The sequence below is a fragment of the Oryctolagus cuniculus genome, chromosome 15 (assembly GCF_964237555.1).
Source record: "Oryctolagus cuniculus chromosome 15, mOryCun1.1, whole genome shotgun sequence".
Lineage (NCBI taxonomy): Eukaryota > Metazoa > Chordata > Mammalia > Lagomorpha > Leporidae > Oryctolagus > Oryctolagus cuniculus.
The window spans coordinates 87,491,240-87,563,328 of record NC_091446.1 but is presented as its reverse complement, the minus strand read 5'-3'; the positions used below and the strand labels follow the sequence as shown (position 1 = coordinate 87,563,328).

Here is a 72,089-nt window from a genome sequence, read left to right as displayed (position 1 = left end):
GTTTTCAAAATTAATTTGATGAATAAGGTTTTTTTTTAAGATTTTTATTTATTTGAGAGATAGAGTTACAGACAGTGAGAGAGAGAAACAAAGGGAAGGGTCTTCCTTCTATTGGTTCACTCCCCAAATGGCCACAACAGCTGGAGCTAAACTGCTCCAAAGCCAGGAGCCAAGAGCTTCTTCTGGGCTTACCACACAATGTGGTTATGTGATGGTTATTTAAATCTCATAATCCAGAAATCACAGACTCACTGCAAGCTATGTGGTGAAAGAGTTTAAAAATGAAGGCCTTAATGTGGGTGTTATTTTTTTTTTCAGATTTATTTATTTATTTGAAAGTCAGAGTTACACAGAGAGAGGCAGAGAGAGAGAGAGGTCTTCTGTCTGATGGTTTACTCCCCAAATGGCCACAGCAGCCAGAGCTATACCGATCCAAAGCCAGGAGCCAGGAGCTTCTTCCTGGTCTCCCATGTGGGTGCAGGGGCCCAAGCATTTGGGCCATCTTCTACTGCTTATCCAGGCCAGAGTAGAGAGCTGGATTAGAAGTGGAGCAGCTGGGACTAGAACTGGCACCCCTATGGGATGCCAGCACCACAGGCAGCAGATTAACCTATTGCAGCACGGTGCCAGCCCCGATGAATAAGTTACTTGTAAAATTAAGTGATGGTTATTTAAATCTTATAATCCAGAAATCACAGACTCATTGCAAGCCACATGGTGAAAAGAATATAAAAATGGAAGCCTTAGGGTGGGTGTTATGTTGTAGTGAGTTAAGCTTCCACTTGGGATGTCTTCATCCTATGATGGAGTACATGGAATCTTGTCACCACTCCAGTCTAGCTTCTTGTTAATGCTGAAGAATGAGAAGCAACATATGATGGTTGAAGTCCTGAGATTCTGTTCTGTCCAGCAATATGAGAGAACCTGGTTCCTGAGTCAGCATGGCCCAGTTTCATTTGGGAAGAAAACCAACAGATGGAAGATTGTCTTTCTCTTTGTGCATTTCCCCTCTTTTGTTCACTTTTTCAAGTAAATGAATCAGAGAAAAATATTTTTTTGAATGAAGAGACTTAAAAGTGATCAAATGCTTGTTTTCTTTAAGTGAACAAAATGGAGTGGACAGAAAGCAGATGTGATTTGTTAATGTAAATCCATTTAGCCAGTTCTGTGAGTGGTGATTTCTATGAGGACTTTTTTCTTCAAGATGGCATGATAGGAGCCAGGTCATGACATCTCATTCCTAGTCATCTTACAAATTAGATCCCTCTGCTCCTCACGCAACATCAGAGGTGATTGCAGCCATTGGCTGAGTTCTTTGCAGGATTAGGATTGAGGAACAGAGCCTTACCCTTGACTCAATATGATATGTGCTCATCTCTCTTCTTGCCTTTGGTTGAGACCAAATGTAAGAATTTCCCCCTTTGAATCAATTTGTATTCTCACCAGAGGAAGGCACCTTGGCATTACCTTTCTATGTACTAGAGGAAGAATCTCTGGACCCTATTACCAGTTGTGCACCCAGTTTAAGAATTGGTATCCTTGGTAGTATAGGGTACAGCCACTCTGGTATATTTTAATGCCATTTTCTAGTTCTTCAGGATTCAAACACAGGTACTACTACACATGATGAGTAGCTTGTTACCCACTCTTCCAAATATACATATCTCATTTTGATAGGATTTCATTTTGTCTATTAAGATCTATCAAGGATCAGTTTTTCTGATAAGAGTCGGAGAACTCAAAAGGCTTCCATAGCCTTGGAAACTCATGACTGGAGCATAGGGAGATTACTGATGCCATAAACAGGAGTGTCAATTTGTAAAGTCAACAACAGGAGTCACTGTGCACTTACTCCTCATGTAGGATCTCTGTCCTTAATGTGCTGTACATTGAGATTTAATGCTATAACGAGTACTCAAACAGTATATTTCACTTTGTGTTTCTATGGGGGTGCAAACTGTTGAAATCTTTACTTAATGTATGCTAAACTGATCTTCTGTAAAAAAAAAAAAAAAAGAAAGAAATTATCAATTCCCAACTTGACTCTTACTGGGATTAAACATGACAATAGGTCTGATCTGATTTCATCATCATTTAAAAAATCGTCTATTATTTTTCACTTTGTTTCTGTGTGGGAGCAAACTGTTGAAATCTTTACTTAATGTATGCTAAACTGATCTTCTGTATATTAAGAGAATCAAAAATGAATCTTGATGTGAATGGAAGGGGAGAGGGAGTGGGAAAGGGGAGGGTTGCGGGTGGGAGGGACGGTATGGGGGGGAAGCCATTGTAATCCATAAGCCTTACTTTGGAAATTTATATTCATTAAATAAAAGAAAAAATAAAAAAGGATCAGTTTTTCCTAAAATTTTCTTTAGATAATTTTCCTAGAATTATAATACACATTTATAAATGAAACTCACTTTCAACTAACAGTTCACTATTTATTGGGCACTCACATCATATTTCTATAATTTTCTAAAAGATATGTTTATTTTACTTGAAAGAGTTACACAGAGAGAGAAGAGGGAGAAAGAAAGAGAGAAAGATCTTCCATCCACTGATTCAATCCTCAGATGGTTGCAATGGCTGGAGCTGTGATGATTAGAAACCTGGAACCATGAGCTTCTGGGTCTCACACGTGGGTACAGGAGCCTAAGGGCTTGGGCCATCTTCCACTGCTTTCCCAGGCTACAGCAGAGAGCTGGATAGGAAATGGAGCTGCCAGGACATGAACTGGCATCCTTATGGGATGCCATTGCTGCAGATGGTGGCTTTACCCACTACACCATGGCTCCTCCCCCTTCTGTAATTTTTTTTTTTAAATTTCTATTTGAAAGAGTTACAGAGAGGTGAGAGATAGAGAGAGATATCTTCTATCTGCTGGTTCACTCCCCACATGGCTACCAAAGTTGAGAATGGGATGGGCTGAAGTCAAGAGATTCATCTGGGTCTTCCATGGGAGCGACAGGGGCCCAATCAGGCCACTTTTGTTGCTTTTTTCAGGCTGCTATCAGGGACCTGGATTGGAAGTGGAGCAGTTGGGGCACAAATCACCATCTGCATGGGATACTGCCATTGCGTATGGTGACACCATGATGCCCACTCTTCTATAATTTCTTTTATCTATGAGAAGCTATAATTAGCTAGTTCATTTTCAATATTATCATTTTGAATAAACATTTATCTATTAGATCATATCGAAAGAAAGTAAATATTTCATTATACTTTCATTTAACACTTACCACACTCCTTTTTGTGACCTGGCATCTAAATCTATATCTCTTTTTCTCTGATGAATTCCTTTCTTATTTAATTTAAGAGACTTTGAGACAGAGGATTCCTGTTTGCTAATTTATTAAACAAATGCCTACAAATGCCATGGTAAGGGTCATGGCAAAAGCTGGTTGCTGAGAACTCAATACCGGTTTCCATGTGAGTTTCATGAACCCAATCATTTGAGCCATCAGCACTGCTTCTCAGTCTGCACTAACAAGATGTTAGAGTCAGGAGCTATATCCATATCTAGGAATTGAACTCAGGTACTCCATAAAGGACAAAAGCTATTTAACTATTGGGGTAAATACCCACCCTCAGTCTATATTTTAAATGTGAGACACAGATAAAAGTTTAATGACCCTCTGTGTATTTTGATAGCAATATTTGAATAGACCAGGATAAGTATCCTCCCATTTGAGTTCAAGTTTAGCTTCCCAACACTGACATTTTCAGAATACCAATTTATCTGGTTGCAAATCATGTAAAGGCTGATCAGAAAGTTATAGTGAAAAGGCCATCTTGAGCTGCTGATTTGGGGGCATATATTTCAATAATCAGTGACAGGGATGGAAGGTATTGTCTTCTAACTCTATTTTATGGAAAATGTTTTCTTAATTTCATTTTTAAATAGTTCATTGGTAGTATATGCACATGCCTCTGATTTTTAAAATTTTATTGAAACAGTTATTAATGTGTACTACTCATTCATTATTATGGGGGATAGTTAATATTTGAACACATATATATCATAGAAAAGCTAGACAACTAATGTTTCCATTTCCTACCAGCTCCTGTCCTTCAGTTCTTTATACAGTACTTAATTTGTACTCAGTTGTCATCTAACTATACTATGGAACAGCAGAAGTTACTCCTGCCTCACTGTATTTTGCTACCTGTTATCCATTCCCCCTCTCTCCCTAGCCTCCACACTTCTCAGACTTTAATAATCATAATTCTATGTTCACATCAACTTTTTTCACTTCTATATATGACAAGGAAAGTGGGACATTTGTCTTTCTGTGTCTGGCTTATTTATATTAATTTAATGATCTCTTTTTATACATTTTGCAGGATGTAACAATGTTGTATTTTTTTGTGTCTAAATGATGTTCCCTTGTCCACTTTTTCATTGATAGACAGCTAGATTGGTTATAGTTCATGGCTGCTGTGAACTGTGTTATAGTGACTATAGGAGAATTGCTGTCTCTTTGATATGAAAGTTTCATTTTCTTCTGATATATAGCCAGGAGTAAGATAACTATGTCATATAATAGATCAATTTTTATCTTTTTTGAAGAATGACCATACTGTTCTCCATAACACCTGAACTAAGTTGCATTTTCACCCACAGTGTCTGAGAGTTATCTTTTTCCACATTGTCACAAGTACTTGTTCTTTTTTATCTTTTTGGTATAAGATGACATAATATTGTGAGTTTTTTTCTTCTTATCAGTTTATTAACTTGTTTATTAAAATTTATTTGCTTATTTGAATGGCAGAGTTACAGAGAGAGAAGAAAATACAGAGTTCTTTCATCTACTGGCTCACTCCCTGAAGATTCACAGCTTGGGCATGACCAGACTGAAGTCAGGGGCTTTAGCTAAGTCTTTCACATGAGAGGCAGGGGTCCAAGACCTTGGACCATCTTCTGCTACTTTCCCAAATGCATTAGCAAGGAGCTCAATTGGAATTGGAGTAGCCTGGACACAAACTAGCACTCACATGTGGTGCTGCCATCACAGGTGGCAGCTTAACCCACTGTACCACAATTCCAGCCCTTCTCTTTATCAATTTAAATTCCTAAAAGTCACTAATATTGGCATCCATGTCATTTTCTATTTATTATTATCATTCAATTTAATGAAATCTTATTTTTATTTCAACTATTCCTTTCAAATTGCTCTTCCCAAGATCATTAGTGATTACCATATTGGTTAAATGGAGTTTATGCTTTAAATTTCTCATTTACTGAGTGTGTGGACCAGTTTTGGGGACACCACTTCCAAACCAGTTTCATGCTAACATCCCTGGGAAATAGCGGATGATGTCTCAAATTCCTTAGTTCCTGTCACCTAATTGTTCTGTCACCTAAGTGGAGGACTTAAGAACCTGGTCCAGTCACAACTGTTGCAGACATTTAGAGAGTGAACAAGCAGTTGGAGATCTCTCTACCTCTCTCTCCCTCTCTCTCTTTCTGTGTGTGTATCTCCCTATCTTTTTTAAAATCAATTTAAAAATATTTACTTATTTATTTGAAAGTCAAGAGTTACAGAGAAAAGGAGAGACCAAGATCTTCATTAACTGATTCTCTCCTGAGATGGCTTCAGTGGACAATGTGTGGCCAGGTTTAAGCAGGAGATTGTTCTGGGTCTCCCATGTGGGTGAGAGTAACCCTAGTACTTAGGCCAGCTTCCTTCTCTCAGCCCATTGGCAAGGAGCTGGTTCAAAAGTGGAATAGCTGGGACTTGAACTGGCACCTATACAGGATGCCAACTTAACGAGTGACAGCTTTGCCCATTGAGCCACCACACCAGCTCCCCTCTGCCTTTCAAATAAATAATTCTTTAAAAAAGAAAAAAAAAAGACCTAAAGTAGTAAAAGTCATCATGATTGAGCATTGAGGAATCTAAAGATTTATTTATGTATTTGCAAGTGTCATAGAGTGAGAGAGGGAGAGAGTGATCTTTCTTCTGATTTGTTCACTCCCCAAATGGCTGCAATGATTGTGGCTAGACTAGACTGCTATCAAAAGCCTGGAGCTTCTTCCAGGTCTCTCACATGAGTGAAACATCCTGTGTTGCTTTCCTAGACACATTAGCAGGGAGCTGGATCGGTTTGGAGCATTAATCTCTATGATATTCTCCTTGCAGTTCAAGGATACAAAACAAAACCCACCTGGCACAATGTCCCATTTATGGGTGGGCCGAGTATAACAGCTTTCAACTCTCTAAGGTTTGGGCTAGATTGGTTCTGAGTAATAGTGTTAAAATAGACATTAAGCCACAACACTTGGTTTATGCCTTTTTTTTTTTTCTTTTTTTTTTTTGGACAGGCAGAATTAGACAGTAAGAGAGAGACAGAGAGAAAAGTCTTCCTTCCATTGGTTCACCCCCCAAATGGCCACCATGGCTGGTGTGCTGTGCCAATCCAAACCAGGAGCCAGGTGCTTCCTCCTGGTCTCCCATGTTGGTGCATGGCCCAAGCACTTGGGCCATCCTCCACTGGCTTCCCAGGCCACAGCAGAGAGCTGGACTGGAAGAGGAGCGACCAAGACAGAACCAGCGCCCTGACTGGGACTAGAACCCGGAGTTCTGGTGCCACAGGTGGAGGATTAGCCTGGTGAGCTGCAGCACTGGCTATGCTTTGGCAACTGATAATGTCTCTGACAACTTTAGGTCTCTGTATTGCAACCAATGAAAGCATCCAGAATAGCCGTAGTGATATCAACAGGCAGAAGAAGAATGGTGTCCAGCTGAACTTAAGTGGCTTTTCTTGTTTGCTAGAGAGGTGGTTTTCTGCAGTAACCTGACATCTGGACACAGACAGTAGACATTGGAGGCCATCCTCTCTGCCAAGTGGGGTATGCCAAGTTTGGATCCATTCTATGGTAAAGAGGCCTCAGTAGACATGCTCAGGTTTTATTGTTCTATATCTATGGCCAGAGTCCTAGTAGACAACATGCCTTACACAAAAACCCAAGGAATATAAGATATTAGCCCTGTTTGTTCTTCACAATGTGTCAAATAGTGTCATTCAAGGAGGATGTCAATCAATGTGATGTATGCTTGTATTCCCATTGGAAAAATTGTGTTTGCTGGCAAAATCAATGAGGTGCCCATGTATATCCCAAAAGTGTCCCTTCAAAGTGAAGGCAGAGACTGAGGGACTTTTGGAAAAGCTTTGAAGAAAATGCAATCTCCACACTTGTAATAGTGGAGACACATCATTTATCTATTGAAGCATCAGATACATTGATATTGATATATGGTACAGTGGACATAATGGGTGACACATAGGATTAAGATTTAGTCGTCTAACTTGAGATGATATTTATTTTTTCCAGATTTAATAGATAAAATTGGGCTGCCAATAGGGGCAGTGTGGTGGCGCAGTGGGTTAATGCCCTGGCCTAAAGCGCCAGCATCCCATATGGGCTCTGGTTCAAGACCTGGTGCTCTGCTTCCTGTCCAGCTCTCTGCTATGGCCTGGGAAAGCAGTAGAAGATGGCCCAAGTCCTTGGGCCTCTGTCCCCATGCAGGAGACCTGGAAGAAAGAAGCTCCTGGCTTCTGGCCTTGGATTGGTGCAACTCCAGCCATTGTGGCCATCTGAGGAGTGAGCCATCAGATGGAACACCTCTCTCTCTCTGTGCCTCTCCTCCCTCTGTGTAACTTTGACTTTCAAATAAATAAGTAAATCTTTAAAAAAACAAACAAACAAAAAAATTGGGCTGCCAAATAGAGAATAGTTGAAATAATCACCTTTTTGATAATTAAGTCTAAGGTAAAAAATTTTAATGCATGAAGACCTTGAGTTGTTTTTTTGTGTGTGCGTTTAGAGCCATCTTAATAATTTTAGTTTGTGATCTATGAATTTTTATTTTCTGTAGCCAAGTAACTTACAAACTTTATTACTCACAATGTTAGACCATCTCTGCCACCTGTGGGATTTTTTGAGTACATCTGACTATTGAAAATTTAGGCAGTACTATAGTAAAGTGAGATGTACCAAGTAAATTATTTATTTTTCTTCTGATACATGTTTTGAAAATTTTTTAAAATTTCTGTTGAATACCCTGCTTAAATTTAGTGGGATCCCTGGATAAGACAGTTATTTGAGCCTCACTACTGATTGCACCTATGAAACTTGATGAATAAGTGCATAATAAAACCTGTGAAAGTTGATGTATATCTTATGGTGTAGGACGCAAGAATCAATATCTTTTAAAAACAAATTTAAAATTTTTATTTGTATCAAGTTATGTACTTTTCAGAAATGCATTCATATAAACAACCACAATTTATTCATCTCATATTCTTTCTCTAAATTTTAGGAAATATTTATTGAGGCTTGTGCTGTGGTCTAGCAAGTAAAGACTCCACCTGCAGTGCCAGCATCCCATATGGGCACTGGTTCATATCCCAGTTGCTCCACTCACTTCTCATCCAGCTCTCGGATAATGTGCCTGGGGAAACACCAGGAGATGCCACAAGTCTTTGGGCTCTTGCATCCATGTGGGAGACCCAGAAGAATCTCCTGGATCCTGGCTTCTTATTGACCTCTGCCATTGCTACCATCTGGGGAGTGGAGTAGTAGATGGATGATCTCTATATGTCCTTCTCTGAAACTCTGCCTTTCAAATAAATAAATAAATCTTTAAAAATATTTATTAATTTGACAGGCATAGTTACACAGAGGTCTTCCATTCATTGATTCATTGATCAAAATGACTGCTATGGCTAGGAGTGGGCCAGGCTGAAGCCAGGATGTTCATCTTGGTCTCCCATGTGGGTGGCAGAGGCCCACACACGTGGGCCGTCTTTTGCTGCTTTCCCAGGTCCAATATCAGGTAGCTGGGTCACAAGTAGAGTGACTAGAACAAAAACTGGCACATGTATGATATGCCAGAATTGTAAATAGCAGCTTAATTCACTGTGCTACAGTGCTTGCCTCATCTACATTTTTGTTATATATCTTTCTTTTAATCTTTTGCTTTTTTTCCTCTTTCTCTGGTTTAGGTCTTTAGATTCTAAAGCCATAGTTTACTTATTTTTTTTTAAAGATTTATTTTTTGAAAGGCAGAGTTACACAGAGAAGGGGGGAGACAGAGAAAGATAAAAATGTCTTCCATCTGCTGATTCACCTCCCAGAGGGCTACAAATGCCAGGGCTGGGCCAGTGTGAAGTCAGGAATCAGGATCTTCATTTGGATTTCCCTGATAGATTCAGAGCCTCAAGTACTTGGGCTATCCTCCATCATTTCCCCAGGTGTACTAGCAGGGACCTGGATAAGAAATGGAGCAGTCAGAACTCAAACTGGTACCCACATGGATGCCAGCCCCATGGGGAGTGGCTTAACTGACTGCACCACAGTGCTAGCCCCATCAATTTGTAATTTTTATATTTCTCTGAAAACTTGTGTGGATCATGTAGGTGGCAGCAGATAATGCAGGCAGAGGTGGACATTGTTTAGTTTGCCAAATTCACCATAACAAATTACTGAACGTTGGATTGTTTAAATAAAGACGTTTATTTTCACATAGTTCTGTAAGTTGGAAGTCCAAGATCAAAGTGTCAGTAGGTTTGCTTTCACCTGACAACTCCCTGGCTTCCAGTCAGATATCATCTTGCTGTGTCATCTCATATTTCCTTTTTTCATGTCCATTTCTTGTTTCTCTTATAAGGTCATCAGTCTGGGTTAAAGTCTCACACATTTGATTTTTTTACTTTAATTGTGCCATTAAAGGCACCATCTCCAGATAGAGTCACACTGCAGGTTAAAGCTTGAAGATAGAAACTTTGGAGAGACACAGTTCAGTGCATCATGACGGAAAGCACCCAGATGTCTGCCTAATGGGCAGCCAACTCTAAGTAGGACTTCCTGTGTAGAGTGAGTCTTAGGATTCCTTTTGTTATTATTTTAATACTTTCTTACCAACCTGGGTGCATGCATGTACCCAACAAATTATCTGTCTACACCTACACAAACTAGAATATAGATTACTAATAGTAGTGTACATGTAAAATCAATATGGTAGTCCATTAGATAGAATATTTTGAAACTAAAACTGATGAGTAGAAAAATAACAAAGTCTGGCCAGTACCATGGCTCACTAGGCTAATCCTCCACCTATTAGCACCAGCACACCAGGTTCTAGTCCTGGTCAGGGCACCAGATTCTGTCCCGGTTGCCCCTCTTCCAGGCCAGCTCTCTGCTGTGGCCAGGGAGTGCAGTGGAAGATGGCCCAAGTGCTTGGGCCCTGCACCTGCATGGGAGACCAGGATAAGTACCTGGCTCCTGGCTTTGGATCAGCACGATGCACCAGCCACAGCGTGCCGGCTGCAGCGGCCGTTGGAGGGTGAACCAACGGCAAAAGGAGGACCTTTCTCTCTCTCTCTCACTATCCACTCTGCCTGTAAAAAAAAAAAAAAGAAAGAAAAAAAGAAAAATAACAAAGTCTGAGCTCCATTATGGTATATATGATATCTACTATTCATATTTTAAATAAATCACTATGAGAAATATAACAAAAATATTCACACCTTACAGATCCATTTACATGCAGGTTAATCAGGTAGTATTGAAATTATAACAAAAGGAATTTTTTTTTTTGACAGAATCCTGCACCCCAACCAGGACTAGAACCTGGTGTGCCGGCGCCGCTAGGTGGAGGATTAGCCTATTGAGCCTCAGCAGCAGCCAACAAAAGGAATCTTAAGACTCTATACAGTAAGTGTAATATTCCATATTAATTTCCTCATACAATGTGACTTCTTTTCTGCACGATACATTCTATACTTGTTTGTGAATATGGCTATTAATTCATAAGGAAATGTGTGAGTGTGTCTACTGACCTAATATGCTTAATTCAGGAAACAGACCTTTTGTGCATGTGGGAAAGGTGCCATTCAATGTTATCCTCTGTTTTACAAAATATGTTAATGAATCAAATAATTAGAAAATAAAACATGATGAGACAATGCTGGTTGGTACATTACGACCTCAACTTTTAGTCCTTAAGGGATCCTGAATTAGTTTCTCTGTGGTCATCACTCTCTTTATATCACAGGGGCTATATATTTCATTCTTCAATACCTACTAATAAGGTATTAGAGCTCTTCTCTCTGACTCAGTGCTTGAAATTATAAATGCCAGCCATTACTCAGAAGGTATAACTAAGATGACCCAGGGAGAGAAAGTGAGTTGTAAAAGGGCAATCAACAACAACTTAGAGTAGCCTTCTGTCGCTCCCCCTCTTCGTGGAGGAACGACACAGGACCCTGCGCTGTTCTTTTCATCTGCTCGGCCCTCCCCGGGTTTGCTGCTGGTTCTTCCCGGGTTGGCTACTATCCCTTCCACCTCCGTGGAAGGGCAGTTCCCCCTGGCCACATTCCCCACTTCCGCAGGGGAGCGGCACACCGCCGGCCGGCTCTTCTCGGGGGCTGCACAGGTGTTCCTTCAGCTAGATGTTCCCCTTAGATGTTCCCCATAGATGTTCCTGGTGCATGCCGTCTCTCTCCTCCTTTATAGTCCTCCTCCGCCAATCCTAACTCGGCTGCCCACACGCCGAGTACGCTGCTCTCCTCCAATCAGTAGCAAGTCCTACAGTTTATTGGTTGAACTGGAGGCAGCTGTGCGGAAGCTGTTTACTTCTCTCCCAGCGCCATATTGTGGGAGAGCAGATGCATAGAATAAGTCTTAATTCCAGTAACTCAGTCCAGTCCGGGCTGCTCCCCACAGCCTTCCTACTTTCTTCTCAGGAATCCCCACAGAATCTTCATCTCCAATTCCAAAATGAGCAATTTTTGCTGGTAGAGGTATGTGGCTACCCCTATAGAGAGCAATAACTCCTGGAAAGGACATGGGAATCCATTATACCACTGTAGTTCTTTTATGCCTGCAACTTGATTTTCTGTTTAAATTGTATGATGCTGGGAACTAAGAAATAATTTACTTCTATGTCTGAGGTGAAATTACTTAAGATTGAAGCTCAAGACTGAGGTCCTGGCATTGCCACTGTGACATAATAGATTAAGCATCTGCCTGCAGTGCCATATGGACATCCCATATGGACACCAGTTCATAGCCCAGCTGCTCCTCTTCTGATCCAGCTCTCTAGTATGACCTGGGAAAACAGTAGAAGATGTGCCCATTCACCAGTGTGGGAGACCCAGAGGAAACTCCTGGTTCCTGGCTTCAGATCAGCCCAGCTCTGGCCATTGTGGCTATTTGGAGAGTGAAGCAGTAGTTGGAAGACCTCTCTGTCTCTGCCTCTCTCTTTCTATAACTCTGCCTCTTAAGTAAATAAATCTTTTAAAAAAAATTCTGTAAATATAGAAAAAGAGACTGACCTCCCTCAATTTGCATAATCAAGTCACTGAAAGGCAATTACCAGATTAGAGATGATACAAGAATTTGAACAGCACAATTAATACATTATACATAGAAAACTGACCAATAGCTGTGAACCAAGAGTCAATGGTCTATGCTACTACCATTCAAATCCCCAAGAAGTTGATCATAATTTCATGCCCATTCTCATTTAGACAGGAAAATGAGTAAAAGCAGGAACTCCATGACATCCTGTCTTTGCCTAGTTTGTGGGAGAAAGTACAATTCTTAAAAAAATAAGGTTTTGTTAAATATATACAGATGACTTGGCTGAAAAGCCCATGAGAGTATTTCAGGCATGGAAAGCCAAGACACTCTGGCAAAAAAAAAAAAAAAAAAAAAAAAAACCTGAATGAAAGATCTCTGTGAGTAAGATCCCAGTGGAAAGAACAGGTCTTCAAAGAAGGAGGTACCTTTCTCTGAAGGGAGGAGAGAACCTCCACTTTGACTATGACCTTGTCTAAACAAGATAGGAGTCGGAGAACTCAGAGGGCTTCCATAACCTTGGAAACTCATGACTGGAGCATAGGGAGATTACTGATGCCATAGACAGGAGTGTCAATTTGTAAAGTCAACAACAGGAGTCACTGTGCACTTACTCCTCATGTAGGATCTCTGTCCTTAATGTGCCGTACATTGAGATTTAATGCTATAACGAGTACTCAAACAGTATATTTCACTTTGTGTTTCTATGGGGGTGCAAACTGTTGAAATCTTTACTTAATGTATACTAAACTGATCTTCTGTAAAAAAAAAAAAAAAAAAAAAGAAAGAAATTATCAATTCCCAACTTCACTCTCACTGGGATTAAACATGACAATAGGTCTGATCTGATTTCATCATCATTTAAAAAATCGTCTATTATTTTTCACTTTATGTTTGTGTGGGAGTAAACTGTTGAAATCTTTACTTAATGTATGCTAAACTGATCTGTATATAAAGAGAATGGAAAATGAATCCTCATGTGAATGGAAGGGGAGAGGGAGTGGGAAAGGGGAGGGTTGTGGGTGGGAGGGACAGTATGGGGGGGAAGCCATTGTAATCCATAAGTCGTACTTTGGAAATTTATATTCATTAAATAAAAGTTAAAAAAAATATATACAGATGACTGGATGAAGTGATGAATAGATCCATTTCAGTAACTTTTGGGTATAGAATTGCCAGGTACTACAATTTTAAATATTCACAAATCTTTCAGAAGACACTCACTTTGTTTTCTAACCATATTAATCCATTTAAAGTATTAGAATAGTTTTCCTCACTGTGAAAAACAATCTGTTGATGGCCAACATTTATTTTAGTAGGTAAGATCAAGCACCATTTTAAAGGATTAAAAGTTAGTTTTTCAGGAATAGGTTTTATAATACCTGAAGAAGGAAGCTCCAGGAATAAGAAACATTTCTGACAGAATGCCACTTGATGCCTTCTGAGACAATACCTTACTACTTCAGAGCAGAGAAAAAAGGCACTGAAATTCAAAGATCCTAGATTTGCACTGTCCAAGCAGTTATTGATCATACTGACCAGAATGAACAAAATTTAGTTGATATTACCTTACCTCATCCATAAGTTATGAAAGCCCAGGTGGCCGGCGCCATGGCTCACTTGGTTAATCCTCCACCTGCAGTGCTGGCATCTCATATGGGTGTCAGGTTCTAGTCCTGGTTGCTCCTCTTCCAGTCCAGCTCTCTGCTGTCACCCAGGAGGGCAGTGGAGAATGGTCCAAGTGGTTGGGCACCTACACCTGCATGGGAGACCAGGACGAAACACCTGGCTTCTGGCTTCAGATCAGCACAGTGCTGGCTGTGATGGCCATTTGAGGAGTGAACCAAAGGAGGGGAGACCTTTCTGTCTTTCTCTCTTTCACTAACTCTGTCAAATAAAAAAAGAAAAAAAAAAAAAAAGAAAGCCCAGGTGATATTGGAAGCTCTGGACCAGCCTTTAAAAAAAAAAGTTGTGATTGGAATGGATTAGAAATAAAGGCAAGGGCCTAGTGAGTGTTACTTATTTAAGTGGTCTTGAGGGTGTGGCCTGGGGTGGAGGGATAAACTCTCATGTCTGAGAGTGACTGTCTACATTGCTTCCTACCACATGCCCATTACTTCATTCCACACTCATGATTTCCAGAAATGGAGGTCTGTGAAACCTAGTCTGCCATACACTTGGTATCTTGAATTATGCTGCTGCCCCCTGTACCTCAGTAATTCTTCCTGGTAGCTCAAGGAACATCTGTGAGGGTCCCTGCATGTAAAATGATGAAATTACATTTCAGGAGATAAGTGGTTTGAGTCACATGATTTGTAGATACCTGGCATCCTAACTTTTGGATGGTGATTTCTATTTTGCCACACTTCATTAAAAAACACATTTATTTTTCAGATTAATTTCAGAAACTGTCACCAGTATTGCTTTAGAAGATTGCCCTGAGCATGACTTTCCCTTTGATCCTGATGTTATGTATGTATTGTGTGACTTCAAAAAGCATATCAAAATTTCCCACTCAGTGTCAATAATTTCTTCTTGAAAGTTTTATCCAATATTTAGTATACATGCAGCTTCAGAAAATTACTGTGAGCTTTTTTCTATTTTCTGAATAGTAAAATTATACTAAATCAGATTTCATGTGCTAATAAGTTTCTTAAAATATAAACAAAAAGAATATGACCACATATAAGCAGAAATGCGAAGCATTATCTTTTGATCTCCAATGAATTTGTGATTTCCCAGGACTAGATTTTTTAGTATCAGCAGCTTTGCTAAGATACAATTGACAGGCACAGATCATGTAAGATTTTTAAAAATTATTTAAAAGTATATGAGAGAGGGAGACACACTAATCTTCCATCTGCTGAGTCACTCCCTGAGATTGCTGCAATGGGCAGGGCTGGGACAGGCTGAGGCCAAGAGCTTCATCTGGGTCTCCTATATTAGCAGCATTTACCCAAGTACTTGGGCCTTCTTCTAGTGCTTTTCTCAGGCCACTAGAAGGGAGTTGGATCAAACGCAGAACAGCCAGAATACAAACAATGGGGTTGCTTGCATTCCAGGTGGCAGCTTTACTTGCCATGTGGCAGTGCAGGTCTCATGTTTATGGAAACTTCTACATGAGATTGTGAAGGTCTATTAATTTTATTTTGCATGTAATGCAACTTTCTTCCCTGCTCACCAGGGTGTATCAGCATTTGATGTAGGACAAATCAGAAAATACAATGGTTTAACAAATAGCCATTTGATTTATAATTCTAATTCAATATTTTGGGATGGGCTCATCTGGGCAGTTCCTATCATCAGCTTGGGGTCAAAAATGATGAACTAATCTGAGGTACTGATTAATACTCATGCCTTAGAGATGGTTTCATTTAAAGGTCTGGTAGTTTGTGATAAATCTTGGTAACACCCTATCTCTTCAATGGGTAGGACCCATGGCTTTCCAGAAGATAAGGAAAATCTGAGAAGGCAAATACTTTACAAACTATATGTTTGTATCAGATTTACTGATATCCTGGGGGGTTAAACAAATGAAAAATGAAATCCAGAGTCTTGTAAAGGGATGGATACCAGGAATGGTTTCATTTGGAATCATTACTGGTAAAGTAAGTTAAATTAAATATATATATTAAATATACATTATGTAAATTTGTTCCAATGCAATTTTGCCCAAAAAAATCTGAATCTGTAAATTGCATGCTTTCTATAGAATTTCAGGTCTAAAAAATAAAAAGTGTTCTAAAGTACACACAGAGGGAGCAAACTGTTGAAATACTTACTTAAGGTATACTAAGCTGATCTTCTGTATATTAAGATAATCGAAAATGAATCTTGATGTGAATGGAAGGGGAGAGGGAGTGGGAAAGGGGAGGGTTGTGGGTGGGAGGGACGGTATGGGGGGGAAGCCATTGTAACACATGAGTCGTACTTTGGAAATTTATATTCATTAAATAAAAGATAAAAAAAAATAAAGTACACACAGATATGGAGTCCTGTGTGATACTTTTGCATTAATAGAAAAATGGTAATTCAAAAATAAGTTTCTTGGCCGGCGCCACAGCTCACTAGGCTAATCCTCTGCCATGCGGCACTGGCACACTGGGTTCTAGTCCTGGTTGGGGTGCCAGATTCTGTCCCAGTTGCCCCTCTTCCAGGCCAGCTCTCTGCTGTGGCCAGGGACAAGTGGAGGATGGCCCAAGTCCTTGGGCCCTGGACCCCATGGGAGACCAGGATAAGTACCTGGCTCCTGCCATTGGATCAGTGCAGTGTGCCAGCTGCAGCACACCAGCTGCAGCGGCCATTGGAGGGTGAACCAATGGGAGAGGAAGATCTTTCTCTCTGTCTCTCTCTCTCTCACTGTCCACTCTGCCTGTCAAAAAATAAAATAAAAAAAAATATAAAAAAATAAGTTTCTTCAGTGTAAAATTTAGTGAAGTATAATGTTTATCTCTTTAATAAGCTCATTTATTTGAACAATCACCCTTAAATTTTACTATCTCAATATTACATTATTATTTTATAAATTTGTAGACAATGCTTTCATTAAGCCAATGATAATTGTTCAATCTCTACTACTTAATAGAAGTGAATGTGCTTTTTTATATATTTTCTTGTTTAAATATTTCTCCACAGGGAAACTGATGTTTCCTAGGTTAATATATTCATTATTCTTTGTTCATTGTATTACATTCTTTTTTTTTTCCCCAGTGCAATGTAGAAGGAAACCTGATAAGTTTTCTTTTAACTCCTTCCATTTGTCTTCTCTTCCAGATATGATTCTTGGCACCTTCACATATTTCTAAAACTAAATAAAATTATTACATCCCTTGTAAGTGGTTTTCTTAATTATTGCTCAGCTTGTTGTCAGTTTTCATTTTAGGAGGATTATTATTATTATTATAGTTTATTAATTAAAATGGAAAAATAAGCATAAAATTTATTCTCAGAGAATGTACACAATCATGATGAATGATGAATTTGGTATGATTCTGAAATATTACAATCATCTAAGATATGGCTATTTGGCCTCTGGTCTTTCTGTTGCCTTAGCAAAATATACATTTGTTACATGTTTTGAGTTGAAACTTTGAGTACAATATGCTAAATTTTTTGGTCATGATGTCTGAAACAACAATGATGTAGTGAGCAGTGTTTTCATGTGTCCCTGGAAATAAACACTTAGCATTCTGCAAGGTTAAGAGTTACCTATTACTAAAAAACACAAATCAGTTTTCAGTCCTTAATAGTTTTGAGAAGCTGAATTTGATTCAGGGATAGGATCAGGAATGTGTGGGGAAAAGAATCTCCTACAGGTTCTTCTATTTTTTAGGATTTATTTATTTATTCAAAAGACAGAGCTACAGAGATTGGGAGAGATGGGCAGAGAGAAAGAGACCCTCCATCTACTGGTTCATTCCCCAAATGACCACAATGGCTGGGACTGGGTCAGACCAAAGCCAGGTGCCTGGAGTGCAATCTTAGTCTCCATATTCATTGAAGGGGTCCAAATACTTAAGCAATCTTTCACTGCTCTTTCAGGAACTTTAGCAGAGATCTGGATTAGAGTGGAGTACTCTGGATTCAAATAGTCTTCACGTGAGATGCCGCCATTGCAGTTGGAAGCTTAACTGGCTGCACCATAATACTGGTGCCTATTGCAAGTTCTTAAACAAATCTCTATGTATTTCTATTGGTCACAAATGCAGATTATACTACACACTTTCCCAGGTTCTGTTTTTGGGCAATTAATTCCATTGTTTTCACTTTAATTTGGTATAATGTTATCTCAGTTCTTCAAATGTATGTTAGTAGAATAAGCATAGTCAAAGTCTAAAACTATTTTCTATTCTTTGTCTTACTTGAATCTTCTCTTATTTAGAAATATTTATGAGCTTGATTGAGAAAGAAGTTGATGGACAGAGAGAGAAAAAAAGAGATTACTCCCGTGTACTTATTCACTATAAAAATAACCATACCGAGCAAAGGTTGGGCAGGACTTAAGCCAGAAGTCAGGAATGGAGTCTAGCTTTTTCTCATTGGTGGCATCACTAGTGCTTCTCCAGCATTAGCTGGGAGCTGGAAACTGGAACTGGCACTGGAATTTGAACCTAGGCACTTTGAAGTAGAAGTAGGGTATCTTAGCTGGCATCATAAACACCAAGATGGATGCCTGCCCTCTTTTTTAAAATATTTTTTTCTGCCATATTTGAAGTGACTTTGCATGGTGTTTTTCTGGAAATTCTTCTCTGGTCATTCCCAACATAGCTCCACTGATGGTTTCTTGTCTTTTCACCTGAATACATTCTTCACCTTAACATAGCTCATTCAAGAGTCAATATTGTCTTCCTTTCAGCCTGCTGTGCAATTCCCCTTGACATATGTGGCCCTTTGTGACCTGAAACTCCTGTTTTCTTCCAGTTGGGGCATTTTTCACAATCTTTAGACCATAGGTTTGACTCCCTGCTGAAAGCTTCTGTGTGGTTGTCCAAATGCTCAACAAGTCTAAAATGAAACTACATCCTTCTTTCTTCCTTCATTCCTATGTATAAAATAAAAATGGTCAGTGTTTATTTTGTGACAGTTAATATGTTGACCAGAAGTGTTCTATTACAGGTGATGCTAACATTTGAAGACCTGGCTGTTTACTTTACCTGGGAGGAATGGCAGAACATGAACAAAGCTCAGAAAATTCTATACAGGGATGTGATGTTGGAGACCTACAGCAGCCTGCTCTCCTTGGGTGAGTGACACCTATAACATGCCCAGTGATAAAATGTTATTGCTGTTTGAAAAAGAAGTGAACACTGTATAAAGTTTAATGGTGGGCAGGTAAAGAATTTGAGTCCATGAATAATCTGAATGTCTACCATCTAGGAAAGGACTCAAATTGGAACATTTGTTGCATAGTTCCTGGAATAAGCTGTATTCCTTTAAATAACTCAAGATAATGATTTCACAAAAGCTTACATTGTTTCCATTAATAGGGCACTGCATTACCAAACCTGATTTGATCTTTAAGTTGGAGCAAGAAGCAGAGCCATGGATGGTGAATGAGTGCCTAAATCAGAGCCTTCCAGGTCAGTATATACATAACGATGAGGGAGGCCAAGGCATAAAGATTGCAGCAAATGTTGATTAAGGCTCTTTCTATGAATTTCTCCCAAGTGTTATTCTTGATGAAAGCTGGCTTTTTTTGCATCAGACAATGGATTCTAGAGTTTTCTAGGGATGCCATTATATCTCTAACTCTTTTGTTCTTGATGAAGTTGTTCTTTGACGTAATAAAATTCCAATCCTTTTCTGATGTTACTAAGGATTTTTTTCTAGGTTAGATACATTGCCCTTCTCTGTATTTGATATGTTTCTTTCATGCATTTATTCTTCACTTCTTGTCAGTTTGGCAAGTTATAGAAACTTGTTTCAGATTGAGTCCCCACTCATGCTTTTGACGAGGCACAGAACTTGCTATTTTAAGGATCTCATGACTGAACCAATAAATGTGAACTCTCTCTCTTTTCTCTTTCTCAGTGCCTTTCTCATAAAATAAGAAAAAATGGGTTGCTAGAAACATTGGAGGAGGAAGCCTATGGCTGGCAATCTTCTGTTTCATTCTCCCTTCTATCTAATTCTGTGTCTGACTCTCAAGCATATAAATACATAAATAAATGCTAAGAGATGTTCAGAAGTAAGCCTCTGTGCAGTGACATCAGAAATCCTGAAGCTAAGCATGCACTTGTATAGAAAAATGAAAATAACTGATCCTAAACTCAACCAAGAAAGTCTTGCAATTCTGAATCCCAAGGTCAAATGAGCTCATTGTTTCATGTTGAATGTCTCAGATTTGGGAGCAAGGTTTGAAGTATGAATTCTGACTCAAGCAAAAAAGATAAGAAAGGCATAGGAAATGAAGATTTTCTTGAAAATAAGAGACAGCTGATAAAAAGCCTCCAGAGACTCAAATTATCACATAAGTGTGTTTATGTAAAAAACTGAAGAGCGATACCCAGGGCTGGTGATTTAAGAATCACCTACAAAACATTTTTCAAAGAAGGTAAACACATTCTAGGTTGCAAAATTAAATTCTTTAAACCCTTAGGGAGTGTATACCCAAGGTGGTTTATTGTGATGTTTCTGTACCTGTTATCGTTCTGAGAAGCTGAAGATGTTAAATTTCCTTAGGAATATGGGGAAGCTGTCATAGAGTGCAGATAAATGCAGAGTTTCTCATTTGAAAATTCCTTCAAATGCTGTTTACCTGGGAAGACTGAACATGAGACAACTATAGATTCAAATCTTGTCTCTTTTTTTTTTAATTTATTTTTTGACAGGCAGAGTGGGCAGTGAGAGAGAGAGACAGAGAGAAAGTTTTTCCTTTTGCTGTTAGTTCACCCTCCAATGGCCACCACGGCCAGTGTGCTGTGGCCGGCGCACTGTGCTGATCCGATGGCAGGAGCCAGGTGCTTTTCCTGGTCTCCCATGGGGTGCAGGGCCCAAGCACTTGGGCCATCCTCCACTGCACTCCCTGGCTACAGCAGAGAGCTGGCCTGGAAGAGGGGCAACTGGGACAGAATCTGGCACCCCGACCGGGACTAGAACCCGGTGTGCTGGTGCTGCAAGGTGGAGGATTAGCCTAGTGAGCTGCGGCACCGGCCCAAATCTTGTCTCTTAAATTTGATCCTGTTTGGAAGTCAGACACATTTCACTCTTCTTCCTGTGCAAGTAACTGATCCAGTAAAACATTCCCATATTTATGGTTGAAATACCAGAAAAGCACAAAACGTAAAATTTTAATAATAATAAAAACTAAAGAAGAAGGACAGGGAAAAACTGGTAGCTAGGCAATGGGGGAATATACTGACTAAATATTTGTCCATTCTTTAACATCTTATAGTACTGTCATCATTGTTAAAGACAGTGACAATGAGAGGAGAAAGAGAGAAAGAGATCATTTGGTAGCTCAAGCCCCCAATGCCTATAACAGTTAGATCTGACTAGTCTGAAGCCAAAAGGCTGGAATTTCATCTAGTCTTCCCTGACATATCACAGGGTCACAAGCACATGAATCATTATTTGCTGCCTTCTAATTTACATATACTAGAGATTTATCGGAATCACAGTAACCAGAGCTCAAACTGGCACTATTTTGAGATGCAGGCACCCTAAGCAGTAAATTAACAAATCTAACAAGGAAAGCCGTTCTGCCATACTTGAATAAAATTCAAGTAGTAAACAGGATAAATCATGATTGAACATTGGGAAATCTATTGGTACAACCAAGAACCATATAATAGGTATAAATAAGTGTCTTTTACTGATTATGTTAAAATCTTATGCCACTTTGATAACAAGCAACTTCATTCCCTTTACATCAGTATTTCAGGAGAAAGCATTTATATGTGATTCAGTGAATTTTTTTCTCATTTCAGTTGCCATGAAAAGTGATGACATAATTAGGACCAACAAGAAAATTCAAAAAAAAAAATTTAATAACATGGCAGAGAAACCTTATGAATGTAATGACTGTGACAAAGCCTTTGGCTCTAAGTCAGCACTCATGAAATATCAGAGAATTCACACAGGAGAGAAACCATATGAATGTAATGTCTGTGGAAAAGCTTTTGGCCAAAAGTCACATCTCACAGTGCATCAGAGAATTCACACAGGAGAGAAACCTTATGAATGTAAGGACTGTGGAAAAGTCTTTGGCTATAAGTCACTACTCATAACCCATCAGAGGATACACACAGGAGAGAAACCTTATGAATGTAATGCCTGTGGAAAAGCCTTCGCCCGTAAGTCACAACTCATGTCACATCAGAAAATTCACATGGCAGAGAAACCTTATGAATGTAATGACTGTGACAAAGCCTTTTGCTCTAAGTCAGCACTCATGAAACATCAGAGAATTCACACAGGAGAGAAACCTTATGAATGTAATGCCTGTGGAAAAGCCTTTGGCTGGATGTCAGCACTCATCGAACATCAGAGAATTCACACAGGGGAGAAACCTTATGAATGTAATGACTGTGGAAAAACCTTCAACCGTAAATCACATCTCATAAGTCATCAGAGAATTCACACAGGAGAGAAACCTTATGAATGCAATGGCTGTGGAAAAGCCTTTGGCCAGAAGTCATATCTCAGAGTGCATCAGAGAATTCACACACGGGACAAAGCTTATGAATGTAATGACTGTGGGATAGCTTTTGGCTTGAAGTCAGACCTCATCAAACATCAGAGAATTCACACAGGAGAGAAACCTTATGAATGTAAGGACTGTGGAAAAGTCTTTGGCTATAAGTCACTACTCATAACCCATCAGAGGATACACACAGGAGAGAAACCTTATGAATGCAATGCCTGTGGAAAAGCCTTTGCCCGTAAGTCACAACTCATGTCACATCAGAAAATTCACATGGCAGAGAAACCTTATAAATGTAAGGACTGTAGAAAAGCCTTTGGCTATAAGTCACAACTCATGACCCATCAGAGAATTCACACAGGAGAGAAACCTTATAAATGTAATGCCTGTGGAAAAGCCTTTGGCTCAAAGTCACAACTCATAATACATCAGAGAATTCACACAGGGGAGAAACCTTATGAATGTAATGACTGTGGAAAAGCTTTTGGCCAGAAGTCAAATCTCATAAGTCATCAGAGAATTCACACAGGAGAGAAACCTTATGAATGTAAGGACTGTGGCAAAGCCTTCAGCCATAAGTCAGAACTCATAGCCCATCAGAGAATTCACACAGGAGAGAAACCTTATAAATGCAATGACTGTGGAAAAGCCTTTTGCAAGAAGTCACATCTTGTAATCCATCAGAAAATTCACACAGGAGAGAAATCTTATAAATGCAATGCCTGTGGAAAAGCTTTTGCCCAGAAGTCATATCTCATAGTTCATCAAAGAATTCACACAGGGGAGAAACCTTATGAATGTAATGACTGTGGAAAAGCCTTCAGCCTTAAATCATATCTCATGATCCATCAGAGAATTCACACAGGGGAGAAACCTTATGAATGTAATGACTGTGGAAAAACTTTTGGCCAGAAGTCAAATCTCATAAGTCATCAGAGAATTCACACAGGAGAGAAACCTTATGAATGTAATGACTGTGGCAAAGCCTTCAGCCATAAGTCAGAACTCATAGCCCATCAGAGAATTCACACAGGAGAGAAATCTTATAAATGCAATGACTGGAAAAGCCTTTTGCAAGAAGTCACATCTTGTAATCCATCAGAAAATTCACACAGGAGAGATGCCTTATGAATGCATTCCTTGTAGAAATTTCTTTCTGTGAAAATCCCACCTTGTCAGAGAATTCACATAAGGGAGAAACTTGAGTGTAATGACTGTGGAAAAGCCTTTGGCTATAAGTCACGACTCATAATGCATCAGGGAACTCACACAGGGGAGAAACCTTAATGACTAAGGAAAAGCTTTTGGCCAGAAGTCAGACCTTTTTGAACATTAGAGAGTTTGAATGGGGGAAAACCATGAATGCATTGACTGTGGAAAATCCTTTGGCCAAAAGTCAGACCTCATCAAACAGCAGAGAATTCACACAATGAAGGAAGCTTATGAATGTAATGACTGTGGGAAAACCTTTGGCCAGAAGTCACAACTTATAATACAGCAGAGAATTCACACAGGTGGCCATGGGTTTATCATAAGTTGCCTTGATTGTGTTGAGAAATGCTCCTTTTATACTCACTTTAAAGATTTTTACCAACAAAGGGTGTTGTATTTTTTCAAATGCTTTCTCTGAATCAACTGAGATAATCATATCACTTTTGTTCCTCAGTTTGCAATGGGAAGAATCACATTTACTGATTTGGAAATGTGGAACCATCTCTGCATATAGTGATAAATACCACTTGGTCCAGGTGAATGATCTTTTCTGATGTGTTGTTGGTTTCAATTAGCTAGTATTTTGTTGAGGATATCTGCATCTGTGTTCATCAGAGATATTGGTCTGTAGTTCTTTCTCTATTTTATCTTTTTTGGTTCAGGAATCATGATGTTGGCTTTATACAAGGATGTTAGGGGTACTCCTATAAGGAAAAGGCAGAAGAAACAGAGGAGACTGGATACAAATGCACAGCAAGTCTGAATTTATTCAAAGAAAATTAACTTACAGTGGTTGATCAGTTGCCAGTGGCTTGAGGGTCAAGACTCCAGGGTCTGGGCATTTTTAAATCTTAGGCAGGCTATGGGGGGGGGGGTGTTAAAAGTTGGAGATGAATTCCTTTATACAGGATCTTCAAGTTTGCTTGTACCAAACCAGTGGTTGAATGCAGGGATTTGGGTGGAGAATAATAGGGTGTGAGACTGAACTGGGGTTCAGTGACAAGGGATGGCTTCTTGACTCAATATTGGTAGATTGTGTCCAGGAATCTATCCATTTCTTCTGCATTTCCCAATTATTGACATACAGAACTTTGTAACAGTTTCTGGTGATTCTCTTTATTTCTCTGGTATCTGTTGGTAGATCTTGTTTTTGTCTCTGATTTTACTTATTTAGGCCTTCTCCTGTTTTTTGTTGATCAGTTGTGCCAATAATGAATCAATTTTGTTTGTTCAAAAAACCAGCTCTTCATTTTACTGATCTTTTGTAAGTAATTTGCAGTTTGGGCTGTTGTTTTCCTTGGTCCTTGAGATTCATTGATAGCTCATTTGTTTAACACATTTGCAATTTCTTCAGTAGGCACCAGTTGCTCTAAACTTCCCTCTTAACACTGCTTTTGTATTATCCCATAAGTTTTGATGTGATTTATTATCATCTTCATTCATTTCAAGAAATGTTTTTATTTCTTCTATGACCTACTGTTCATTGAGGAGCATGTTGTTCAGTCTCCCTGTGGTTGTATATGATCTAGAGATTCTTGAGTTGTTGATTTCTAGCTTCATTCCATTTTTGTCAGAGAAGATGCACGATTTGATTTTCACTTTTTTTTTAAATTTGCTGAGACTTGCTTTATGGATGACCATATAGTCTATTAAGAAAGTTCCGTGCACTGCTGAAAAGAATGCGTATTCTGCAATGATGGGTTGAAAAGTTCTGTAGATAGCAGTTAGGTGCAATTGGTCCATAGTTTGAATTAGTTTTGTTCTTGTTAATTATTTGTCTTGTGGATCTGTTCATTAATGATTTGGGTTGTTGAAGTCCCCCATTACTATTTTATTGGAGTCTATGTTTCTCTTTGTATCTTTAACATTTCTTTTAACATCAACATTTCTTTTAAATAGCCAGGACCCTAAGCATTCTGTGCATATACATTTATTTATACTCACATCTTCCTATTGAATTGATCCCTTAATCATTATATAGTGCCATTCTTTGTCTCTTAATAGTTTTTGTTGAAAGTCTCTTGTCTTTGCTATTAGCATTTCTGCATCTACCCTTTCCTGTGTTCCATTAGCATAGAGAATCTTTTCTTATCCTTTCACTTTCAGTTTGCATGCATCTTTGTTCCTGAGATGCGTTTCTTGCAGGCAGCAAGCAGATGAATTTTGTTTTTAATCCATTCAGCCAGTCTGTACCTTTTAACTGGAGAGTTGAAGCCATTTACATTCAAAGTGACTTTGCCCTGTCATTGTTTCATAAATTTTCCTGTTGTGTTTTTGGATAACTTTTGTTCTTTTGTTGAAGTATTTTTTGCTTTCACTTTTTTTTTTTTTTTTTTTTTTTTTTTTTTTTTTTTTTTTTTTTTACAGGCAGAGTGGACAGTGAGAGAGACAGAGAGAAATGTCTTCCTTTGCCGTTGGGTCACCCTCCAATGGCCGCCATGGCCGGCACGCTGCGGCCGGCACACCATGCTGATCCAAAGGCAGGAGCCAGGTGCTTATCTTGGTCTCCCATGGGGTGCAGGGCCCAAGCACTCCCAGGCCACAGCAGAGAGCTGGCCTGGAAGAGGGGCAACCGGGACAGAATTCGGCACCCTGACTGGGACTAGAACCCAGTGTGCCACTACCGCTAGGCAGAGGATTAGCCTATTGAGCCACGGCGCTGCCATAAAGCTTTCACATTTTTTAAATATTTATTTATTTGAAAAGCAGAGTTATGGAGAGGTAGAGGCAGAGGCCTGGGGGGGGGGTCTTCAATCCACTGGTATACTCCTCACATGGCTACAATGGTTGTAGCTGGACCAATTTGAAACCAGGAGTCTGGAGCTTATTTTAGGTCTCTCATATGTGTGCAGGGGCCCAAGGACTTAGGCCATCTTCAGCTGCTTTTCTAGGCATATTCGCAGGGAGCTGGTTCAGAATTGCAGCAGTCAGGACTTGAGCCAGTGTCCATATGGGATGCTGGTGCTGTAGGTAGTGGCATTATCTACAATACAGTGCTACATTATGCTACAATACTATGCCAGCCCCTCTCATTCATGATGACTTTCTGTGTTTCTTAATGTAGTAGACTGAAAATTCTTCCTAGTTCCATTATAAATGGTCTTTATTTCACTGTCATTCTTAAATAAGAGCTTTGCAGGGTGCAGCATTCTGGATTGACAGTGTTGTTCTCTTAAGACTTAGACTATAACCTGCCATTCTCTCCTTGCCTACAGGGTTTCTTATGAGAAGTCCATTGTAAGTCTAAATGGAGATCCTCTGAAAGTAATTTGATGGTTTTTGTGCACATTTTAGAATCTTTTATGTTTTACCATTGAAAGTTTGACTACAATTTTTCACTGTGAATATCTTTTTTATTGCTTATGTCCATTAGGAGTTATATGTGATTCCTGGATTTGGACAGCCCATTCTTTCTCCAAATTGGGCAATTTTTCTCTATGTATTTCAGTAAATAGATTTACTAATCTATTTTCTCTTTCCATGCCTTCAAGACCTATATGTTGGGTACACTAATAGTATCACATAAATCTCCAACATTGTTTTCAAGTTTTCTAATTTTTTTCTTCTGGGCTTTTTTTTTCAACTGAAAGTATCCAAAGGTCTGTCCTGTAGTTCAGATAATCTTTATTCTGCCTCATCACGTCTGTTATCAAGGCTTCCCCCTGCATTTTTATTTGATCTATTTTTCATTTCTAATATTTCATTTTGGTTTGCTTTTAAAATCTCAATTTCATTGGGATGATTTTCCTTCATGTCATTGATTGCTTTTTAATAATGCTGTGATTAATCTTTTGACTTTCATTTCCAGGATTTTTTAATCTCTTATCTTCACGTTCTAATGTTGAAATGTTATGTTCCTTTGGGGTACTCATAATGCATTTTTATTCTTGTTTCTTGAATTTCTGTGTTTATTTTTAGGCATTTGTAGAGTTAGTTGGTTTTTTCTTTTAATGGCTTTTATCTTTGAACTATATGCTTCTGTGGCTTTTGGAATATCTGCACTTTAAATAAATAGCAAGAGTTGAATGTTGGATGTGACCAGAGAGCTCTGCTCAGTGCTCCAGGATGCAACAAGTATTCAGGGTTATATCCAAGTTGGGCACCATAGATGACCTCCTTTTAACAGAGGGGGAAATGGTCACCTCTGTTGGTATGATCACCCCCATGCCTCCTCTCCAAGCTGAGCAATGCAGTGTTATTCCCCAGTGGGTTCAAGATTCATCAACATCACTGTATGAGCCACATGAATGACCTATGCAATCCTCACTAAGAGTGCAGTGCCCACTGCAATGACCAGCCCCAGGAAACCAAGGAGGTCTGAGTATGTGAATCCACACCCAGTGATTAATCCAGAGACTCAGCTACACCTTGCACTGTCTCATGTAACCACAGAGTCCACACGGTTTCAGCACACAAGTCTGCTACAGTCTCTGGGTGCAGAGTTTCTACTCTTGATCTGCCAGCTTGTCCAGTGACCAGAAAAAGGCATATTCCCTGAGACAGCTCCACTGATGCAGCTTGATCCCCAGAACCTGTTTTATACCTTACTCGGGTTGCCTCAGAGTTCTTCATGGTTGTCTTACCACCTCTCTGACTTTGGCTGCAGCATCTGTGTGTTGTGTCCTTGTTCATGCTGCATGTCCATATCTTCTACACAGGTCTATGGCAGTCCTCTACCTTTTATAGTTTCCAATGTGATTTTCTCTCTCATCTCTACTGAGAGTGCATTACCTATACTTTTTTTTTTTTATTTATCCCTAGCCTAATGCAGTGCTTTGCTCTCTAATCAACCATCTTGGAATCTCCTAAACCTTATTTCCCACAATAAAAGATTTATATGTATGTATGCAGGTGTGTATTCATTTTGTTTTCATTAGAGCAAATGACTTGTCCATGGTATATTATAACAGTTTATCTTCTCTGCAGAAAAAGTAAAGGATTTCTCTTAACACTTCAAATCACCAAACAAGATAGTTCCATTTGCTTTTGGTTCTCAGTGGTGTATTTACATCTTCCTGGTTTATACCATCATGACAGTTTTGCATTTTAAGAAAAATATATTTTTCAAAAGCCTGTATTTTTATCATCTTTTTAGTTTTCCTTTGGATTGTTATGTTTAAAAGTCTTCTAAAGCAAAACTTTGCTCAAGCAGTCAAATGTGCACACTGATATGTGGCTAATTTCACAAATTTCTCATTTAACTGGGCTGATCTTTGCCAAACAATGTTTAATGGCTATCATGGAACAATCATTTCATTTTAAATTCTCTAGAAACCAAAATGACTTTTCAACATAGAAACATTCACTTCCTCATGTGTCAGTGAAATAAAACTATGGATAGTAAGTATATAATATATCTCACCCAGATAGATTTTACTTCTTAATATTTAGAAATCTATCTGAGAGGTAGAGAAATTTAATTCTCCAAATGTCTGAAATGCTTCTGGGCCAGGAGGCCCTGAAGCCAGAGGCTAGGAATTTAATCCTGGCTTCCCACATTGGTGGCAGGAATTTGATTACTTAGCCAACCCTACAGACCCCAAGAGCTGTGTTATCAAGACCATGGAGTCAGGAGCTAGAATTCGGAGAAAAACCAAATACTCAGAAGAGGGATGGGTGTCTTTACCTACATCATCATAACCAGGTCTAATGTCCAGCCCAGATGCATTTCAAATGAACCTATTAGGGTTGTTAATTTTTATCAACATTGAAGATTTTAGTATTCCTCTCTTCTTCCTTAAAAGTTTACTTAATTATTTGAAAAGCAAGGTTGGAGAGGGAAAGAGGGGGAGAGAAAGAGACAAAGAGAGAGAAACCATCCCTCAACTGGTTCACTCCCTAAATGGCCATAATGGCTGGGACTCGTCTAGATGGAAGCCAGGATTTTCTTCCAGGTAGCCCTTGTGGGTGACAGGGGCCCAAGCACTTGAGACATCCTCTACAACTTTCTGAGGCCATTAGCAGGGACTTCGATCAGAAGCAGAGATACTGGGATCTGAACCTGCACCCATATTACATGCTGGAGTAGCAGGCTGTGGCTTTGCCTGCTTCAACACAATGTCATCCCAAAATATTTTCTTGATTTATTGCTTGAAAACCAAAGTTACAGAGACAGAAGGAGAGACAGGTCCTCCATTCACTAGTTCCTTCCCTGAATGGTCACAATTTCCAGCACTGGCCAGGCTGTAGCTAGGAGCCAAGAGTCCTATCCAGGTCTCCCATGTAAATGCAGAAGCCCAAGCATTTGGTTCATCTTCTGATGAGGCACTGTAGCAGGGAGCTGCATTGGAAGTGGAACAAATGGGCTGTGAACCAGCACCTATGTGGGATGCTGCCATGCAGGTTGCATCTTAACCTACTACAACACAGCACTGGCCCTTCTCTGAGTTAATCATCATCAGTATTTATAAGATAGAATAAAAGGTGATGACTCTGTAAATCTAAGCTGAACACATTGTAGAATAACTTGAATTATAATATTTCTTCCAAAATGAAAAGGTATTACTGAGTAAAATCAAAGTCATTAAGTGTCATTTAGGTTTTGTGCTATTCCTTTTTTGTATGAAATTTAGAGATAAATGAATTTTTCATGTGCTGACAACATTACAGAGATTTCAATCATTTTTTTTTCAGTTGTCAATTTATTAAGAGCCCCACTAGAGTTAGAGAATAGAATATCCACTAACATAGAATTTTATGCTTCATATTTTCAGTGTACTTTAATCAACTTGGTCTCATCAAACTCTGGTCTAGGGGGTAATAGAATATTTGGCTTGGAGCAATGCTCATCTGCAGCAATTGCACAGGTTTTATCAGAAATTATAGTTTGATGTTAGGATCCTTTTAAAGGATATAGGAACTATACAGAACATTGAATTTGGAAAATAAACAGGTTTCATTCAGTTCATGCCTAGTCCAGGACTTCACCACTTTATGATTTAGTGTCCTTGGGAAACCAGTTACTTAGTTTCTTTAGGCTTCAGTTTCATTTTCTTTAAAGTTAAGATAATAGAACCATTCCCATTTTTTCCTGAAAACACAAAGTGTTGGAAATATTCTTTAGTATAGAATAACTATTAGCTGTTATTTTTATCATCTATTTTTATTTTTACTAGCTAAAAGAATCTAAGTGTCATTTTTGCATGTTATACTATACAAATTTAGGTACAATTAAAAATATTTGAACCTAAGTTGTGTACATTCAACTTTACATTTATAATTTGAAAGTATATTTCTCTACATTTAATAATAAATTCCTTTCATTTCCTCTTTAATTAGATTAATAAGCCATCTCCTACATAATTTTCTAGATACTGTAATTTATTTACTCATTTGCTATTTGTGATGGTACCTTCATAATTTGAAAAAAAGTAAATTAAATGGTGTAATTTTCTTATTTCAAAACTGACCATTGATTTTGGGGCCTGGATTGTTGCTTAGGAGGTAAATCACTGCCTGCAATGTTGGCATCCCATATGAGTGCTGGTTAGAATTCGAGCTTCTCTACTTCTGATCCAACTCCTTGCTAATGGTCTGAAAAAAGCAGCAGAAAATGGCCCAAGTGTTTGGGTCCCTGCATTCTTGTGAGCCATCTTCCTCTGTATCTAGCCAGATGAAAGGAAACAAAAGCATGGAGGTGCACACTCACCCTTAAGCCTCTAGTCTGCAAGTGACACACTTCACTTCCACTCACATTCTTTTTTTTTCCTTTTGACTGGTAGTTATAGACAGTGAGAGAGACAGAGAGGAAGCTCTTCCTTCCATTGGTTCACTCCCAAATGGCTGCTATAGCCGGCACTTCATCAATCCGAAGCCAGGAGCCAGGTGCTTCTTCCCAGTCTCCCATGTGGGTGCAGGAGCCCAAACACTTGGGCCATCCTCCACTGCCCTCCTGGGCCACAGCAGAGAGCTGGACTGGAAGAGGAGCAACCAAGACTAGAACCTGGTGCCCATATGGAATGCCAGCACTGCAGGTGGAGGATTAACAAAGTGAGCCATGGCGCCAGCCCCTCCACTCACATTCTGCATGAGGGATGTTGGCTCACTGCTTCACTACTACAGAGGAGCAGAATAGGAGCACAGCTGGGAAATGTAGTCTGGCCATTTGTCCTAGAGTCCCATAACTTTGGAAGGTAGTAGCAGATTGTGGTAGATGGCTAGCAGTCTTTCACAAATGCTTTCAGTATGTATTAATAACTGTACTTTGATGATCACACTTGTTTACAAGTCTTGGTGTACCTGGCCAAGGGGAGCTTCTCTATATACACTGCAGAGTGAAACTGCCCAGAGGGTGCATCATCAACTTTAGTAGATATGGCCAAATTGTTTTCAAAGTGACTGTTAACAATCCAAACCATACAGCAATTTACTTTGCTCCAAAACCTAGATACACCTCATACTGTCAAACTTAGTTTATGTTTATTCTAATGAATTTATTTTTTTAAACTTTTTCAAAAAGCTTAACTCAGTGTGGTTAGGATTATCCATATTGAATTCTGCTGATCTCTGGCCTCAGGAAGTAACAAATGAGTGTTAGAAAAGATCCCAGTTGAAACTAGGCAAGTTTCCTATACCAATTTATTTGATTCTCAATCTGTTCATTATAAGTAGTGGATCTCAGGAGTGAAAGAATTACTGCAATAACTGTCTTTGGAACTCAGTTGAAACTCCTGCCCATCTCTGCTCACCTTCAACCCCCATAGAGCATTGGCAAGGTGTCAAAGAACTGGAAACAGCATTCTAACCAAGAGTCCTTTATTTCTTTTGTCATTGCCAAACATTCTCCAAGTCTTACTCACCAGAAATTAACATAGCTTCTTCATATCTCCTCCCTGACAACCCTCATCTGCTGAAAGGGCTTTACCAGGTTAACTACCAATGAAAATATGCAGTGGATACACCATTCCCTTCACTTGTTTCCAAGTTCCCTATGCTGGTAGTATCAAATGCAGGATTGGATGTTCCCTTGTTTGAAAATGGTCTTCACAGAAGCCCACATTTTAAAGATATTTGGAGGAGCAAAGAGAACAAAAAAGTGGAACTAGCCTTTCAGAATTTGGTTGTACTCATCCGTATCAGGGTTAATTTTTTATATGGCATATGTCACAAACAGGCAAGAATATTTACATAAAAGGAGAAAAGAATCCAGAAACAACAAAGCTGTTCTAACCAATGCTCCAGAGAAAGCAATTCAATTTTGTTGATTTCTTTAATTTTAATTATTTTCTCCTATTAGTTTTAGGTTTGTTTTGCTGTTGTTTTTCTAGATCCTTGAGATGCATCGATAGTTCATTTATTTGGTGCCTTTCCACTTTCTTGCTGTAGGCATCTATTGCTATAAACTTTCTTCTTAACATGGCTTTTACTGTATTCTGTAAGTTCCCCCCCCCCCCATGGAAAAAACCCTCTTCTTTATTTGATTCAACAAAAATAAAATAAGCTGCATAGGAACAATTTTAAAGTCCAGAGAGACAGCAACTTTGTTTTATGGCTGCAGTAGCTGATACAGCATCTCCTTGCTACCCTGCACAGCCTTCTCTGTGGACCACAGTGATATTCTGTAAGTTTTGAAAAGTTGTTTTGTCATTTACTTCTAGAAAGTTTGATTTCTTCTATGACCCACTGTTCATTCAAGAGCATGTTCAATCTCCATGTGTTTGCATATGCTCTAGGGACTCCTGAATTCTGATTCCCAGCTTCATTTCATTGTGCTCCAAGAAGATGGATGGTATGATTTTGATTTTTTTGAACTTTCTGAGACTTGCTTTATGGCCTAGTATGTGATCAGTCCTAGAGAAAGCCATGTGCTGTTGAGAAGAATGTGTATTCTTCAACTGTAGAATGAAAAGTTCCATAAATATCTGTTAGGCCCATTTTGTCTACAGTGTCAATTAAATCTTCAGTTTTCTTGTTGATTTTTGTCTGGTTGATCTGTCCATTGCTGAAAGTAGAATATTGAAGCCCCCCAAAACTATTGTATTGGAGTCAAAGTCTCCCTTTATTCCCTTAATATTTCTTTTAAATAGCCAGGTGCCTTGTAATTAGATGTATATATGTTTATAATAGTTACATCTTCCTGTTGCATTGATTCATTAATCATTTTATAGTGCCCTTCTTTGTCTCTTTAAACAGTTTTTGTGTTGAAGTTTATTTTGCCTGATATTAAGATGTCTACACCAGCTTTTTTTGGTTTCTGTTGGCATGGGATATCTTTTTTCATCCTTTTACTTTCCGTCTGTGTGCTTCTTTGTTGGTAAGATGTGTTTCTTCTAAGCAGCAAATAGATGGGTTTTATTTTTTAATCAATTCTGCCAGTCTGTGTCTTTTAACTGGGGAGTTGAGGCTATTTACATTCACAGTGAATACTGATATGTTATCCTCCTTATTCTTGTTTCTTGGATTGGTGCATTTATTAAGCATTTGTGGGATACCCATTATCTCATCTCTTCTCTTCTCTTCTCTTCTCTTCTCTTCTCTTCTCTTCTCTTCTCTTTTCTTTCTCCCTTTTCTCTTCTCTTCTCTTCTCTTCTCTTCTCTTCTCTTCTCTTCTCTTCTCTTCTCTTCTTTTCTCCCTTCCCTTCCCTTCCCTTCCCTTCCCTTCCCTTCCCTTCCCTTCCCTTCCCTTCCCTTCCCTTCCCTTCCCTTCCCTTCCCTTCTTTTGCTGTGGCAGCTTTTATTGTTGTACTATGACTCTATAAACAAGTGGAGTGTCTGCTTTCATTGAATCACTAGAGGCTTGTAGTGGTTGTGTCCAGAGAGCTCTGTTCAGGTCTCCAGTGTTAAGTGCATGCTTAAGGTGACACACCCAGGTTTGGTGTGGTAAATCTTCTATCTCTCTATTTTTAATCAGAAGGGAGGTACATTCTTCTCAGCTGATGTCCTCTCCTCAATGGAGACCAGTGCCTGAGTGCTAGCCCCAGTTGGTATAATATTCATCTACTCTGTCCCAAGGACCACACAAAAGATCTATGTAGTCCTCAATGTAAGTTCAGAATCCCCAGCAATGTCTCTCACCAGGTAACCAGGAACCCCCAAGCTTGTGGAGTCTACCACTGAGACTGCTCAAAGTCCCATCCACACTGTGAGTCCTCCCACACATGCTCGGTCTTTTTTTTAAAGTCCTCATTCAGAAGTTTCACACAGTTGCAAGCTCATAGTCCCCTGGTAATTCCCCCCACCAGAGTCAGGAGTCTCCACTTGGCTGGTTGCTGGGCACAGGCATGAGCTGGCACAGCTGTTACCTATGTCCAAAATGGTACCCACTCTATCAGCTTGTTACAGTACTTGTAACAGGCTTGTAAAGTGATCAAGGAGAGAGAAAGATGTTTTTCCTGTCTTTTTTTGCTTCTGTAGTTTGGCTGGTACACTTTCACCCATGGGGTTCCAAGCCTTGTTTCCTCTAGGCTCTACCTGCTTAGTAGCTTGGGCTGCTGCAGTCTGGCCTCACCTCACTTTCCAGCACTGCTGTGTAGGTTCTTGGCTATTGAAGTCCTGAGCTGTGGGTGCCCCTCCCCATTCCATCTTGGAACCTCCAATGTCAATTTCAAACAAAGAATGTAACTCCCATTAAATGAGTTTTTCAGTTATAATGGGGAGAATCAAGCAGGAGTTCATTGTATTCTTTTAAAAAAGATTTTTATTTTATTTGATAGGCCATGTGACTGGTGGGAAAGTCAAAGAGAAATGAATTTTCTATTCACTGGTTCACACCTTAAATGGCCTTGATGGGCCAGGCTGGGCTAGACTGAAGCCCAGAATTCCATTTTGGTGTCCTCCAGGGGTGGCAGGTCCCAAGTACTTGGACCATCATTGACTTCCTTCCCATGGCTTTAGCAAGGAGTTGGATTAGAGAGAGTACCTGATACTAGAACTAGTGCTTGAATATGGGAGGTTGATTCTTTAGGTGGTGCCATAACCCACGGTGCCCCAACACTGGCCCAATGTCAAAGCTCCTAAGAGCAAAACTTCAAAATATATGAATATTGATAGAACTGCCAGAAAATAGCCATTGAACAAAATTGATATTTAACAGAGATTCCAATGCCATCTTGAAAGCATATGATATTTATCAAATTGTTATATCCTAGAGTACAAAACTCTCTTAATATATTTGTAAGAATATAATTTATTATATAAAGGTAAGGATATCCACTACAAATAGGACATTAGAAAGCACCTATCCAGACATTTTGAAAAGAAAGATGATATTTTCTTCCTTTTGGGTACTCACAGTAGCAAACCTCTTGTTCTTATTTTAATTGGAATGTCTGACAAAAATAGCTATCCTTTCTCAGCTTTAGAACAGAGCTATAACTGACACGTACAGAGGTTGAAGAGAATTATGTCTCAATTTTGAGTTGGTAAGTTAACTAAATTCTAGGTCATAAGACACAATCAGTTGTGTTCTGTGATATTTTTATAAAATCAGTATTCTTCAATAAGTGATAATAGAATTATAGTTTGTAATTTTTTCTCTTTAAAGATTATGATGTAATTATTAAATATATCTACAACTACTATTTTTTATATTACTGATATTTGGAATTGAATGGCTTTATATAGCTAAAGAGGGCCCTAAGAATGGAATTCTCACTAATTTAATTACTTGTGTGGCTACCATTTTTTTGCACTTTTGTTCTGAAAGTTTTACAAATCATTATGTTCAGGCATTTTATCATCCTTTTAACTTTTGTTTGCATGTATTTTCTTGTGTAGATTTGAAAATTGTATGCCAATTTTTCTGAATATTATAGGATAAACTTCACTTTTTAAGAACAAAATTAAAGATGATAAATTATATATTGTAAGGAAGGGATGCCAAGAAATTTAGATAACACCTTCAATAAGATGGCTTATGTTTTCAGCAAAATGTCCTTATGTTATGAGGCTGTAATGTGTGCTTTAGCGAATTAGAACATAATGAACTTAGTGAAAGTTTTCACAGATGTTCAGATGATGTCATATTTATTTATAGATAATTTGGGGAAATGGAGAAGTAGATACATGAAATATTTTTATTAGCATACTCATTTATGCTAATAGTACTTCTTTTCTGTTATATAGTGGCTTACATATACTGTGGCAAAACAAATATAAATTGCTTAAACTTTGCAGTGAAAAAGTTCCTACATCTTCCCATTAAACAGTTTTCTGTATATCAGGTATGGACATCTAGATCAAATCTTGGAATTTTGAAAAACAAAGAATATGTCTTAATAAATTCTTGCAAGTTAAAAATACACAAACTAAACTTATTGCCATTTTAGTTTGGAATGCATTTAAGGACAGTTGATATTTAAGATTCATATGGTAAGTATATTGTACATTAGAAAGCACACCATCAAGACGAATGGAGCATCAGTTATGTTGTTTGGAAGGCCTACATCTTGGGTTCAATACCTATTTCCTCTTTTTATTCCAGCCTCTAACTAATGAATACTTTGATGGTAGCAGTTATGGTTCAAGTAGATGGTTTCTGTTACCCTTGTGGGAGATTCAGATTCAGTTCTGCATCTGGTTTCAGCATAGTCTAGTCTCAATTTTTGTGGCATTTAGAGCATGAAAAAGGGACTGGAAGCTCTCCTCTGTGTTGTCCCTGCCTGCATCTTTCTCTTTCACTTGTCTTTCTTTCTTTCTTTCTTTCTTTCTTTCTTTCTTTCTTTCTTTCTTTCTTTCTTTCTTTCTTTCTTTCTTTCACAGGCAGAGTTAGACAGAGAGAAAGAGACAGAGAGAAAGGTCTTCCTTTTGCCAATGGTTCACCCCCCAAGTGGCCGCTATGGCTGTTGTGTTGTGGCGGGAGCACTGCACCAACCCAAAGCCAGGAGCCAGGTGCTTCCTCCTGGTCTTTCATGAGGGTGCAGGGCCCAAGCACTTGGGCCATCCTCCACTGCACTCCTGGGCCACAGCAGAGAGCTGGACTGGAAGAGGAGCAACCGGGACAGAATCTGGTGCCCCAACTGGGACTAGAACCCGGGGTGCTGGTGCCACAGGCAGAGGATTATCCTAGTGAGCCACAGCACTGACCTTTCTCTTTCTTTTAAAAAATAATAACAACAGTAAAATATTTTTTGGGTGGCCAGTGGGTGAAAGCCTGGCCTGCAGTGTTGGCATCCATACGGGTGCTGCTTTGTGTGCCCACTTTTGATCCAGCTGCCTGCTAATGCACCTGGTAAATCAGCAAAGGATGGCTCAAGTGCTTGGGCCCCTGCACCCATGTTGGAGACCCAGAAGAAGCTCCTGGCTTCAGTTCAGCCCACCTCAGGCTATTGAGGCCAACTGAGGAATGAACCAGGGGATGAAAGGCCTCTCTTTCTCTTTCTACCATGATCTCTTTCTGTGAGTCTGTCTTTCAAAGAAATAAAGTAAATCTTTAAAAAAGGTGTTTTTTCTATTTTGATAACCCTAATATTTAAATTTTCATTTTAAATAAGAACTGCTGCATAAACTTATGAGATATTAACCATTGTGTTGGGCCACATATTTATTATCATTGTGACACATATATTACAAAAGTCAACTGTAGCTGCTTTTTTATATATTATGAGTTACAGTGAATGTTTTTGTGAGATAAGCATAGAAAAATAATTCTGTTGCTTTTTTTTTACTTATACCATGGTTTACACTAACTACTGTGAATGAATTGAGAAGCTTAACTCTCAGTGTTCAGAATAATTCTGTATAATAACAACTATTTTTTTTTTTGACAGGCAGAGTGGACAGTGAGAGAGAGAGAGACAGAGAGAGAAAGGTCTTCCTTTTGCCGTTGGTTCACCCTCCAATGGCCACCAAGGCCGGCGCGCTGCGGCCGGCGCACCGCGCTGATCCGATGGCAGGAGCCAGGAGCCAGGTGCTTTTTCCTGGTCTCCCATGGGGTGCAGGGCCCAAGCACTTGGGCCATCCTCCGCTGCACTCCCGGGCCACAGCAGAGAGCTGGCCTGGAAGAGGGGCAACCGGGACGGAATCCGGCGCCCCGACCGGGACTAGAACCCGGTGTGCCAGCGCCGCTAGGCAGAGGATTAGCCTAGTGAGCCGTGGCACCGGCCAAACAACTATTTTTTTCAACAATTATAATTAATTTTGTCACTTATAGGCAGAAAGATACCTAGCTTTGTTTCTTTTAAAACCACTTGTCAACCCAAAAATAAGAATCCCCAAGAGAAAAATGGGCTTTCAGTGTTTCTCTTTAAGAAAAACTAGTTCACATATGTCATTTTATTAAAATGAGAGAAAAAGTATCCGCCTTTCAATGCTACTGTTAGTATTAAAGAAATGACCGTAAAGTTTTTGGTATTCAAAAAGTGGTTGGAAAATAATGTTAACCATCCATTCTTTCATCAAACAAATGTTAACTGAGTTATTGCTATGGGCTTTTCACTATTATGGTCTCAATGTTTAATATTATTAATACACAATCACACCCACTTCTTAGCCATTCTTGATATTATCAAGTAGTAGGCTAAACAAAATTCTATAATTTACAATAATCAGAACAAAATACAGGCATGGACGCATGAATAAATTTTAGTCATTCTGTTGGAATGTAGGCAGTAAAAATCGTTTTGAGCCCTAGGTGTTTTTACAGGCACTGTGTTCAGAAACATGCTTACATAGCTTCATTTCAAACCAGCAATAACTGCAAGCTAGGTACCCTTATCTGTGGTTGGTAGAGGGAGTTATTTAAAGGCAAAAAGTAAGTATATGGCCACAGTCATGCACAGAACCACATAGTCAAGGCTCTTTGGTGCCTGCATAATCCACACACTATTATCAACTGGCTCAAGTCATATGATCAAATGTCAAACAGTATGAAGCACAGTATAATTTTTGCTGTAATTTCTCTAAGTCTATATACTTGAGTTAATTGGTAATAGTTATGAGGAGGCAGGGAGAGAAGAGACACAGAGGCTAAATTTGTATTGTGAAGGGTAATCAGCGCAAGAGAATGTGGCAGAATTTCAAATAACCTGCTTGGGTAAACCAAAGATGATGCTACTGGAGGTCAGAATGCCTCCTGGGGAGGCCAGTGATATCTCCAATAATCAAGGGGGAGGTTGTGTACCTCTGGTTGATGAAGAATAGTAAAGGAGTGCACAGACAGGGGTTACCTAATCATGTCTGTGGTTCTGAGAATGATGTCCATGTCTGTGGAATGAGAATGATCCTAGACAGAATATGGAAATTATTCTACTTAAAATTGGGAAATAAGATGAATGACTAGGAGGAGTGATAGGCAGATATGAATGAAAGATTCACACAATTCCATTAATATGTGGAGATACAGATGAGAATTCAGGTTTATGGGTGAGTAAAGTAACATTTGTAATCAAATGCAAAATTTGTATTTTTGCCCTGTGTCTCATCTCATGAAGAAGTTTGTCAGAGGCACCAGAAAACCTTTAAAGATCATTGCAACTGTTCTCCATTGCTGCCAAAAATCTCTGATTAAGAAGTGATTGACTAAATCTTGCTTCCTTGTCCTCTGAATATGTTCCTTTGTTACTCCATTATACTACTTTCTGAACGAAACTAACCAGAAGCAAACAGCAAATATAACTGTTCTGGTGATTCTCCTGGCATACAGTGAACATTAGACAGCCAGTTCAGGTTCTGTGGAGGGTGAATATATGAACAGCAAACCACAAGTACTACACAATAACAAGGTGGCTGCTCACCATATATTGGTGATGAGATTTGAAATTTAAAGTGCAGCATAGAATGCTTATGTAGAATTTTAAAATGTTTGTGTGAGAGAGAATAATGTCAGCTAAATCAAGCTCTCAGTAGATGGTAAAAAATACAATCCCTTTTCTGTTTCTCTGGCCCTCAACCCCTTTCAGGATCAACTTGTTGCTCCAAGCATGCAGACATTCACTGTATCCTGGGACCCTCAAAGATGGGCAGCCTGGCTCACCGGACACCCAGGGTCCTTTACAGTCGCATATAGAGTTTCCATTTGGGATCAACATCAGCAAGTATACTCACAGTAAAAATTCAGATGATGTTAGAGACTTGACTTTAGAGTGGGGCCAAAAGATGCAGAGGTGGGAATTTCTCCAGTATTTACTGTCATGTTGGTATAGACATGGGAATCCAGAGAGTAGTTCAGACGAAGTACCGACATTAAGATGGATCATCAGGAAGCTGGAGCTGTAGTGTATCCAGTAAAGCTGCTGCCTGCAGTGCCAACATCCCCTATGGGTCCTGGTTTGAGTCCTAGCTGTTCCACTTCCAATCCAGCTCCTTGCTAATGCACCTGGGAAACCAGCAGGGGATGTCCTGAGTGCTTGGCCCTTCACCCACATGGGAGCGTCAAAACAAGTTCCTGGTTCCTGGCTTCAGATTGGCCCACCTCTGGCCATTGTGGCCATTTGGGAAATGAACCAGGGGTGGGAAATCTCTGTCTCTTCCTCTCTGTCTGTAACTCTGTCTCTCAAACAGAAAAAGACTGATGATCACGAGTATGGAATGTGATGACTTTGGAGATGTTACCAAATGGTCCAAATGATATTTTCTTCTGTCTTACAGGTACCAGGATCTAAGGAATAACATGTAGAACTTTGTATATAAAAATAACAGGGAAATATGATCCTTTTCTGTAGGAACTTGACATTCTGCAATTCAGATTTCATTTAGGAATTTTGTATCTCTCCTCATTGGTTTTAGTTATAAGGAGAAATGTACATTCCATGTACATTCATATAAAAAAATCTGTAGCTTAGAGAATAACTGGCACAGAGAGAAAGAGGCAACATGGGGACTCTAGGACAACATGAAATAACTAGAGGCTTTGTGGACAAGAAATTCAATTACATGCAAGAAGAAATGTGTGGACTAGCCCTACAGATTAGAATGCCACAGAATCCAATGCTGAAGCCCTAGGCTATTTGACACACAGGATGAGAAGCTTGAGTACATTGTGATTCATGTACCTGGCAAAGACTCAGCAAGTATATTGATTTTGTTGCTGCTTAGCTCTCCTTTATATTCTTCCTGCCATGATATGAGTTGTGGATCTGGCAATCTGACCAAGATTCTAACTCTCTAACAAATTGATTCTTCACAGTGGAGGCCATTTCACGTGAGGATATCCAAACCCACACCAAAGGATAAATGGTGTGTTGATTCCCCAGTGGGATCAGAATAAGTGACCTTGTCTAGATTGGGACAATGTGTGTTAACATGGGATCTTACCTCCCCAAATGCCTTCAGAGTGAAGATTGAGCCAACAGCAGCAAAGTTATAAAACAGGCTCATTGGAGATTCAACCTAGGACAAAGGGAAGTCAGGATATAACAGGAGACCACTTGGTTTTCTCTAATGTTCTTATAGCTAAAAAATGTTTAATCAGTCACCATCAACATTCAACTGCCAGAACTGCATATTCTGTAGTAGGCTATCAAGAAAATAACTTCTTGACATCTACTTCCCTAGGCTGTTTCAGCAAAGATCTCCCCAAATTCCATCTGGGCTGCTCATCGTGCACCTCATGTTATGTACATAATAACACACAATTACACAACACTATCCATACTTTTAGACTTCAGGATCAGCCTCGGTTCAACAAGGATTCAGATGTAAGGATACAGAGATGTGTTTCAATAAGGCTGCCTCTTTTAGGTTATATGACCCTGTATAAATCTCTCTGCCTTCCAGGACTCCATAGACTGGGAAAGTTAAAAGAGTTATAACTACTGATGGTGAGGAGTGGTGGAAATAAAGGGACTGATAAAGACTATTCTTGAATAGACTTAAGAAGGCTGTTCTGAATCTTCCTTTTGGCTATGCTTGTCCTTTGAGCACTGTACTAGACCTGAGGAGACAACTTTTACCAAGAACATTAAAAATTTTGTTTTAGCAGTAATTCCCTCATCCTTGGTACATGAGGACCTTCCTTACCACCCTTGATTTGTAAGTCTTAGGCCTGCCTTTAAGAAAATCCCTACTATACATGAGATTTCTACTTGATGGGACTGCTGCTGTGTCATAATATGTTAAGTAGTTGCCTATCACATCAGCATCACTTATTGGAGTACAAGTTTGGGTCCCGGCTGCTTGGCTTCTGATTGATTTTCTGCTAATGAGCCTGGGAAAGCAGTGGAAGATGATCCAGATGCTTGTGTCCCTGACATCTGAGTGGAGTTTCACATTTCTAGCCTTGGCGTGGCCCAGGCCCAGCCATTAAATATTTGGGGAGTGAACCAGTGAATAGAAGATTTCTTTCTTTCTCTACCTGTCCTTCTTTCTCTGTAACTCTCCCTTTCAAACAAATATTTTAGAGTAAAATTTAAAATAATTTTTTGAGTTTCTAATTCTCAATTCATATTATATTATATTTTATGGAAGTTATTTCCTACTCAGATTTATAATCTATTAGCATAATGTTTAATACTAGTATTTAAATTTTTTTAAAGAATAGCTTAATCAAGAGTTTTAAATGCTGGGATCTGCCTTGTGGCACAATGCATTAAGTCACTACCTGTGATGTCTTTATTCCATAAGTGCTAGTTCAAATCATGGCTGCTCCACTACTAATCTATCTCCCTGTTAGTGTCCCTGGGAAAGTAACAGAAGATGGTCTAAATATCTGATCCTGTATCACAAAGATTTCCACTTCCTGCTAATCTGTACCATGGAAAGCACCAATCATTCAAGCACTTGGGTTACTGACACCCACATGGGCACCAGGATGGAGTTTCTGGCTCCTGGCATTAACCTGACCCAGCTTTGGGCATTGCAAGCATTAGGGAAGTGAATGAGCAGATGCAAGATATATATTTTTATGTGCCTCTTTCCTTTTCCACTCTCTTCCTACCAAACATACACAAATTTAAAAAAAAATATTAAGGAGTAGCAATAGATTGCATAATTTTTAAAAAGAGGGCAGGGGGCATCCAAAGCAAGCAACATAGAATAGGAAATCCCAAACTTCATTTGCCTACAGAAACAGCTACTTCACAGCAGCAAAGTGTCCAAAAGGCCTTCGTGAGAACTTCAGAGACTAGTCATGTTGCAGTGTCCCAGCCAAGCTCAAAGCCAAGACAACCCAAGACAATAACACTGTAATGAGCAGGGAAAGCCATTTCATTCCAAATACATCAGCCTTTCCCCCAAGCCAGCTCAGTTGAAAACAGGAGGAAAATTCATGTTACAGTTTCTGTCTTGGTAGGGCTGTGGAAGGGTAGAATACATATCTGATTTTCTGATTTGTGGGGATGCTGCCTGAGGGTCTGGTCTGTTTCACCTGACTTGGGGCACTAAGTGAACTGATTATCTTGGATGCCTGAGTGCCACAGACTACAAAAGAATTCAGTCAATTGTGCTAATATAGAATCAACAGTACTAATGCTGGATATCAGAGAGAGAAACAGACTACAAGCTCCCAGAACAAGCAACCCTCTGTAACTCAGAAAGTAGACACACCAAGTATAGATGATTCACCCATACAGAAGACTTAGAGCCCTCAAGATTTCTAACAGCTGATTGTGAAGATATTTTTCCCTCTATAAAGCCAAAAACTTCTCTAAAGACTGAGAGAGGTAACTTTTATTATATGCACAAAACAGCAAAACAGATGAAGAAACAGTAAAACATATCTCAACCAAATGATCAAAAGAAATACCAATATCAACCCTAAAGAAATGGATATCTGTGAATTATTTGAAAAATAATTCAGAGTATGACTCTTAAAGAAATTCAGTATGGCACAAAAGAACAGAGACAATTAAAAGGAAGACAATGATACAAAAACAAAATGAGAATATCAGGAGAGATAGAAACTATAAAATGGAACAAAAAAGATATCCTGGAGCTAAACAATGCAATAACTGAATTGAAAAAAAAATCAAAATGGGAGAACAACTATAGGTCTGATCAAGCAGAAGAATCAGCAAACTCTAAGACCAGTGTGTGAAATTATTGATTTAGAGTATTTCATAGAGAAAAAAATGAGGAAAAGTGATGAGCTATAGAGTACTCAAAAATTGAATGCTATTCAATACTACAGGGAGTGTGCTGTCCCATCATTAACAGATATGGAGAAGAATTTTTGAGAGGATGATGGCCTTTTAAAGTTGTTGTATTTATTTCATTTTATTTGAGAGGGAGAAAAAATGGGAGATTTTCCATCTACTGGTTCCTCACCCAAATATCAACATCAACCACGGATGGGCTAGACTAAACCTAAGAATTCTATATAGGTCTCCCACATTGGTGACAGGGACCCAAGTATTTGAGTCATCACCTTTCCTGATTGCACATTAGTAGGAAGCTGGCTCAAAGTCAGAGTAAACAGGACTTGAACCAGGTACTCTAACATTGGATGTGGATGTTCCAAGTGGTGACCAATCTGCTTTGCCAAATGACTTCCTCCCTAGAGGAAACCTGAATGCATGTGACTAACTGAAGACAGTCTGAGAAAGCTGCATAGTGCATATTCAAATTCCATTAAATTCTTGGAAAGGCAAATGATGGAGGCAATGAAAAGGTCCATGGTTGCTAGGGGTTCAATATCAGGGAATGATGAACAGGTAGAGCTCAGAAGGTTTTAGGATAATGAAGTGACTGTGTGATAGTACAGTTACATGCACATGCCACTTTGTATTTGTCCAGAGTATCAAACACCAAAAGTGAACCTTAGTGTAAACCATGGACATTCAATGTGTCCATATATGACCTTCAGTTGATGTGAATGTATTGCTCTGGTGGAGAATTGTGACAATGGGGAAAGCTCTGTATGTATGAGTTCAGGAGGTGTATGGGAAACCTGTGATTCTTTATTCAGTTTTGCTGTGAACCTAGATCTGCCATAAAAATAAATTCTAAAAAAAAAAAAAGGCAATGGATTTGAATACACATTCACAGGCAAAAGGCTGAAGCTAGAACCTTCTTACACTACCAAAAAAGTAGATTCCAATGAGTCAAAAACAGAGACTTATGAGTTCCAATCATGGGCAAGACCCCATGATGTATGATTTGCCAATGGTTTTTCAATGACACCACAGGCACAGCAGCAGAAGAAAAATATTCAATTTGTACCTCAGGAAAACTAAAAGTATTTCCTGAAAGAACATTCTTGAGGGAGTTAAAAATAAAATCTAATAATGGCAGAAGATACTTGTAATTCATAGGTCTGATGAGGGTCTTAAACTCAAAATATATAAAGACATCTTAGCACACTACATCAAAACAGAAACAAGCTTTCTGAAAATAGGCAAAGGACCTGAGCAGAAACTTCTCTTAAGAAAGACCAAGGGCCGGCGCCGCGGCTCACTAGGCTAATCCTCCGCCTAGCGGCGCCGGCACACCGGGTTCTAGTCCCGGTTGGGGCGCCGGATTCTGTCCCGGTTGCCCCTCTTCCAGGCCAGCCCTCTGCTGTGGCCCGGGAGTGCAGTGGAGGATGGCCCAGGTGCTTGGGCCCTGCACCCCATGGGAGACCAGGAAAAGCACCTGGCTCCTGGCTCCTGCCATCGGATCAGCGCGGTGCGCCGGCCGCAGTGCGCCGGCCGCGGCGGCCATTGGAGGGTGAACCAACGGCAAAGGAAGACCTTTCTCTCTGTCTCTCTCTCTCACTGTCCACTCTGCCTGTCAAAAAAAAAAAAAAAAAAAAAAAGAAAGAAAGACCAAGAAATGCCCAAGAATCCTGGAAAGATGTAATACAGAGTGTGTGGTGTGACATGAAGGCAGACTAGACCACAGTGAGCCCACTCAACATCTCTAGAGTAGTTATGAATCAGAAAAACTAAAAACAGAACATAATACCTGAGGGGGGATTTTTGAAAAATTGAAAGATATGGACTGTTTGGTGAGAGAAGTTGTAAGATGCAATCACATGGGGAGGTAATAAGTGGCTCTCAGAAAGGCAAGCACAGCATTACCATTTGCACCTGATATTCTGTCTCCTTTTCATACCTCAAGATTCAAATGTAGCTGTTTGAACAGATACCTGTTTGTCAATTTTCATGGCAGCATTATTCACAAAATATTCCCAAAGGGGATGCAAACATGTATGGATGGTGGAAGATCAAGTATTGATGAACCCTTTAAAGCATTTGAGTGCTATGAGGAAGGAGCACTTCATCATGGTACATGGACAGACTTTTCTATCCTTGTACCAAAGGATACAAGTACCAAGTACTTTCTTTTTTTTTTTTTTTTTTTTTTTTTTTTTGACAGGCAGAGTGGACAGTGAGAGAGAGACAGAGAGAAAGGTCTTCCTTTTGCCGTTGGTTCACCCTCCAATGGCCGTCGCGGCCGGCGCGCTGCGGCCGGCGCAACGCGCTGATCCGATGGCAGGAGCCAGGAGCCAGGTGCTTTTCCTGGTCTCCCATGGGGTGCAGGGCCCAAGTACTTGGGCCATCCTCCACTGCACTCCCTGGCCACAGCAGAGGGCTGGCCTGGAAGAGGGGCAACCGGGACAGAATCCGGCGCCCCGACCGGGACTAGAACCCGGTGTGCCGGCGCCGCTAGGCGGAGGATTAGCCTAGTGAGCCGCGGCGCCGGCCTCAAGTACTTTCTAAGACAAAAATGTAAAGAATGGATGCATAATGGACATAGAAAAATCCTCCAAGACATACAAGTTTCAGACTCTAGCAAGATGTTGAAAATAATATATGTGTTTATCAGTAGTGCATGGGTGAATGACATGTGTGTTCCTACAATGGATTATGATTCAGCCAACATGAAATTGATAGAGTTGATAGGTGATCTAATGTAGATGAACCATGAACATGTGACTGTATGAGAAAGAAGCTGCTTGCAAAAGGCTGCAGATTACACCATTACACTTCTGTGCAAAACTGAGAACAGATAAGTGAATAGATGTAGCTCTCACATCATGGCTGTCAGGGAATTGAGGGAGTGGGAAATGGGGAATAACTGCTTGATGAGCACAGGATTTCCACTGTGGATAGGAAGAATGATTGGATCTAGGCAATAGGAATTGTGTGCAGCATATGCATGCAGTTGGTGTGAAGGAATTGTGTTATTTCAAATTTTATAAAGTAAACTATTTTATATCATTATGATATAAAATAAAGACAACCATAAGAAACATAAAAATAAAAAATTCACCAAAAAGAAAGGACCCTCTTGCATGTAGGTCTTGCAGGAAGTCTCTGGTTTGGGAGCTGGAATTGGCAGTTTCTGGTGCTAGCATTGGAGCTGGTGCCACAGTGGATTCTGGCTATGAGTCTGGTCCTAACTCATGGGCAATACCAATATTGCTGCTGTTAGGAGGAGTGAAGCTGGTTCTAGGTCTGAAGCTCACATTGGTGCTTTTTCTGGATGTGGGGTCACAGCATGATGGGGCTCTGCCACTGAGTTTGGATCTGGCCCTAGAGGTGTTTCTATCTCAGGAGGGAGCTGCCTTACTCTGAAAGTTTCCGGCAAGTCTAGTTTGGAGTGTGTCCTGATTTTGCATTGGAGCTGAGCCATTATTGTGCCATGGGAAGCAGCGCAGATACCTGGATTCTGGCTCTGCCTTGGAGCCACAGCTGCTGTAGAGTAGCTGCTCCTCTATAGCTTGTGCAGGTCTTGTTCTGGGATCTTTCAGAGCCGGCTTAGCTCTAAAGCCACTGTTCGGACTATCACAGAGGAGGCCCAGATTTAAGTGAAAAGCCACTCCAGCTCTTCAGCCACTGAAGGATTGAACTTGCTCATTCCTGATCTTTCCCCATATCCTGTGCCCAGCCTCTGCTCCAAGTTGAAAACACTATGCAGCCCCATGGTACTCCAGGGTGCCAGCATTAGGTATGTACTTAATGCCCCTCAACTGTAAAATTTCAAATGACTACAAAATACAGTTCATTCAATAATAAAGAAAATAACAGGAAAGAATAAAAATCACACAAATACCATTACAAGGACAGGAAGGACAGCTCTACCCTGGGCTGGCACTTGGCACAGTTCCAGAGCTGGTGCTAAAGCATCTTCCAGAGCTGGTTTCAGCTCCACAGAGCTGACAGCTAAACAGAGCAGGGGTGGAATTGCAGAAGAACCTTTTTTTCCCCAAATAAACAGTAAGTTCTCAAAAAATTACACATGAAACAAATATTGATCTAGTCTGATATTAAATGCATAATTCAATTTATGTCCAAGTTTTGACCTATATCTAACCAGACACAATTATACATGTGTATTCTGCTGTCCCCTTTGCCTCTCAGCTTTCATGTCAATCTCTCAAGATCTGATTTTGCTTGAGAAATAACAAGACTCTGGGGTTTCATAGCAATAATCTAGATTCAGGTAGCCTTTCCTAAAAGACCCTGTAAAAAATGCCATCTTCCTACTATGCTGCAGCACTCCCTTCTGCCTCATGAAGCCTCTCATTTTTCAGTGAGGACTGGATAGAATAACTCATGTAAAGACACCTTTTGAGCACAAAGCAGATCTGTGAAGGTGTTAGTGACCCCCCCGCATCTCTTCCTCTTAAACCACTGCCCTGCATCTTACAACATACAAATGCTCTCCATATTGGTTAAATGAAATGGTAGAAAGATCTCCAAAGGTTAATATAGGCACTATGAAGTAGGATTAGACTATGACCAATGCCATACTAGTGTTATTTTATGGTGCAGCATACATACAACTCAGCATTCTAAGATCCTAAGACAAACAGGAAAAAACACCTCAAACCACAGCATAATATAAACTTTTGCATTTTGAGACAGCACAGTCTTAAATTTGCTTTAGCCTCATTTAGAAAATTTCAGTCTTTTGAGCATTATTTTTAGGGGACTTTTTAAAGTGAACCACTGAAAGCATCATTCTACAAGTTAACACATGGCAACACTACTTTGTTCCCTTTCGCAAATAAAAGATTTTGACAGTAGCTGCAATTGTTTCACATTTATAATCCCACTCTTGATTTTTAATGTAGTGGAAGATAAGAAAAACAATGAGGATAATCAACCTTTTCACTTAATCTATTGTCATCCTTTTTTATTATGAGCTTGCATTCCCTTGCCACCAATATACTAAGGAATCATTATACAAAACAAACTTGCCTAAGCCTATTTCTTTCCCTCAGAGTAAGCTCAGAAGTTTAAAACTACCATCACCGTAAGTGAATTCACTCTAAAAAATTCTTTAAAATTATCATACATATTTTATACAAAATCCACTAAATATCAACAGAAACTTATTATTGAAAGATACAACACAATTAACAGGAGGCAAATAAACATAATAAAATCATTGACTATAACAAAAATTCCCATTTATTTTTCATTTCATTTTTCATCCTTGACCATGAGTCTTCTCTATTTTTGCTAATTTTCACAGCACATCTTTAGGTTAAAAGGACAATAATTCTGACAGGAGTACAGGGTTCAATGTTAATCATGTAAACAAAAACACACTTCCTCATTCTCTGAAAGAGCCATTGCTGTACTCATGCACATGTAAACAAAGCAGGATATCTTTGTTGAGTACATAAAGACACACTGCTCTTTTTCAAGGAATCAAGACTTGAATGATTGTCTGCCACACAAGACTACAAGAAGTTGACTTGCCAATAGTGAAAGAACAAAATATCAGAAATAAAAAAATCTATCATGACATTCAGCAGCTATTCCATTTATGGTAATTACCATGAAGCTATAAATTGAAGTTCCTGTAACATGCATTCAATACTTTTTATAAGAAATTGGGGCAAAATTATAACTTCACATTATTTTGATAATGTCAGCCTTGTGAATTATGATATATAGAATCATTGGTGAAGGCAGATATTGCTGACACTCTATGCATAATAATGCCAAACTAAAAGCTACATTTGCTAATTGTGTTGAATTGTTGGAAACATTGCTGGGACTTAGTGCCTTCAGATCTTCACATCCTGACAAACACTGAATATGACCAAAGCTATTTGTTTCAGTCTTGAGACTTAAATAAAATTTTAAAGATTTTGGCGAAATGGAAGCAGAAATTATATCAGAGGATCTGAAACCATCCATTTCAAAGATCAAGACAATGTAAGTAGGTAGCTCTCAAATAAAATTTAGCAGGAAAATACAAATTTTTCAAGCACAATCTTATTCAGGCTCTCAAATGCAACCAAAACTGTGTTGCTGCTCAAGGTTTACGTGTCTATGAGGGTTCTATTGTACATGCAACTCAACAGAATCAAGCAGCTTCTAGAACATGTTAAAAACCTCTGATTGAAGGCATATTGAAGACCGCATTGCAATATAAAAAGTGAGCTATATTAAAAAACAAACAAAAATTCAGTCATTGCAATTTTACACTAATTTTTCTACCTAAAAGGATAAACCTCAAAAAGCAAACATAACCAAATAAAAATGAAAGATCCCAGTTATGCAACTGGCTCTCCAGTGTTAGTGATAGTGAGATTACTAATAGTTGTAAGAACCTAAGAAGCATGAGAGCTAAAGTGAAATACGTTGACAAAATGTAATGCTATCCCAATGAAATACTCTAATATGAAAAGCAATTCTTTATGTGGTGCATTTAACAAAACTGCTAATAGACTGTCAACTTCCAGGCCCTATGGAACTTTTCATTTGATGTGTAGTGTATACTACTTTCATTGCTTCTGACAAAATGTTTTTCTGTAGCACTCAGTTGAATTATGCTTTAATACTGAGGATTTACAAGAGTAACATATATCCCTTTTTAAAACTAAGTAAACATATTTGTATAGGAAAACCATTTTCTTTTTTTGAAAAGATTTCTTTATTTATTTGAAAGAGTTACACACAGAGAGAAGGAGAAGCAGAGAGAGACAGAGAGAGAGAGTTCTTCCATCTACTGGTTCACTCCCCAATTGGCCTCAAAGGCTAGAGCTGTACTAATCCAAAGCCAGGATCCAGAAGCTTCTTCTGATCTCCCATGTGGGTGCAGGGGCCCAAGGACTTGAGCCATCTTCCACTGCTTTCCTAGGCAATAGCAGAGAGCTGGATTGGAAGTGGAACAGCTGGTACTCGAACTGTTGTCCATATGGGATGCCAGCACTACAGGCAGTGGCTTTACCTGCTACATCACAGCACCAACTCCAAAAACCATTTTTGTAAGTTGATGCCCAAATGTCAAAATGTTTTCATGTCATTTATAATCTTGTCACAATCTACTTAACAAAGTTTGTTTAGATTTCAGGGACAATTAATTTCAGATATTACTCCCCTCAGATGGGGGTAAGAGTGGGAAATAAACTTACTATAATTAGAATGTATCTTGCAAAATTTTATGCAAAAGAAGTTTGCCAGTGGTGTGATAATTTAAAGATAATTAAACAAAAAATAAAGAATGCACAAAAATTCTGCTGATTATAACATTGCAGCTTCTAGGACCCAGTTTCATTTACTGATTTAAAAATAGAACAAAATGAAATTTAAACAATTTAATAAAATTTATCTGACACAAATCTTATTTTTATTTTTAGCTGTAGCCACTTGTTCCAGTGAATTGAAGAATGCAGGCACTTGACCCACGTTTTAGCTTTTGTTGCATTTTGTTTTATTTAAATTTTATTTAAGGTATTTAAACTTGATGCATTTCAAATATACAAATTTGGGAGCATAGTGGTCTTTTGCACACTACACTCCTTCTCTCTCACACTCCTAACCTTTCTTCTCCCTCTTCTATTCTCATTCTCAGTTTTTACAAAGATCTATTTTCTGTTAACTTTATACTCTTAAGATTCACTTTACATTAAAGAATTACAAAAATAGTATGAAGAAAAAAAGTTCCTCAACAATTGAGACAGTGGCTGTTCAATATCATCACATTTTAAAGTGTCAATTTCTCAGCTAGAGATTAGATTACCTTTTAGGTATGCTCTTAGTTACCACAGATCAAAGAGAAATATGGTATTTGTTTTGTGAGGGCTAGTTTATTTCACTAAGTATAATGGTTTCCAGTTGCATCAAATTTGTTGCAAATGGCATGATTTCATTTGCTTTTTACTGCTATGTAGTATTCTATAGTTTGTATATACTATAATTTCTTTATCCAATCTTCAGTATTTGGACATTTGGGTTGATACCAAATATTAGCTATTGTGAACTGAGCTGCAATGAACATGGGGGTACAGATCATTCTTTCATATGTTGATTATTATTCATTTGGGTGTATTTCCAGGAATGGAACTTCTGGGTTACATGGTAGATCTATATTGAGATTTTGGGTCTACCGCCATACTTTCTTGTACAGTGTCTAGACTAATTTACATTCCCAATAGTGGAATAGGGTACATTTATTCCCATATCCCTTTGAATGTGAGCCATTCAAAATGGGGTGAGGTGAAACTTCATAGTGCTTTTGATTAGCATTTCCTTGATGGCTAACTACCCTGAACCTTTTTTTATGTATCTGTTGGTCATTTTAATTTCCTCTCTTGAAAAATGCCTGTTCAAATTAGTAGGAGGAAATAAATAAATAAAACTAGAAAATAAATAAGCAAAAAATAAGTTAAAAAGACCAATGATGTGAAGAGCTGATTTTTTTGAAAAAAAAAATTGGTACAACAGTGGCCTAAGTAATTAAAAATGAGGGAGAAGACACAAATCAATAAAATCAAAGGTGAAAAAGGAAATGTAACAACTCATACCACAGAAATAAAATGAATCTTCAATAAATATTACAAAGAGGAGTTATATATCAACAAATTGGGAAACCTTGAAGAAATGAATACATTTCTGGACACAAGCATCAGTCAACATTGTATCATGAAGACACAGAAAATTTAAATAGACCAATAACCAAAATGGATATTGAATCAGTAATAAATGTCCTCCAAACCACAGAAATCCAGGAACAGATGCCTTCACTGCTGAATTCTAGAAAGATATTTAAAGAACTAACCACAATTCTTCTGAAGCTATTCAAAACAATTAAAAGGGAGAGAAGCCACATAAACTCCTTGTATGAAGCCAGCATCATTTCAAAAACAGGAAAAGGTACAACAAAAAAGAGAACTATAGAACAACATCCCTGATGAACATAGATGGAAAAATCCTCAACAAAATGCTACCTGAGTCCAAGAACATATAGAAAGATCATTCACCCAGACCAAATGGGATTTATTCTTGGAATGCAGGGATGGTTCAACATTTGCAAACCATTCAATGTGATACTTCACATTAAATAAAAAAAAGAACACAAACCATATGATTATCTCAATAGATGCAGATAAATCATTTGATAAATCACAACATTCTTTAATGTTGAAAACCTAAGCAAATTAGATGTAGAAGGAACATTCCTCAACACAATCAAGGCAATTTATGACAAACCCAAAACCAGAATCCTATTGAATGGAGAAAAGTTGGAAGCATTCCCCCTAAGATTGGGAATGAGACAAGGATGCCCCACTCTCCATGTTGCTATTCAATATTTTATACAGAGTTTTTTCCATAGCTATCATGCAAGAAAAAGAAATCAAGAGATACACATTGAAAGGAGAAACTAAAAATATCCTTATTTGCAGGTGACATGATTCTATATATAGGACATCCAAAAGACTCCACTGTAGACTATTGGAACTCATGAAAGAGTTTGGGAAAGTGGCAGAATACAAAATTAACACAAAAAAATCAATAGCCTTTGTAAACATATTCAATGCCATAGTTGAGAAAGTACTTTTAAGATCAGTCTGACTCACAGTAGCTCCAAAAAGAATTAAAAACCTTGGAAAAAATTTAACCCAAGATGTCAAAAATCTCTACAATTAAATAACCAAGCATTAAGAATGGAATAGAAGAAGACAATTAAAAAGTGGGAAAATGTTCCATGTTCATGGATTGGAAGAATCAATATCATCAAAATAACCAAATACTGAAAGCCATTTCGAGATTCAATGTGATTCCAATCAAAATACCAATGATATTCTTTTCAGATCTAGAAAAAAAGGATATGAACCACACAGATGACCTGTACAATCCTCACTGTGAGTAAAGTTCCTGCTGAGATCAACTATCCCAGGCAACCAAGGAGTCTCAAGCATGTGAGATACACTGAGTGATTGCCCAGAGACCCAGCATCACCCTGCATCTTCTCATATAGCCACTAAGTTCTTAGTGTCTCAGAAAGTGGCTGGGTGCAGAGGTTTCAGAAAATTGCATGCTGTTCTTTTACACTCAAATTTTTTCAGTGTCAAAGCTGATGCTACTTAACTCTGTTGGTCGTATTTACCCTATCTTTCATTATGTCACTATGCTAGCTGCATTCATGATTTTCCATTCTGTGTTTTGTTTCAGTAGTCTTTGAAGTTCTTTCTTTTTTTAAACTTTTATTTCATAAATACAAATTTTGAAAGTACAACTTTTGGATTTTAGTGGTTTTTCCCCACATAACCACCCTCCCACCTGCAAACCATCCCATCTCCTACTCCCTCTCCCATCCCATTCTTCATTAAGATTAATTTTTAATTATCATTATATACAGAAGATTAACTTAGTATATATTAAGTAAAGATTGCAACAGATTGCACCCACACAGGCACACAAAGAATAAACTACTGTTTGAATACTAGTATTAGCATTAATTTGCATAGTACAATGCATTAAGGACAGAGATCCTATGTGGGGAGTAAGTGCACAGTGACTCCCGTTGTTGATTTAACAATTGACACTATTATTTATGATGTCAGTAATCACCAGAGTTTCTTGTCATGAGCTGCAAAAGCTGTGGAAGCCTCTTGAGTTTATAAACTCCGACCTTATTTAGACAAGGCCATAATCAAAGTGGAAGTTCTCTTCTCCATTCAGGGAAAGGTACTTCCTTCTTTGATGGCCCAGTTCAATTTTGGTAGGTTGTATATGTCCAGAAATCTATGCATTTCTGCAAGATTTCCCAGTTTGTTGGCATACAACTCTTTGTAGTAATTTCTGATGACTCTTTATTTCTGTGGTGGCTATTGTTATATTGTCTTTTAAAGCTCTAATTTTATTGATTTGGGTCTTTGTCCTTTTTTTGGTTAGTTGGGCCAATGGTGTGTCAATTTTGTTTATTTTTTTTAAAAAATCAGCATTGCCGGCACCACGGCTCACTAGGCTAATCCTCCACCTGTGGTGCTGGCACCCCGGGTTCTAGTCCCAGTTGGGGTACTGGAGTCTGTCCCGGTTGCTCCTCTTCCAGTCCAGCCCTCTGCTGTGGCCCAGGAATGCAGTGGAGGATGGCCCAGGTCCTTGGGCCCTGCACCCTCATGGGAGACCAGGAGGAAGCACCTGGCTCCTGGCTTTGGATTGGTGCAGAGCACTGGCCATAGCAGCCACTTGGGGGGTGAACCAACAGAGAAAAAAAGACCTTTCTCTCTGTCTCTCTTTCACTGTCCAACTCTGCCTGTCCAAAAAAAAAAAAAAAGGCACTTCATTTTGTTGATCTTTTGTAATGTTTTTTTTTATTTTTGGATTCAATTTTGTTGATTTCTTCTCTAACTTTAATTATTTCTCTTCTACTAGTTTTGGGTTTGGTTTGCTCTAGTTTTCCTATATCCTAAGATGCACTGATAGACTATTTATTTGGCGCCTTTCCAATTTCTTGATGTACATATTGCTATAAACTTTCCTCTTACACTGCTTTTGCTGTATCCTATAAGTTTTGATATGTTGTGTTGTTACCTTTATTTGCTTTCAGAAAGTGTTTGATTTCTCTTTTGATTTCTTCTATGACCCACTGTGCATTCAGGAGCATGTTGTTCATCTCCAGGTGTTTCCATATGCTCTAACGTTTCCTGAGTTGCTGATTTCCATCTTCATTCCATTGTGGTCTGAGAAGATGCACAGTAAGATTTCAATTATTTTGAATTTGCTGAGACTTGCTTTATGGCCTAGTATGTGGTCAATCCTAGAATAGTTTCCATGTACTGCTAAGAATGTGAATTCTTCAAGTGTAGGATGAAAAGTTCTGTAGATATCTGTTAGATACATTTGGTCTATAGTGTCAATTAAATCTGCTGTCTCCTTGTTGATTTTCTGTCTGGTTGATCTGTCCATTGCTGAAAGTGGAGTATTGAAGTCCCCCAATACTATTGTCTTAGAGTCTAAGTCTCCCTTTAAGCCCCTTAACATATCTTTTAAATAGCCCAGTGCCCTGTAATTAGGTGCATATATGTTTATAATAGTTACATCCTCCTGTTGAATTGATCCCTCAATCATTATATAGTGTCCCTCTTTGTCTCTTTTACAGTTTTTTGTTAAATTCTATTTTGTTTGATATTAGGATGGCTACACCAGTTCTTTTTTTGCTTTTGTTGGCATGGAATATCTTTTTCCAAACTTTCACTTTCAGTCTTCATGCACCTTTGTTGGAAAGATGTGTTTCTTGTAAGCAGGAAATAAATGGGTTTTGTTTTTTAATCCATTCAGCCACTCTATGTCTTTTAACTGGAGAGTTGAGACCCATTACATTTAATGTGACTATTGATAAGCAGTGACTTTGCCCTGCCAATTTTCCAAAGATATTTCTAGTACATAGTTTGAACTTCCTGTGATCTTTTACTGAAAGATGTTCTTCCTTTACTTTTTGTATTGATGACCATGTTTCTGTGTGTAACACATCTTTAAGCATCTTTTGCAGGGCTGTTTGCTATGAAAGGTCACTATTTCACCTTCATTTACAAATGAGAGCCTTGCAGGATATAATATTCTGGCATGGCAGTTCTTTTCTTTTAGTACTTGGGCTATATCTCACTATTACCTCCTTGCTTGCAGAGTTTCTGATGAGAAGTCTGCTGTGAGTCTAATTGGAGATCCTCTGAAAGTAATCTGTTGTTTCTCTCTTGTACATTTTAGAATCTTTATGTTTCACTGTGGTGAGTTAGATTACAATGTGTTATGGCAAGGATCTTTTCTGGTCACGTCTGTTGAAAGTTCTGTGTGCTTCCTGTACTTGGATGTCTCTTTCTTTTTCCAAACCTGGGAAGTTTTCTGCTAGGATCTCACTAAAAAGGCCTTCTAATCCCTTCTCTCTCTCCATGCCTTCAGGAACTCCTAGAACTCGAATGTTGTTTTTTTTTAATAGTATCCTGTAGATTCCCAACAATATTTTTAGATACCTAATTTCCTCTTCTTGTCTTTGGTTTGACTGTACACTTTCCTTTGCTCTGTCTTCCAAGTACCATTTCTCTCTTCTGCCTCACTGATTCTGTTGTTAAGGTTCTCAACTGCATTTTTTATTTGTTCTAATTAATTCTTCATTTCATTTTGATTTCAATACCTCAATTTCATGTTCTATTGAATTCTTCATTTCATTTCCATTCCTCCTTAAGCTTTTATTTTCATGATAGAGATTTTCTTTCATGTCTTGCATGGATTTCAGTAGTTTGTGTGTTTGTTTTTGATTACTTCTAAGCATTCTTATCGTCAGTTTTTTAGTTCCATTTCTTGCATTTCTTCTATTCACCATCTTCATAAGCTTGTATTGAAGAGTCATGTTCTTTTGGGAGCATCATGTTGTCTTCCTTATTCTTGTTTCTTGGATTGTTGCTTTTGTTGTTTGGCATTTGTGGAGATATTTGTTGGTTTCTTTTTTTGCTGCTGCAGTGGCTTTTCTCATTGTACTATGACTCTGTAGATAAGTGGATTGTCTTCTTTCAGTGAATCTCTAGAGGCTTGTGATGGGTGTGGCTATAGAGCTCTGTTCTTTTCTTCAGGTTTAAGTGTGTGCCTAAGATAACACACCCAGGTATGGTGTAGTAAACCTCTCTCTCTCTCTCTCTCTCTCTCTCTCTCTCTCTCTCTTTTAATCAGAAAGGAAGTAATTCTGCCCAGCTGAGCTCTTCTCCTTGGTGGCAATCAGTGCCTGAGCACTAGCCCCAATGGGTATATTATTCATTTGCTCTGTCCCAACGATACAAAGAATCTGTGCAGTCCTCAATGTAAGCTCAGATTCCCCAGTAATGTCTCTCACCATGTACCCAGGACCACTTGAACCAGATTCCCCTGCAGTGTCTCTCACCGGGTATCCAGGGCCACCTGACCTTGTGGCATCTCCCACCGAGACTACTCAAAGTCTCAGCCACACTGTGAGTTCTCTCACACACTCTGGTTTTTTTTTTTTTCACAGTTCTGGTTCAGAAGCTCCACACAGTTACTAGGTGTTTGTATCCTGTTATTACACCCCACCAGAGTCAGTTTTCTATGCTCAGCTGATTGCCAATTAAACTATCTTCTCCTGGACTAGATCAATAAGCTCCCACCCTATTCTGCCATCTTGGAACTGCCCTCTAAAGTTCTATTTTGCTTCTTGTTTGTAAAAAAAAGTAATGTAATTATGTATTCCTCCAGTTCAGATATTTTAAATTGTTTATTCTAGAACAGGTTAAATTGCCTTAATGTAACCTGAGGAGTTTTTTTTTTTCCTTTTTTAAAATTTTATATTTGTTCTACTTCACTGCTATTTTAGGGAAGAGTGGAGGAAATGCATATCAAAATTTTTTAATTTGTATTTCCTGGTATTTTATATTAGCTCTGGTGTCTAATTTACTCAGTTTAATTGAACATTATGAATATCCTCTCCTTAGTTATATTAATAAAGAGCAATATCCCTTATATCTTTTTAAACAAGAAAGACATAGTAAAGGACAAAGCATCCAGGATACATATTGGTGATCTTTTCACTTGTTCAATCGACTTTTATGGCATCCCTTGGATATATCCGGTCTTTTCTCTAAACTGTTTATACTCATTAGGAATTTCTTTTTCTTTCAAAATCAAAAAAATAAGTGATTCAACAGACATATTCCTGTATTGGCTGTGACTCAGGGTAAGTAGGAAGAAAATTGGAAGATTTCAGGAAATTCAATTTACATACTACATAGTTAAAATATTCTGAGTGTAGTAAGGCAGATAATTTCATAAGTGCATTGAGATCGCAAATAAATCCAGAATGTTGTGCACGATATATCAAATTCTGTACTATTATGAACTTTTTTGATAACATTTAAATGTTTTTATTTTCTTTGTGTCTGTGTGTCCAAATACATTCTGAGAGCCCACTCAACATTAATACATTTTATATAATTCATCAGTTTCTTTCACTTTTAAGAAATTCTTCTTTTAGTTTTATAGAAGATGGAATAACTACTTTGCTCTGTAATGAAAAGGAAACTCATTCATCAGTTAAAGTTAAAAATAATCAGAAATTGTTTGGTGGAATACCATCAATTATGTGTTTTAGTTGACATTGATTAACTTTCTATACTTTGTTTCGCTAAAAATTTCTGCATGTATGAACCTATTTCTTCTTTATAACCCAAAATCCATTGGTGCATTGGAATGGAAAATGAGTTCTATACTGGTCACAATATGAGTTATTCTGACAATGGAATACTCAGCTTTCTTTTTCTAAATCTTCAGATATTACAACTTTAGAAGTAAGTATATTTGTTTATGGTATAAATGCCTTTCCTACCATTTTGCATATCTTTATCTTCCTCTGTAATTACTCCTAATCTACTATTATGATACTGGAATTTACAGCTGTGTATAATGCTGAACAACTGAAACTGTATTATTTACTGGATAGGGCAACTTTACTGGAAGTAAAGGAAGTAGTATACATATACTAAAATTCTTGGAAAAGCATATATTCATATATAAAAGCATATATGTTAGTCATTTAAGAGTGAATTATGATGCTTAACCAGATGTAAAGAATCAATAAATGCTAATGATTTAAGAATCACAAATATTTAGGATTAGAAGGATCTTAGAAAGCTTTCAATACAGCCATGATTTTATGAAAAATATTAATTTTTAATATAGTGTAAAATATCTTATTCAGTATAAAGCCAATTTTGAGATAAATGAGACCATTTTAGTGAACATAGAAGTTTGAGAATATACTTCTTGTATTAACTTACAGCTTAATGCTCATTTCTTAGTTTATTTCTGTATTTCTTTTTTTTTGCAAAATTACTTTTTTAAACTTTTATTTAGCAAATATAAATTTCCAAAGTACAGCTTATGGATTACAATGGCTTCCCCCCCCATAACTTCCCTCCCACCCATCTGTATTCCATTCTCATACTAATAACAATACCTTCTACTTGGTGGGTAAATATGTGCTAGGTAATGTTCTAAAAAATATATAGATATATGGGTTATACAATTGTACTGTAGATAATAAAAGTTCTTTGCAAGAAATCAAGGAAATCTTTATGAATATAGTAACATAAGCAATAATAGTTCTTTAAATGGCTTTCAAAGTCACAATGATATTCAATTAAACTAATTAGCTCAATAGGCTAATCCTCTGCCTAGCGGCACCGGCACACCGGGTTCTAGTCCCGGTCAGGGTGCCAGATTCTGTCCCAGTTGCCCCTCTTCCATGCCAGCTCTCTGCTATGGCCCAGGAGTGCAGTGGAGGATGGCCCAAGTGCTTGGGCCCTGCACCCGCGTGGGAGACCAAGAGAGGCACCTGGCTCCTGCCTTCGGATCAACACGGTACACTGGCCACAGCACGCCGGCCACGGTGGCCATTGGAGGGTGAACCAATGGCAAAGGAAGACCTTTCTCTCTGTCTCTCTCTCTCTCACTGTCCACTCTGCCTGAAAAAAAAAAACTCTTAAAAATAAATAAAAATTAAAAAATAAATTTTTAATTTAAAAATTAAAAAGATTCTATCCTGGTTGTTCCTCTTCCAATCCAACTCTCTGCTGTGGCCCAGGAGTGCCATGGAGGATGGCCCAAGTCCTTGGGCTCTGCACCTGCATGGGAGACCAGGAGAAGCACCTGGCTCCTGGCTTCGGATCAGCACAGTGCACCGGCCGCAGCAGCCATTGGGGGCTGAACCAATGGAAAAGGAAGACCTTTCTCTTTGTCTCTCTCACTGTCCACTCTGCCTGTCAAAAAAATTAAAAAAAAATAAGGTTCTGGGGACAGCGATGTGGTGCAGCGGGTAAAGAAGCCACCTGCAATGATAGCATCCCATATGGGCACCAGATCAAGAGCCGGCTGCTCCACTTTCAATTTAGCTCTCTGCTATGGCCTGGAAAAGCACTAAAATATGACCCAAGTCCTTGGGCCACTGCACCCACATGGGAGACCTGGAAGAAACTCCTAGCTACTGGCTTTGGATTGGTACAGCTCTAGCCATTGTGGTTCCCTGGGGGCGTGAACAAGCAGATGGAAGACCTCCCTCTCTCTCTCCCCCTCTCTGTAACTCTGCCTTTTAAATAAAGTAATTAAATCTTTAAAACAAAATAAGGTTCTGCAATCATCTGCTTTATGATAGGCATGTAGCAAAAATTTTATATAAAATCAAACCCTAAATACCATCTCCATTAATCTTTCATCAATGATTTACTTAAAAATTTTATAAGTATTCTGAATACCTATGCATTTCTAATTATAATGCTTAACCTTGAACTAATAATCTATGCATATAGATGGATCCTACTAACCTATAGATTTGGGATCTATAGGAAGTGATACATTCAAGGAGGGAGTTCAAGATGAGGGAATAGAGAATGATGTAATGCACTAGGGTAGGGATAAATAGTTTTTTAAACAAGTGTAGGAAGTCAGGCTCAGGGGAGAATTAGAGAGAAAACTGCACTGGAAATTCTATGAAAGGAAGAGGAACATCATGGGCCTGTGTGGAAGATGCGGATGCACAGCAAAATACCAGATACAACACAAACATTGACACCACTTGGTATTCATTGAAAGTGAAGATATTCCACTAAGGCACAGAGGCATATTTCAAAGATAAAAGCAATCAGAGGAAAAAAAAGTAACTCCTCAAATACTTAAAAATAAATACAAAAATTCAAGAAAAGAGTAAGAAAGACATCATGACCCCCCCACCAAAAGAACACAACAGCATTTCAATAAAACAATGTAAAGAAGAGATTCTTATAATGGTGGAAATGGAATTCCAAAGATTCATCATAGGATTATTTTATTTATTTATTTATTTTGACAGGCAGAGTGGACAGTGAGAGAGAGAGAGAGAGAAAGGTTTTTCTTTGCCATTGGTTCACCCTCCAATGGCCATTGCGGTCGGCGCACCACATTGATCCGATGGCAGGAGCCACGTGCTTATCCTGGTCTCCCATGGGGTGCAGGGCCCAAGCACTTGGGCCATCCTCCACTGCACTCCCTGGCCACAGCAGAGAGCTGGCCTGGAAGAGGGGCAACCGGGACAGAATCCGGCTCCCTGACCAGGACTAGAACCCAGTGTGCTGGCACCACAAGGTGGAGGATTAGCCTAGTGAGCCGCGGCGCTGGCCCATAGGATTACTTTAAAGCAAGCAGAATCCAATCTACCAACTAAAGAAAACCATACATGACATGAAAGAATACTTTCCCATGAAATTGAGACTTTAAAGAAAAATCAAAATAAAATACTAGAAATGAAGAATTAAATAGATCAAATAAAAATGTAGTGGAAAGCCTTATCAAGACTTGGTGAGGCAGAAGAGAGTATCCAAGCTACAACTGAATCTTTGGAAATCTTTCAATCAGACCAAAAAAAGAAATTAGGAAACATAAAAATAGTGTTGGGAATTTATGGGATGCTGTCAAATGACTCAATGTATGTGTATTAGGAGTTTCTGAAGGTGTAGAAGTATAGAATGGGCTGGAAGGTCTATATAGTAAAAAAATTACAGAAAGCTTTTCCAATTTAGAGAAAGAATGGAACATCCAACTATAGGAAGTACATAGAACTCCTTAGAAGCATGACCATAAAAGATTATCACCATGAAGCATTGTAAAACATAGGACCGTAAAATATGAAGAAAGGATTCTAAAGTGTGCATGAGAGACATGACAAGATTACTTTCAAAGATTCTCTAATTAGGCTCACACCTGACTACTCATCAAAAACTCTACATGTTAGGAGAGAATGGTGAGACATACTCCAATTTTCAAAAGGAAAAAAAGTTGTCAACCCAGAATATTGTACCTGGCAAAGTTCTCATTTGTGAATAAAGGTGAAATAAAGATCTTCCATAACAAATAGAAATTGAAAGAATTTGTCTCTACTTATCTATCATTACATAAGATGCTGAAGGATGTGTTACACACAGAAACACAGAGATAGTCATCCTTATAAAAGAATGTGAGGGCAGATATTTTCACAATAAAAAACTGCAGAAATCCAAAGTAAACAATATGACTACTTATAGAAAACTAGCAGGACCAAGTCATTACTTATCAATAGTAACCTTGACTGTAAATGGCCTCAAATTTCTAGTTACAAGATTCAGACTGGCCAAATGGATTAAAAACAAGACCCATCTATTTGTTGACTACAAGAAACACAGCTCACCAACAAAGATATATGCAGACTGAAAGTCAAAGGATGGAAAAAGATAATCCATGCTAATAGAAAGCAAATAAGGGCAGATGTAGCCATTGTATCAGACAAAATAGTCTTTAACACAAAAACTTTTAAAAGAGACAAAGAAGGACACTGTGTAATGATTAAGGAACCAATTCAACAGGAAAATGGGATTATAATAGAAGTATATACAACAAAATCCATTTTGTTTGGCTATTTAAAAGAAACATTAATGGATCTAAATGAGACATAGGCTCCAATACAATAGTAACAGGGAACTTCAAAATCCCACTTTCAAAATGGACAGATAAACTAGACAAAAAATCAACAGAGTTAGTCGACACCGTGGAACAAATGGACCTAAGTGATACCTACCAAGCTTTTCACTTCACAGTTACAGGATACACATTCTTCTCATTAATGCATGGAATTTTATCTAGGATATACCATCTGCTTGGCCATAAAGCAAGTCTCAGCAAATTAAAATAAAATCAAAATCATACCAAGTGTCTTCTCTGACCACATGGAATGAAGTTGGAAATCAACAACTCAAGAATATCTAGATCATATGCAAATACATGGAGAATGAACAACATGCTTCTGATTGAACAACAGGTTGGTTCATAGAAGAAATCAAAGGAAAAATCAACAAGTTTCTGGGAATGAATGAAGACTACAAAACATCATATCAAAACTTGGACATAGCAAAACAGTGTTAAGATAAAAGTTTATAGCAATTGGTACATACATAAAACAATTTGAAAAGTACCAAATAAATGATCTGCCAATGCATCTCAAGAACCTAAAGAAACAACAACAAACCAAACCCCAATTAGTATGAGGTAACAAATAATTAAAATTAGGGCTAAAATAAAATTGAAACAAAAAATACAAAAATCAGTGAAAGTTAAGAGCAGCTTTTTTTTTTTTTGACAGACAGAATGGACAGTGAGAGAGAGAGACAGAGAGAAAGGTCTTCCTTTGCCATTGGTTCACCCTCCAATGGCTGCCGTGGCCGGCACACCACTGCCAGCGTGCTGCGGCCGGCGCACTGTGCTGATCCAATGGCAGGAGCCAGGTACTTATCCTGGTCTCCCATGGGGTGCAGGGCCCAAGCACCTGGGCCATCCTCCACTTGTCCCTGGCCACAGCAGAGAGCTGGCCTGGAAGAGGGGCAACCGGGACAGAATCTGGCACCCTGACCAGGACTAGAACCCAGTGTGCCGGCACCACAAGGCGGAGGATTAGCCTAGTGAGCTGAGGCGCCGGCTGAAGAGCAGTTTTTCAAAAAAATAAACAAAACTGGTACATGATTGGCCCAACTCACCAAAAGAGAGAGAAGATCCAATTCAATAGAATCAGAGATGAGAAAGGACATATAACAACAGATACCACAGAAATATAAAGAATCATCAGGAATTACTGCAAAGGCTTGCCTGCTAAGATATTGGGAGAACTAGAAGAAATAAATAGATGGCTGGACACATAAAATCTACCAAAATTGTGTCATTAAGGCTTAGAACACCTTAACAGATCAATAACCAGGACAGAGATTGAATCAGTGATAAAGACATTCCCACAAAGAAAAGCCCAAGACCAGACTGCTTCACTGCTGAGTTCTACCAGACACTTAAAGACTAATTCCAATTCTTTTCAAGCTATTCAAAACAATTAGAATACAGCAAATCCTTCCAACCTCCTTCTCTGAAGCCAGCATCACCTTAATTCCTAAACCAGAGAAAGATAAAACAGAGAAAGAGAATTATAGAGCAATATCCCTGATGAACAGACACAAAACTCCTCAACAAAATAAAAGATAAATGAATCCAAGAACACATCAGAAATCTTTTACCTGGACCAAGTGGGATTAATCACTGATATGCAGAGATGGTTCAACATTCAAAAATCAATCAATGTGATACATTAACAAACACAAAAAAACATATGATTATCCCAAAAGATATAGAAAATGCATGTGATAAAATACAATAACCTTTCATGATGAAGACCTTAGCAAATTGGATAGAGAAGAAACATTCCTCAACGCAGTCAAGGAAATTTGTGACAAACCCATGGCCAAAATCCTATTGATTGACAAAAAACTGGAAGCACCCCCCCTTAATATCCAGAACTAGAAAAAGATGCCCATCTCACCATTACTACTTAATATAGTCCTGGAAGTTTTAGTCAGAGCCATTAAGCAAGAAAAAGATATCAAAGGGAAATAGATTTGAAAGGAGCAATTCAATTATCTTTATTTGCAGATGACACAATTCTATATATGTGTGTATATATATATGTGTATATATATATATATATAGGGGATCCAAGAGACTCCACAGAAAGATTATTGGAATTCATAAAAAATTTGGTAATGTGGCAGGATATAAAATCAACACATAAAAAATCAATAGCCTTTCTATTCACAGACAATACTAAGGCTGAGAAAGAACTTTTAAGATAAGTCCCATTCACAATAACCACAAAAAATTAAATACCTTGGAAAATTTAGTCAAGGACATCAAAGATATCTACAATGACAATTACAAAACATTAAAGCAAGAAGTAGAAGACATAAAAAATGGAAAAATCATCATCATGGACTGGAAGAATCCACATAATCAAAAAGTCCATACTACCAATTTACAGATTTGATATGACCCCAATCAAAATACAAGTGACATTCTTCTCACATCTAGAAAAAAATCATACTAAAATCCATATGGAAGCAAAAGAGTCTTGAATACCTAAAGCAATCTTATACAACAGAAGCAGCCAGAGCATCACAAAACCAGATTTCAAGATATACTACAGAGCACTTATAAACAAAACAACCTGACACTGGCTCAAAAACAAGTTTGCAGACCAATGGAACAGAATACAAACTCTATGAATCAATCTACACATCTCAACCAACTTATCTATGACCAAAGAGCTAAAAATCAATCCATGGAACAAAGACAATCTCTTCAACAAATAGTGCTGGGAAAATTGGATCTCTGCAGGCAAAAGTATGAAACTAGACCCCTACTTTACACCTTACACAAAAATCCACTCAAATGGATCAAAGACCTAAATCTATGACCCAAAATGATCTAATTACTAGAGATCAGTGTTTGCAAGACATTGACATTGGCAAAGACTTCTTGGAGAAGTCCCCAGAAGCACAGGCTACCAAAATGAAAACTGACAAATGGTATTACTTCAAGTTGAGAAGATTTTGCATTGAAAAATAAACATTCAGCAAAGTGAAGAGGCAGAATGCTAGAAAATATTTGCAAACTATGCAACTGATAAAGGGTTAACATCCATTATCTACAAGTTTAAAAAAATCAACAAAACAAACCAGTTAAGAAATGGGTAAATGACTTAAATAGGCATTTTTCAAAAGAGGGAATTCAAATGGACAACAGGCACTTGAAAAAATACTCAGAATCACTATCCATTGGGAAAATGCAGATCAAAACTGTAATGATGTTTCACCTCTCTCTAGTTAGAATGGCTCTCATACAGAAATTAACCAACAAATGCTGGTGAGGATGTGGGAGAAAAGGTAGCCTAATCCACTGCTGGTAAGAATGCAAACTGGTGCAGGTATTGTGAAAGACAGTATGGAAATACCTCAAAAATCTGAATGTAGACCTACTATATGATCTAGCCATCCCACTCCTGGGAATTTGCCCAAATCAAAAGAAATCAGCATATAAAAGTTATCTGTATGCCTATGTTGATTCCAGCTGAATTCACAATAGCTTAGAAATAGAATCAGATGTCCATCAACTATTGACTGGATAAAGAAATTGTGGTATAAATACACTATGGAGTACTACTCAGCTGTGAAAACAATGAAATCCTGTCTTTTGCAATAAAATGGATACAACTGGAAACCATTGTATTTAGTGAAAAAAGCCAGTTCCCAAAAGACTGACACCGTATGTTTTCCTGTGATCTGAGGTAACTAGTAGAAAACCTGAAATGTAACGTTTTGAGTGAAATGGACGTTTTTTGAGATTTGATGATTGCTTACCATCCTTGCCCCTTCTGTTGAATAACAATGTTTTATTTCATACTATTTGTAGCATTTTTACTTAGTGCAGGGTTAACTTTACCATCAGAAAGTGAACTGACAGCAGATCTTTGTAAAATTTAAAAGCGAGGATGGGAGAAGGAAGAAGAAGAAGGGTTGAAGAATGAGCAGGATAGAGGTTAAAGCAGGAAGTATCACTATGCTCTTAAATCTGTATATATGAATTACAGATAATTGTATAACTTACATAAAATTAAGAAAACACATCAGTGGAAACAAAAACAAAAAAAAGACTCATATTGTTACCTTGCATTCCTTTAAAAACTTGCATTTGACTTTAATAATTGTAGTTCTTATATATGGAAAAAGAAGTGCAGAAAAGGTAAGTCACTTGTTATATGTCATGCACATAGTAAAATTTCAGAGCTCTTACAAAAGCAAAATCTATGTTTCTTCAAATGTCATGTGTTTTCCATGGTACTTTTACATTGGCTTCATATATAATTTTTAAAATTTTATAAGAACTCTAACTGTAACAATCATATAATATCCAGTTATACAAATAGAGTGTTAGATGCTGAATAACATAAAAATTTAAATAAAGGGATATAATGTGCACACTGAAATTAAAATATATGTCAGCCCAATTCTGTTGCAAAAAGCTTCACAAATCTTTCTAATCTTAAAAAAGTATCATTTTTAATCCCAGGTAAAAGTATAATGTGTATTACTCTCTCAGTAGGAACTAATTTGGAATATTCTCTAATTTCCTGCACATATATACAGCATGTATATTTATTATTTATCTAATTATATTATTATATAATCTATATTTATATTATATATTTATATTTATTTGGCTCAATAATATCAAACCATATTAAACAAAAATGACGTTTTCTAATGTATGTTATAGTCACTGTCAAGATTTGAAGACAAGGAGAGAATCCAAAACAAAGTGAGACAGATCCTAAAGAAGTCTCATTAGAAAAACAGCACATGTATAATAACCAGTAGGCCAGAAGAGTATTTCAAAAATATATTTAATGTAAAGAAAGAAAAAAAAACCAAAAACCTTTCAAATGAGTGTACTATAACTAGTAAAGCTTGTTCATCTTGCAAAAAAGAAATAAAATTTTTCCTATGAATGCAAAAGCTAAGGCAATCCAACACCACCATATGAGCCCTACAGGGAATTTTTGAATATTTATTTGGAAGGCAGATTTACAGAGAAGGACACACACACAGAGAGGGAGAGATAGAGAGAGAGAGAGATCCTTCCATCTTCTCTTCCATTCCCCAAATGACCACAATGAATGAGGATGGGCCAGGTCAAAGCCAGGATCTAGATCACAAGTAGCTCAGCAACCAGCTAAGCTTTCACTTTTGTTCCAGCAGCTCTGAAAGGTAGCCTGGGCTCTGTTTGCCCAGCTCATGTGCTGAAAATCAGCCAGGGACTGGGAACTCAGTGCCCTCAGTTACAGGAGGGCCAGGTCCCTACATGTGTGGAGCCCTGGAGGGCCCAAATTTCTCCATATCTGCCAGGGTACACCTGCCACTTGGGCCTGCAGGTGAGTGCCTGTTACCTATTCTGGTCTCTGTAGTTCCTGATATTTTTCAAGAGCAGCAGGAGCTGCTTCTTTCCAGTTTTTTCACTCTTGCAAGCAGCTTCCGGAGATCCTTGTGTTAGATGTAGTACATGTACATTGATTTTTATCCCATTTGAAATTCTCATACTGGGCAGAACAAATCAAGAGACACTTGCCCTTCTTGAACAGGAATGTAAAGCCTTCTTCATGATCAAAGCTATCAGTTGCTTTTCCCATTCTGGGAAACACAAATCCAGTCCTGCAGATGAACAACTGGGCTTGTCTCAATATCCCATCTGAGAATACTTCCCATAGGTAAGCTATCTCTAGAAGTGAAGAAGTAAAATTTTTCCCACACAAACAGAAGCTGAGGGTATTCATCCCCTCCATAAGAGATCTATAAGAAATGCTTAAAGGGGTCCTACATTAGAAGTAAAACATAAAGGCACAGTGAGTTAAGTTGCAGTTTCTGAAACCAGCAGTTCACTACTTTTCTTTTAACTTGCATATATTATATATATATATGGATATGGATATTAAGTGTGTATACATATTACAGTTTACATACATATGGAAAATGTATGCTTAATTGAAGAAAAAGATTCTTAGTTCTTAGAATGGTTTTTACATTTAGTTAACATGCAATATCTCTCTAAATTGTAAAAAAGACTTTAAACATTTTAATAGATCTAGTTTTCACAGTACTGTTCAGAAAATACCTTTAGAACACAAATTATGTTATAGACAGAGAGAGAGAGAGACAGTGAGAAAAGTCTTCCTTCTGTTGGTCACTCCCCAAATGGCCGCCACAGCCGGCGCTGCACCGATCTGAAGCCAGGAGCCAGGTGCCTCCTCCTAGTCTCTGATATGGGCACAGGGACCCAAGCATTTGGGCCATCCTCCACTGCCTTCCTGGGCCACAGCAGAGAGCCAGACTGGAAGAGGAGCAGCTGGGACTAGAACCGGCACCCATATGGGATGCCGGTGCCACAGGCGGAGGATTAACCAAGTGAGCCATGGCACTGGCCCCAACAAATTGTGTTTGATCTTTAAAACAGGTAAAGTACCACAGAATAGAGTTAAAATACCACATATTGTAATGTTACTTTAAAAATTGTCAGGTGATTTATATTGCAAAATTTTAAAGCTACAAATTGCAATGTGTGTAAATGCATTCCTTTTAAGATTTCACAAATATCCTATAGTCAAACCAATGCTATATAACTCACACACTGTTCCTATCCTGATTTTCTTTTTTTTAACATTTTTTTAACTTTTATTTAATGAGTATAAATTTCCAAAGTACGACTTATGGATTACAATGGCTTCCCCCCGATACCGTCCCTCCCACCCACAACCCTCCCCTTTCCCACTCCCTCTCCCCTTCCATTCATATCAAGATTCATTTTCGATTATCTTAATATACAGAAGATCAGCTTAGTATACATTAAGTAAGGATTTCAACAGTTTGCTCCCACACAGAAACATAAAGTGAAAAATAATAGATGATTTTTTTTAAATGATGATGAAATCAGATCAGCCCTATTGCATGTTTACTCCCAGTAAGAGTCAAGTTGGGAATTGATAATTTTTTTTTACAGAAGATCAGTTTAGTATGCATTAAGTAAAGATTTCAACAGTTTGCACCCCCATAGAAACACAAAGTGAAATATATTGTTTGAGTACTCGTTATAGCATTAAATCTCAATGCACTGCACATTAAGGACAGAGATCCTACATGAGGAGTAAGTGCACAGTGACTCCTGTTGTTGACTTTACCAATTGACACTCCTGTCTATGGCATCAGTAATCTCCCTATGCTCCAGTCATGAGTTTCCAAGGCTATGGAAGCCCTCTGAGTTCTCCGACTCTTATCTTGTTTAGACAAGGTCATAGTCAAAGTGGAGGTTCTCTCCTCCCTTCAGAGAAAGATACCTCCTTCTTTGATGACCTGTTCTTTCCACTGGGATCATTTATTTGTAAATCAATAAATAATATATGCACATGAAACTTAAAAATTTAGACAATCAAGACTACATTGGTAATCCAGAAGCACGCAGAATGACTCCATGTGCAGAGCTGAATGTTATGTGAATAGCAACTGCTGCATAGGTATATCCTAACATATACCATCTATCATCTCATTTGTACTACCAACTTTCAGAATGAATGTATACAGCTCTAGCTGAAAAATTACTGTCGCTCCCCCTCTTCATGGAGGAACGACACAGGACCCTGCGCTGTTCTTTCGTCTGCTCGGCCCTCCCCGGGTTTGCTGCTGGTTCTTCCCGGGTTGGCTACTGTCCCTTCCACCTCCGTGGAAGGGCAGTTCCCCCTGGCCACATTCCCCACTTCCGCAGGGGAGCGGCACACCGCCGGCCGGCTCTCTCGGGGGCTGCACAGGTGTTCCCCTTAGGTGTTCCCCTTAGATGTTCCTGGTGCATGCCGTCTCTCTCCTCCTTTATAGTCCTCCTCTGCCAATCCCAACTCGGCTGCCCA

The 72,089-nt window shown here is 38.5% G+C and overlaps 1 protein-coding gene across 1 annotated transcript; it reads left to right on the top strand.

Annotated features, from left to right (window-relative positions):
- Window positions 1-13,545: 13,545 nt before the first annotated feature.
- On the top strand, window positions 13,546-23,864 carry LOC103347276 (zinc finger protein 268-like). The gene is made up of 4 exons (XM_070058245.1): window positions 13,546-14,845; window positions 18,989-19,115; window positions 19,360-19,452; window positions 21,802-23,864. The coding sequence occupies exons 2-4, from the start codon at window positions 18,992-18,994 to the stop codon at window positions 23,646-23,648; spliced, it is 2,064 nt and encodes a 687-aa protein (XP_069914346.1). The 5' UTR covers window positions 13,546-14,845; window positions 18,989-18,991; the 3' UTR covers window positions 23,649-23,864.
- Window positions 23,865-72,089: the final 48,225 nt, after the last annotated feature.

What these genes read in the sequence shown, in the direction of transcription:
- LOC103347276 (XM_070058245.1), top strand. Translation starts at nt 18,992, where the DNA reads ATGCTAACATTTGAAGACCTGGCTGTTTACTTTACCTGGGAGGAATGG. An exon ending in CAGCAGCCTGCTCTCCTTGG is followed by an intron (nt 19,116 to 19,359) that starts GTGAGTGACACC and finishes TTCCATTAATAG; the next exon opens with GGCACTGCATTACCAAACCT. An exon ending in CCTAAATCAGAGCCTTCCAG is followed by an intron (nt 19,453 to 21,801) that starts GTCAGTATATAC and finishes TTCTCATTTCAG; the next exon opens with TTGCCATGAAAAGTGATGAC.